We start from the raw sequence: 63292 nt of genomic DNA, 5'->3' as shown, positions 1-63292 counted from the left end.
TCTGTGCCCAATAATGTTTGAACCATGTTTTGTGCTGCTACCATGTTATGTTGCTACCATGCTGTGTTATGTGTTGCTGCCTTGCTATGTTGTCTTAGGTCTCTTACGTAGTGCTGTGTTGTCTCCCTTGTCGTGATGTGTGTTTTGGCCTATATTTATGTTATTTATTTTATTTTTAATCCCAGCCCCTGTCCCCGCAGGAGGTCTTTTGCCTTTTGGTAGGCCATCATTGCAAATAAGAATTTGTTCTTAACTGACATGCCTAGTTATCTAAAGGTTAAAAAAAGAATAAATAAAAATGTGACGATATTCAAATCAAACTGTATTTGTCACATGTGCCAAATACATCAAGTGTAGACCTTACCGTGAAATGCTTACTTACATTCCTTTAACCAACAGTGCAGTTCAAGAAGGGTTAAGAAAATATTTACCAAATTAACTACAGTAAAATATACAAAATAATAAAAAGTAACACAATAATGAGGCTATATACAGGTAAAGAGTCAATGTGCAGGGATACCGGTTAGTCGAGGTAATTTGTACATGTAGGTAGGGATGAAGTGACTATGCATAGATAATAAACAGCAAGTAGCAGCAGTGTACAAAACGAGTGGGGAGGGGGGGTCAATGTAATAGTCCGGTGGCCATTTGATCAATTATTCAGCAGTCTTATGGCTTGGGGGGTAGAAGCTGTTAAGGAGCCTTTTGGTCCTAGACTTGGCGATCTGGTACCGCTTGCGGTGTGGTAGCAGAGAAAACAGTTTATGACTCGGGTGATTGGAGTCTCTGACAATTTTATGGTCTTTCCTCCGCCTATTCTATAGGTCCTGGATTGCAAGAAGCTTGGCCCACGCACTACACTCTGTAGCGCCTTACGGTCAGATGCCGAGCAGTTGCCATACCAGGCGGTGATGCAACCGGTCAGGACCATCTCGATGGTGCAGCTGTAGAACTTTTTGAGGATCTGGGCACCCATGCTAAATCCTTTCAGCCTCTTGAGGGGGAAAAGGTTTTGTCGTGCCCTCTTCACGACTGTCTTGGTGTGTTTGGACCATGTTGGAGATGTGGACACCAAGGAATTTGATTCTCTCAACCTGCTCCACTACAGCCCCGTTGATGTTAATGGAGGCCTGTTCGGCCCACCTTTTCCTGTAGTCCACGATCAGCTCCTTTGTCTTGCTCACATTGAGGGAGAGGTTGTTGTCCTGGCACCACACTGCCTGTTCTCTGACCTCCTTATAGGCTGTGTCATTGTTGTCGGTGATCAAGCCTACCAATGTTGTGTCATCAGCAAACTTAATGATGGTGTTGGAGTCGTGTTTGGCAACACAGTCGTGGGTGAACAGGGAGTACAGGAGGGAACTAAGTACACACCCCTGAGGGGCCCCAGTGTTGTGGATCAGCGTGGCAGACGTATTGTTGCCTACCCTTACCCTTACCTGGGGGCGGCCCGTCAAGAAGACCAGAATCCAGTTGCAGGGGAGGTGTTTAGTCCCAGGGTCATTGGCTTAGTGATGAGCTTCGTGGGCACTATGGTGTTGAACGCAGAGCTGTAGTCAATGAACAGTATTCTCACATAGGTGTTCCTTTTGTCCAGGTGGGAAAGGGCAGTGTGGAGTGAGATTGAGATTGCGTCATCTGTGGATCTGTTGGGGCGGTATGCGAATTAGAGTGGGTCTAGGGTATCCAGGAGGATGCTGTTGATGAGCCATGACCAGCCTTTCAAAGCACTTCATGGCTACCGACGTGAATGTTACGGCGTGGTAATCATTTAGGCAGATCACCTTCGCTTCCTTGGGCACAAGGATTGTGGTGGTCCGCTTCAAACATCTAGGTATTACAGACTCAGAGGTTGATAATGTCAGTGAAGTCACTTGCCAGTTGGTCCATGCATGCTTTGAGTACACGTCCTGGTAATCCATCTGGCCCTGCGGCTTTGTGAATGTTGACCTGTTTAAAGTTCTTGCTCACATTGGCTACCGAGAGCGTTATCGGACAGTCATCCAGAACAGCTGGTGCTCTTGTGCATGCTTCAATGTTGCTTGCCTCAAAGCGAGCATAAAAGTAATTTAGCTCGTTTGGTAGGCTTGCGTCACTGGGCAGCTCGCATCTGGGTTTCCCTTTGTAGACCGTAATAGTTTTCATGCAATGCTTTATTATAAAGTTTATTGTATTTTTTTTCTTATGCTTTCCGGTACCTCGGAGATCCCCCTTCTCGTGCTCAATTGTTTAAAAAAAAATGTTTTACACCCTTTTTCGTAGTATCCAATTATTAGTAGTTACCATCTTGTCTCATCGCTACAACCCCTGTACGGGCTCGGGAGAGACGAAGGTCGAAAGTCATGCGTCCTCCGAAACACAACCCAACCAAGCCACACTGCTTCTTAACACAGGGCGCATCCAACCCGGAAGCGAGCCGCACCAATGTGTTGGAGGAAACACTGTGCACCTGGCGACCTTGGTTAGCGTGCACTGCGCCCGGCCCGCCACAGGAGTCCCTGGTGCGTGATGAGACAAGGATATCCCTACCGGCCAAACCCTCCCTAACCCGGACGACGCTAGGCCAATTGTGCATTGCCCCACAGACTTCCCAGTTGCAGCCGGCTGCAACAGAGCCTGGGCGCAAACCCAGAGTCTCTGGTGGCACAGCTGGCGCTGCGATGCAGTGCCCTAGACCACGGCGCCACCTGGGAGGCCCCTCGTGCTCACTTTTTCTTCCGGCACCTCCCGATTTACAAATTAAGAACTGCAACTGTTGCTGTACGCTCATGATTTCATTTCTTCACAAGCATATCTCCATGTTACTGTGGTAAGGGCAACAAGAGAAGGGTTCTCAATACAGTTTATACTGAACCTCATATAATATACTGTACATAGCCAAAACCTTACTTTTATGATCATGTCCACATAGTCTCATATCAACTTGAAATGCTGTGATACATGGGGTGTTCTGTATATCAAGGGCATTTGGAATGTGTACAATAAAACAGAAGACATTATTTCAAGAATCTGTTGGCTAAATGAGATGATACTGACCCCTAGAGGGCATGTTTGGGCCACTCTAAACAACCAAAACAATGCATAAAAAGGATTGACAATATTATTTGTCGTCTTATTGCTGTCTTAATGTCCTCATGCATCAGTTCTCAGATAGGACGCAAATGGTATAGCAATGTGAGTTGCTTGCCAGGTGTTCTTGTCTTTGAATGGACACATAGGCCTATATGTAAATCAACCAAGATGAGTTCGTAATAGAGGTGTGGAGTGCCCTCATCAAGAGAACAGAATGATTTGAAGAGTTTCATTCCAAAGCGCCATATATACATTTTCAGAAATGTTGGTCAATTAGCTTTGGATGTTTAAAGAAATTATGAAAGAGATTAGTGTGTTTTCTCTCTATCTTAATTATGGCATGGGGTTGACATGCATGTATTTGTTTAAAATCTATCACTTGATGGTTTCATTTCAGAGAGATAAATAATCATGTTTTTTTTACTAAATGCTATATATCCACCTCACTCTCAGAGAAATAAGTAGACCTGCTAAGTTTACCACAGTCAAATGCAACAAATAACTACTTTTTTCATAAACAAATGATAGATCTGTGACATCAATATTTAAAAAATGGTTAAAATATTAATTCAATACAGTAATATGTATTTCCCCTAAGTCGGGAAAAAGATGGGAAGTCTCTATCTGGTTACATTTCCGAAATATTCATGGTTCTGTATAGAAGAACCGGTCGCCGGAGGGTTGTGGCCCAAACCGGAATGAGAAACCAGGAGTTTCCTACCACATCAACTCTAGGGTGGAACCAGGTCATTGCTGTAAATGAGAATGTGTTCTCAATCAACTTACCTGGTAAAATAAGGGTTAAGTAAATAAAACAATTCCAGCTAAACAATGGATATATAGCGTTCCGCAACAACAAAACAATTATTTCACACACATCTAAAATCTATGACTAAAACATTTGCAATATTTTACACACACATGAACGTACCCATAAGAAATCATTTCTGATAAAAAAATAAATATATATATTTTTTTTTATATAACGTTTTGGAAATAAACTCTTAATGTGTACTGTACCACCCACCCACTATATTACTATGGTATATTTCTTATACCACGATGAAGGTGAATGCAGTTGTAGCAACAGAGAACAATGTTTACGCTTGCCTCAATGTCACTCATGATCATGTCACGCTGCCTGGTGAAGTGTAGAAATAGTCGAAATAGTCTTCTCACGGGGGTAGAAGATATGTTCATGTAAATTTTAGAGGACAGAATAGGTATCACTTCAAATAGAGAAAGAGGCTGACATTTCAGTCATATACATATATACAGACATATATATTTTTTTACATTGCTGAGATGTGTTTACAGAGCTAAAATAGGGTTAGGGTTACATTCGTATACATTCGATAAAACATGACTGAAGAATCCCCCCACAAAAAAAAATGTTTAAGTGCAGTAAATGTCTGTGGGCCAACAGGGTGAACATGCTGCCATCTTGTAGTGGAAAAGGACCTGCAAGTGCCGCAAGAAATGTTGACCAAGATGGGGATAGAAACTTGCTTGAAAAAGCCAGCTGCTTCTGCGATGTGGTATCCCCCAACATCCTTGTCTCTTCTACCGTTCTTCCCCGTGTAGGTAACTCGCCTCCATGTTCTAGTAGGCCTATAGGGTTCGAAGTGGGTGCCGTTTTTGGAGGTCGCTAAACTGGTAGTTCAGTAAACCTACACTAGCCCACTTAATCTATAAATTATCTCAGGCATCCCCGTTTCAACGAGAAAATCTTCACAATCCATATTCTGCCACCACATGAGGACGCTAGCCTACCATGACGGTCTCCCAGAGGGTTTACAGGCAGGAGTAGTATATGTCAATCATAACCTCCACGCCCAAAACCAAAAGGTGAAGAGAAAATTCTCAGGGTCTGACATCCTCTCATCCTCAAATTTTCATTGCAGTGACGTTTAGGCATACACCTCAATCTGGTGAGTAGAAGCCTAAAATGTTAAGAAGGCGGGGTGCGTGTGCGTGTATGCGTGTGTGTTTGTCTTTTTTTTGCATGTTTCTTTTTGGGCGCAGACAGGTGGCGCACAGATGCCATTATGTCCTATACTTATCGTTGAAATATGATCCTGTAAAATAAAACATTTGTCTTTGAAATCTCTTAAAACAAATACAATCTTGAACCATATAAATATAATTTGAACTCCCTTAGGGTCTAATGCGTAAAGTGTGAAGTCATATAAGTAGATGCAAAACGTACATTTACACACGTATCTCATGTTCGGAATTAACAGAGGCTGTTTGGACTTCCAGAAGGTTTTTCAAAGAGCAGGTCTCTATAACAGATAAATAACTGCTAAATGTACAAACATGTGTTATCACATTTTCTATAGCCTCTGCTTTAGAAGTTTAGTTTACGATATATTGTTAAATATGTTTTACATTTGTCAATCGGTGCAGGGCAAACAAGCGGAATAAGTAAATGGTGGAGTCTGAAAATCTGTGGAGTTGTCAGACATGCACACAGTACTCATTGGCTGCCTCGGAAATACCAGCTCTGCCTCCCACGTGATACTGGATAAAGGCCCGCCCGCTAGCCTCCTATAGCAGACAATCACAGACCACTGAGAGAGGGACACACCTTCGTCGTTTTTAGGTAAAGTTCATGGGGATGCCATTTTACACTCAACTCATTTAATCATTCTTTGCTAATTGAAGTGTTCAATTGCATTGCTTCAACCACATCTACTTGCGCGACTTTGCCGATAAAATGACTGGAGTTTTTGACAGTCTAAATACAGACATGCATTCGAACCAGATTACCTCGAACAGTTACCACAGCTTGCACAAATCGCAGGAATCCCCAACTCTACCAGTATCGACGGCGACGGACAGCAGCTTTTACAATAGCCAACAGCCTGGACACTGCGCAGGGTCTCCATATGGCCAACTCGGGACTTACCAGTACCACAGCAGTGGTATGAGCAGCGTTCAATACAATAACAAATCATACGATCTTGGTTTCAACTCCACTTATGGCACCTACGGCTCCTATGGTTCGAGTTCTTCACCGACTCTAACGGATGCAGGTAAATAAAATCGCAATGTTTTCCTATTCGTATTATATTACATGTAAATTCTACTAAGATCAAAAATGGTATGCATTTTTAATAATTGTTCGTACATGTATTTCTCAGAAAAAGAAGAAAGTGAACCTGAAATCCGAATGGTTAACGGAAAACCGAAGAAGGTCAGAAAACCTCGAACTATTTATTCAAGCTTCCAACTGGCCGCTCTTCAACGGAGATTCCAAAAGACACAGTACTTGGCATTACCGGAGAGAGCGGAGCTGGCAGCCTCAATGGGCCTTACACAAACCCAGGTTAGTGCAACTCTGCAATGCATCCAGTTTCTGTCAAATCCCCCATCCCCAATCTGTGAATATTATGGCTGGCTACATATTTTATATAAGCATAACATTTTTACTTTGGACTGCTATTTATATTTATCCAGCATTTGTTGTGTATAGTTTGTCTCTTGTTAGGATACGTTTTGAAATAAGCTTTAGGTTTAGAACAATAGTAACAGAGTTCCTTTTCAGGTGAAAATTTGGTTCCAGAACCGTCGCTCCAAGTTCAAGAAGTTGTGGAAAAGTGGAGAAATCCCCCCTGAGCAACATGTGGCCTCCATCGAGTCTCCCCAGTGTAACTCTCCACCCGCCAATGCCTGGGACTTTCCACAAAATCAAATAATGAACCATGTAAACTCCAGTTTACCTCAGAGCAGCAGCCCTCCAAATACGACTGCGCCTTCTTTCTTGGCAAACTATTCTTGGTACTCATCAACGAACTCTGCAACGCATCTTCAGTCTGTCCCGCGTGTCCAGAACCACCACAACTCCGTCTTGAGCGCTGGGACAATATTTTAATACAATTGACTCTTACTCGGAGAATACTGGTGAAACATTTTTTTTTAAAGTTCATGATACATTTTCACAGACTTCACAAAGCGAAATTTACGCGCAACGTTGGCCAACTTAATGTATAGGTGCCAGGGTAATTCAGAAGGTCACAGTCCTCACGCCGGCAAACGGCAGACTACAGATTTGTACAGTTATTTTTGTATTTATTTATTTAGTTTATTTTAATGGATAAAATGTATGAACCACTAATATCCAGAGCAATCACAGAGTAAGTTGCTTTCTTTTAGCGCGGGCGTTACTTTTGCATCAGTGCAAGTGAAACGTTGATTGCAGGATGTAAACAACTGTCACATCTAGCACAATTTGCAACTGTATCGTGCCTTTTGAAAATGACCTCAGTTTTGTTGTATGATGAGATCAATGTGTTACATGCACTCAGATTTCTATTGGGCCTATTCTTTACTCTTGATTGATTTTTGTACGGTGTCAGAATTCGTCTTTGAGCATATTTCATAACATTCTTTTCATATTAAGTCCTGTCATTTTTTTCTTGATATTAGGGCCAAATACCTTCTAAATCCTTCGTAAGCTACTGATTGTCCCATATTCATAATGAACTTGTATAACATTTTGATGGTATATTGTCTTTAATTTATTTTTATGGTTAGCAGTGTTTCTTTTATAATGATATGATAAGGCGTTATTTAAATAAAATGTGTTTTCTGTGTACATGGTGTTTTTCTCAATTTTAACAAAGGTGTATACTAAGTGAGGAGTGGATTTATTTTTGCATTGAAGCTTAGCCCGGTTCTTTGCGTCTTTATAGTCTGTCAATAAGCATACTTCAATGGAGTTTTCTTATTTAGCCTACTGAGAGAAGAACCCTACTCCACCTCCATTCAATAATACGGCGCCAGAAGAGTTCTCCATCAGTCAAAGACATGTTCCTGACCCTTGTAAATCTTTCAACGTAGCTCACAACATTTGATGAACGTCGCAGGTATGGGCTCGACAAGCTTTTTGAAAGACGCAGCTTATGTCATAACCATATTAAAATACCACCATTTGGTTATGCATTTGTATTATTTATTAGTTGCAAATTGTTTCGTCTTAATTCATGTTTTTATAGACGCGTTAAATCTAGCTGGGTATGGTTCTGGGAACTTGATAGAGGCAAGATGATTACCAGAGCCGAGACACACTGCCCGGGGGCGCGGAGAGCGTTGGAGTATTCAAAGGCACGCAACACGCCGTGGCATGCAAAAGAGAAGATGAGGGCGTATGACTGAGCTCAACCCCTCAGACTATCTGGAGTCAGAGCGCCGCTCTCCAGACGTTTTATGAACTCAGTCCAATCAAAAAACTAGACCCAAGACCGCCTGAAGCTAAACAACATGGAAACATTTCTCACATGGCGTTCACTCACACAACACAAGGCCCTTCTCATCGGTTCTCATTGCAGGCTAGATTTTCCCATCGTAGACTAGGCTGGTAAACACATTTGTATTTATTTATACGATCGTATTCTTAGCTAAATGTTATCTACTTTATCTCAGCCAAGTTTTGAAATACATTCCAGATAGTGGGCCTTTTATTTAACTAGGCAAGTCAGTTAAGAATAAATTCTTATTTACAATGACAGCCTACCGGGGAACAGTTGGTTAACTGCCCTGTTCGGGGGCAGTTACCTTGTCAGCTCGGAGATTCGATCCAGGAACCTTTTGGTTACTGACCCAACGCTCTAACTAGTAGGCTACCTGCCGCGCCTATTCTCTGTTTTGTAGGCCTATCCTCTGTTTTGAAATGTAAGGATGAAATCTGGATAAGGATCAAATCTGGATTTTCTTAGACGTAAAATAAACATTTTATTACGTTTATTTATATTGTGTTCCCTCTGTTCTCTAAAGGGATGTAAAAGACAGATTTGAAGGCCTATCTATCCCAAATACACGAGCGTTTGCTAGGTTTGATCATCACGTCGTCCCGTTGCTTTTTATGGTTGAGTGATCATAAGCCACATAACGTGGAATCGTTTTGCATAAGGATGTACCTTGTCAGTGATTGCCACATTACAAGATGGAACATTCTCCCTGGGGCTGTCGTTGCTTTATCTTGATATGAGGAGTCCCTCGGGATAGCAGGCCTACCACATGTTGAGTGGGCCTATGCAACAAGAAACAAGATAATACACATTTGATTGAAGACTACGGTGAATATATAGATACATATATATTGGATAAATACATGCTTAAATATGCTTAATAAGTGGTACTTTACATTTAGTAAGATTGACCTATTTCGCAAGTGATGAGCTAGTGCGTGCGTAATGTGCGTGCTCATACTCACGTTGGCTTTGACGCTCTCCCTTTATAGACATTTGGATGGAACAATAATCTCCATAAAAGGCATGCACTAATTCATCTGCTTCAGAAAGGTCCTCAGAACACATGCCCTTAGCTGACATTGCAGCATTTTCTAGTCTTTGTCTACACACGAATAATAATGTTCACTTATGGAAGCATATGTAGCCATTACGCACGGGATCAAATAAAGAAAATCTGACAGATTAAACATTTTTTTCTCTGTCTAGTTGGTGCTTGAAGTGCATATATGTCAAATAAAAGTAGGTCCGAGCAAACAATGGTTAATGACAATCACAATGATGTGTATTTTTCTTATTGCGCCCTGCATCCATGTCTCATCCTCACCGATTAGAAATGATGTGGCTTTATACTTCCGGAATCCTGTAGGCAACTTGAAAATGCCATACCCCCTATCCTAATTTATACCCTGATCTGTAATCACATCCACATTTGCTCTACTTTGAGCATTCTGGCGCTTTCCGATCTGAAAGCCTGCAATTACTATATAATTCTTCGCAATTTTAGATGTCCTAATATGGGCTGTATTTTTTTGCACAAAACAATTTCAGGCTATTTCAAGCATCAACGTTGTCAAAGTTGTATGTACATAATAAATTGGAATATCAATGCATAGGTTTTAGCATACCATCTTGACTCGGCGATAATTATATCCGTGTGGAGCCTACGCAGAATTAGCCTGAATTGCATGGTAACTGCTGCTTTACATTTTTAAAAATTGCTCATAATTTTCCCAAAGATTACCAAGATCTCGAGTGCACAATGTCATCAGCGTAATGAGGAGTAAACATTTATGCTAATAATCTACAATTTTTTCCATCAGCTATAAAAAGGGGAAATAAAGCAGAAATGTTCAGTCATATTCCGAGCTGTGCTGTTATAGCACTTAACACTTCATGGGCAACAGTTTATGGGATTCAAGCGCTCAACATATGCCCATGCATCAAGATGCTACTTTCATTTATCTGCCTTTATCGAAATCAGGGAATATTTGAATCCTGTCAAAAAGAGACTCTGCGGGCTTCCTTTTTAGAGATTGCGGTAAGTATATAGCCTATGGAGCGTTATTTTATATATTTTTAGATTTTATGTTAAAACATTTTTTTTGGGGGGGGGGTGGATAGTCTATTTAGTATTCACCAAGATTCCATTAGACCTAATTGATAGTTTTAATACAGACATCACGATTAGGCTATAACAATCAAACGGATATATAGTTAGTAATTAATTGTAGGCCTATTCATTGAAATATTACAAATCTATTTTCTATTTAATTGGAGCATAGTTGTCATACATTTAATTTCTGGAAATGACAAAATTATGCACGCGTGTCAAATTGTAATGTGTTCTAGCCTATTCTAGACAACTTGAAAGCATAGAAATTGCACAAATTTCAAACAACGTCATTATTTTGTCCATAATATGTAACGAGTTATTTTATTGTCATACGCATCTGTATACAATACTAATATAATATATGCCATTTAGCAGACGCGTTTATCCAAAGCGATTTACAGAACTGCGTGCATACGTTTGAGTTGTCCCGGGAATCGAACCCACTGGGTTTTTTAAATTAATAAAAACGTGTACAAAAATGGGAGAAAAAAAACAAGGATTCTCGATTAATCTTCCGGAGACAATACTCACCATGCAATGACTGATTCTATATTTACATTAGGAAATGGGTACTGTAGCCTATGGATTTGGAAGGGACCTGGCATAGAATAAGCCTCCTCTCTTGCTGTAATTTAGCCACTGCCTTCATTACTCTTACATTGTGCTTTGCTAATTTTGAACCCTCTTCGCATAGATAATCCCGTGCTATACACCTGCAAGCAATTTGCCAGCCTTACATGTAAGGGAACAGCGGAGAGGCAGCAGCTCACCTATTTCACGATTTTCATTGCGCAGCAAATTTCTTTTAGTGTCTCTTTTGTTAACGCTGAAATATTCCCCGTGCGAAAAAATTGCTCATAATTACCCCAGAGATGGGAAACTGCATTAGAATAAATAAGGGCAAATTACTGTAATTATGTTGGGTTTGATGGGCTCGGCTCGTAATCAAGGGGAGAATACAGTGAAATAGCACTGAACCTCTTGGACGTGCAGCTGCGCCTTTCCGAGGGAGAGCGAGAGTATATTTATGTTGCAGACGCCTCACTCTAGCATTTTCAGGTTGATTATTGCCAGGCTATACTCCTCATAAAGTAGCCTATATAGGACTACTAATACCAAGTGAATGGGGAAAACATAAAGATTCATTTTTACACAGAGAAAAGAGTTAAAGGCACATATAGGCTAGCCAATAATATAATTGGTCATTACAATTATAATGATTTGCTATGCAATAATAGGCCCAATTAGTTGATTTAACGATAACCTGGTGACAAGATTAAACCAAGACCAACACATATTTCTGCTCCTTTCCCTGAATAATAATAATAACAATAAAATCATAAATGCCAAAGTTATAGTAACATTAATGTGATCAGGTTGTTATCTTGCTCATTGTATTGAAAATAAATCAAACAATAAGTAAAGGCAAGCAGATGGATGATCTGTCTATGCGTGAACTTTAAGGGCAATTTGTAGCCGTGAGTTAGCCACATTATTGCTGTGGTTTTCTCAAGGGATGGCCGGTGCCTTTTCTGCTCTGGCCAAGCCGGCTAAACATTAGAACGTCTCTGCGGGTCACACAAATTGTGTCACATTTGTCATCTTAATTACTAAACACTCGCATTTTAATCTTCATGGGGAATGCTCTATACACGCACTTATGGAAAATATTTTGTTTTGTCATTAACAACTTGAAGAACATAACACTCAGTTTTTTCTGAAGTATATATTTTATTTTGTATATTTGAAATATAGGATATATAGGCCTTGTATTTATGAAATAGACAACTGGAATGAGTGTATATCTGCATGGTGCATGCACGGGATGATATTGGCAGTCTATTGTCTCCAGTAGGCCTGTACTGTTTTCCCTCAATTGGTCCTTTCCTCAGCTCATCGGGTGCTTCAGAATTTTCTGTAAAAGCGCAGTTAAATCATCAAACCCAAACAAGAGCCCCTTTGAACTTTTCACTTTTACTTATCTGCATTTAAACCCCACCCCCACCTCCTCTACCAACCAGTCTTTTTGCAGCACCTGCCTCTCGCCCAATTATTCACTTAACACACCCCATTGCTCTCTCCTCTATTCATCGATGAAAACAGTGTTTGTTGGAACCACAGAAGACTTAAAAGGAGCTTATAGCGGCTAAATGAAACCGAAAAGAAACAAGCACTATATTGTTGAAGGAATTACAATGTTATAGAAACTGACATCATTAATCAGGTCAGGTTTGAATTGACACGTCTTCAGCATGGCTATATCCAGCACTCACAGTAAGAGATTATGATAAACTGATAGGCCTATCCTAGGGACTAAAATGTGGAAACGCTGAACGCCTGTGCGTAATCACATGTAGGCTATACGGCCAATGCTGCACATTGTAGACTAATGAAAAGGAATAACCATATAGGCTTTATTTTATCACACTGTATCTTACCTCTGTATTAGTTTTAAATATAAGTCCTGAAGAGATAGCTGCATGTCATATCCCAGGCCTACATGGACTTGCATGGAAATGTGAAAGTTATGGCCTACAACAAATGGCCGGTAAGGAGTCTGACACGTTATACTGGCCTTTTAACTCATAGCTTTACTGTTTTCAACATTATGTACACAACTTCCATAAAACAAAGCAATAAATTAAAGTGATCAATACAAAACTAAATATTTCTAGATTGCTAAACACATTCATCTTAAATGAACACATGTAAAAAAAAAATTTTTTTTTAAACAAATCCTATTTCACAACATATCGATTACAGCACAAACCAAAGCTGAAAAATGCCTATTATATTGTCCTTATGTACATCCAACCGCTCAACACATAACAAACAATGACAAATCATATCTTTATCATCGGGATCACGTTAATGCTCTTCTCAAGCAGCCAATCATCATTTAAACGTTTTATTAACAACACGTTGTTGTCGTTTCATAAGTCAAACACACTGCATATTAAATAAAGACACAGACATTGAAAAAACCCGAAATAATTTAACTTAAATTAACATACAAAGACAGCATGGTAGCATGCGCAAAGGGCGCGGGCAACTCGGGCTGTGAAAACTAAGGAACGGACTAAAGATTCGAATCCATGCAGATAAAAATGATGAGGCTATTTTTGAAATGATTCATTGGATTGGCCTACGTTCGTTGGTCAAAGTTACATTATAGACCAATGGGGGTTTGTCTGTTTAAAGGCTAGGTTTTAAGGTCATGGTCAAATCACCATGTTGACCTTCGTTGGAGTTGTAGAGGCCTAGCCTACATCTGATAGGCCTTGGTAATACACGGCTTCATAGGCCTATTTTTTTTTATCATCATTGGGATAAGAAATGTAGCCAATCTTAAAATCAAACATAGTATACATAAATATACTCTCACTGACTTGTTACAGCAAAATATATTTCGTCTAACACATAGCCTATTAAAATTTCACAAAAGATAATAACAGCAGCTTGAGGACCCATTTGTCAAAACAATTTCCGGTATCTGTCGTGGACATGACAGGACTTCTTGCCCTTGGGCGCAGACAGTGCCCTTTTCAGTCTCTCGGCTCCCAGGCTATTCTCTGTGCCGTCGTTCAGTATGAAGAGGCCAATATGTCATCTGGCAACTTTGAGAGCAAACTCCGGATTACATCTGTGCATGGCTACAGCGGGCCAGTGCAAGGCCACGCTGGGTTGTTGACCCAAAATCTCCTGATATGGGCCATGGCAGTATAGAGGGCGGGACAGGTCTATCAGCTCACAGTTATGTTCACATGAGTTGCGATTGCTGCATAGACTCTTGGTGTGCAGTTGGATACCATGAGGTATAACTTGGAATGTAAGACCCTGGTGCACCAACGGATGTTTTCACGGTGGTCGGTGAGCTCCAAACTGGTGCTACCGGAGATCCAGTCGTAGGTCCGTGACCATTAAACTGGGCTAAAGCGTTCGTGTCTATCGTGCCACCACCTTGCTTCATCAGTTTCTTGAACTTCGATCGCTTATTTTGAAACCAAATCTTTACCTGAAAAGAGAGAGACAACCAATGTGATTAAGATTGGCTAGTTGGGCCATTTCCATGAACTCGAGACCAGGCGACAGTGACGCACCATTTGGACTTGGAATGTAAAAGCCTATATTTATTCCCAGAAAGTCCAGGGCAAATTGGGCTATCTTCATCTACATTTTTTCCCGTTTTATTTAAAAATAAATAAATAATTGAATGGAAAGAGGAAATGCTTGCTGAACATGGTTTTGCCATTATGGCCCAAATTGAAAAGCTATGAAGAATAAAATGAAAAATAAATCGGCAAAACATAATTCTGCGTAGCTATTTATTATACTTATTTTAAAAGCCAATCCTCGAAATACTTGTAAGCTTTTTCATAGAACATCTGCATGATGATAATCAATCCGAAACATTCGATAAAAAACTAACTTTTTTTTTTTGTCAAACATGAGGACAACAGTTGTCTATAACCCAAACAAACAGAGAATACATAGCCAATGTAACCACTTGGTGGCCTATTGTTTAACGTGGTCAGAAGTACATTAAACTGCGAGCATTAGGCCTAAGGAAATGAAAGTAAAAGCAAACGTTGACTTGCCTGTGTTTGCGTGAGTCCCATCGAAGCTGCGAGCTCGGCTCTCTCTGGCAGTGCCAAATATTGAGTTTGTTGAAATCGTCTGTTTAGAGTCTGTAGCTGCAAACTGGAATAGATAGTCCTTGGTTTGCGAATCTTTTTCCCTTTCCCATTGAACCGCACCTCTCCGCCTTCTACAACTGTGTTCTTCTCTGTCTCTTGTGCTGAGAAGGGGAGACAATAGCAAAATTACTCAGGAGACAGCTCGCCAACGTTGCTGCACAGCAATGAGCATCACAGTGCACGTTTTACTGGCTGTAGTTTAGGTATAATTACCCTTAATTGCATACATTGTTTATAGCATTACGCAATAAATAATTACCGAGCCTAATACCCCGACATCTGGGTTGCTTTTCCAATCCAAAGCGTGTTTGCGGACCGAAAAACACAAACCAACAGATTCCAAGAACATTATAGAGCCGAAAGGGAGGAAGTATAAATCTTACCTGTATCTTCTAACCGTGTCTGTGTTAGTGTCGAGTTGTTTTGGTACGACTGCACTGTACTGAGATATGGACTTGAGGAATGGCTGCCGACGGAGTTAACGTATGGATAACCTAAAGATCTAGGAAATGATGAGGCTGGACTGTACGAGCTCTCGTGTTGCGTATGACCCGCAGAATGTAAACAGTGCATGGAATAGTGTCCGTGAGACATTGAGGAAGGCGACATTTGTTGACTCGGTGGCCCAAATTCCATGAAAACGGTTTTTCCTGAGACAGGGCTATTAAGACTTTCTGGTATTGTAGTCATTGTCATCTCTTCTGGCGGATCTCTCCTCTTCCTTTTTTGTTTTCTTCTATGATCTCAGTGAAGGATGGATCCCAATTTAAGCTGTACTGATTTTTTCTCTTTCCATTCATAAGAAAATGTAGTTTGTCTCTGTGAAAAGTCTAGGCATGATGCAGTGGTCTAGACAAACTCGCTCAAAGGTTTGAATCAGGGATTCATGAATATTCATCAAAGGCGGCCGCTGATTGGTCCACTCTATCCAAGAATGATGCCTATTGGCGATCCTGGGGTTGTGTCCGAAGGACCTGATAAACTCAAGAAAAACAACAAGACCTGCAGATTCAGGTCTGAGATGTATTTTTTTAAGTGCTTAGGTAGCAGGGAAAGGTATAAGCAAAATAAACACTAACATCCAAAATGTCTGCTTTAAAAGAAACAACACACAATTAAATCTAGCCTATTTGATAATAATAATAATAATCAAATTGTAAAGAAATAGCCTATTCTGTGATCGATCACACATAGGCTACGGATAGATCATGTTATGTTGATAGGCCTGCTGTTTATTTAAACATTAAGAAACAGCCTGCATAGTGTTATGGTCTAAGAACTGTTTCATCCAAATTAATCACACTACAACAACAAAGATGAATGTTCATAAATAGCAGTATGAACACATTTAAGTGTAGCTTTGAGGCGTACTATTTAACAGAAAAACGACGTTTTATTTCGCATTAGATATTATTTCGATATCTCATAAAAAATCGTTATAGATTGGCTCATTATTGCCAGCGTCTTTTGGTGTTCAGATGCACAGATGTATATCTTACAGGTCCGTTTGATTTACATGCCAGTCTCAAGTGCTCTGAGCCACAGCTGAAGCGAGCTGAATTAGCATAACACTGATGTTTAATTTTCATACGCATAATTAGCCATTTATTTAACACTTGCAATAGCTCGTGGTCTCAATTATCTGAGCAAAGAAGTCCTGGTTTAATTTATGCATTTAAAGCAATGACTAGTCTAGCCTATGTTACGTGCGTAAATATATTGTTGTGAAAATTAACACCTTAAACTTAATATTTGTAAAACCAGATTCCTATTGGGCTGTCTATGCAACATCTCTCCATATAGCATTTTATTGTGCAATCATTTCATGACCAAAAACAAAATGCCTCCAGGAATCCTTTAACTTAACAAACCGTTATGTTTGCCCTGAGTCAACCATTAGTGTTGAACGTTTTTGATGCGGGTTACATCATGATGACCATGAACGTGTGTTATCAACTTACAAAACAATCATCTTTGTATCTAATTAGCTAGATTGTCAACCGATGTAAAACACTACACAACTAGCAAATCCCCAAATGATTAATGTGTGGGTAATCAAACAAAACGAATGAAACATAATGTGTTATTCATTTGAGGCTGATGTGGCAGCAGTGTTAAGACATTATTTATAAGTGTCATATTTTAACAGGTTTTGTTTTGACAATGGTGGGATTATATTTAATTTATTTTAACTTATTTTCAAATTAAAGTCACCCTTTTCCAAATTCTTGTCCAGTACATTTTCATTAGGAGTAGGCCTACAATATGCAATAGCTTTGCTGGAACACGGATTGGGTGACCTTTGGCTGATCAATTTATTGCCCAGCTCTCACAATACAATAACTAAAGTATTCACTCTCAGTTGCCATTAATGGGAATTATATAGTTGATATAATACCGTATTAAATATGGAGTCATGCAGCCCTATATATCATCTCCTCTATACAGTATTTTGCCCAACAGCCAACAGCCGCCATTTACCGCAGCAGTTGGTAAATCCGTCGGCATCATGTTTTGTCGTGAAATTCAAAACACATCAAGTTCAATTAAACATTTTGATTTACTCTGTAACATAATAATGTAGGCTAATTTAATCGTAAATAAACCTAACATTTAACATAGCCTCCTTCAACTAATTTAATCCCCAGCCAGGTTGATGGGGGGTGTGGACAGTTTTCCATTAAGACCATAGACGTTGAACAATGATTTTCCCGAGCACGTTTGATTTAACTGAACTGACGACTGACTAAAGAGTAGACTGTTTCCCTTTGTTATTGGCTCAGTTTCCGGAGAGAAAAACCCCCGTCAAAAACCCACGCTGATCCATATAACAGGGCATGTATGAACGTTGATCAGTTGAGTTGACAGTAGCTATACAGTAAGAATAAATGGGCTCCACATTTCAATCAGCACTGAGATTAAGTTAACAGCGATTAGGCATTATTTGCACTTACTTAATCGATAATCATGTGAGGAAAAAGAACGCACATCCCCAATATCCATTGCGTACTACTCATTGAGGGTGACGAAGAAGCAGCAAGTATCCAAATCTTCATTTTATTGTACAATGTACGTTATAGAGTCCGTCTGCTGTAGACGATCTGAAACCAAAATCACCACTAGCCGGTTCCCCGGCAGCTCAAAATACCCACCTGAATAACAAATTAAAGGTAGTTAAATTCCGTCACTGTGATTATCAACCTAATTGCATAATTGAACTCGAAGCAGAACAAGCAACTTAAAAATGTGTTTTGAAAATGCGAGCGCTAACATTATGGTGAGCAATATCTAGTCTGCGATGTGCGTCTGACAGTGGATCTCTGGATTTGAAGAATTCTATAAAATATTAAGGCTTATAAGGAAAACTGCACTTCTCTCCTTTAAAATTGCCCAATTCCAAGTCATTTATATCTGGAATTACATTCGAAAAATACTTAAAGGTATCCTCTATCTACAGCGAAAATGATAATAGTACAACCAATAATTATCATCTTCCAGAACAGAGGACAGATTTTTATGGGCACTTGGTGGGTGCGACTGATAACTGTCATTATTTCCCCCGATTATAGTATCTGCAAACTGGAATTCTAAAGATGAACATGCGTGTTCTGAGCAATAGGCCTACATTTCAGACCATTAACAGATTTAAAATGTATTTAATTCCAAGGAAAAGCACGACAAAAGATAAATACTCACATGAATACAGTTTCACTGAAGAAAATGTCAAGTAACCCAATCTAAAACATAGGCCTGCTGATATTTAAATATAACAACATGCATATCAAGTCGTTACCAGTAGATATATAGTCTTTCTCAAATGGCATTGTAATTAACTTTGTTTACAATAATATTTGTTTTGACAAAATCCTCAATTCTCGAACAGGGCAAATATTAATTAGCATTTCATGTAACGATTTAATTAATTATTTTCAACCTATATTTTCCATTAAGAATAATAAAGAACAATAGAATACCAATTTGTGTTCCATGCTTTTATTACAATCAGACTAAATGCAATTCCAAATTAAAAATCACAGCTTTTAAGGACACTGCTGACTTGGAGAAGCGTTTGTCATAGACGAGACATAACATAGTAAAGATAAATCCGGGACATTCAAATTTGTATGATATGTTATGTTTGGTATGGTTACATCAGAGAGTTGGCTACTTTAGACAAAAACAAAAGTTGTTCAAGTGGGATGGGTGGCACGAACCTCTAGCAACTCAAAGGATGTGTGTTCGAATCTCATCACGGACTACTTTAGCTAATTAGCAACATTGCAACTACTTAGCATGTTAGCTTCCCCTTCCCCTAATCTTAATAACATAACCCTAACCTTAACCTTGACCCCCAGCCTAGCTAACTTTAACCATCTAGCCAATGTTAGCGTTAGTCACCTAGCTGAAGTTAGGTGACTAGGAATTCATATATCATTCGTTTTGCAAATTCGTAACATATTGTACACATTGAAATTCGTTGCAACATGACATGGTTGCAGCATGACATGCCTTTACATTCGTGGCTCCTCCAGATGGAGGTACCTTGTAATGGTCAGTCTTACACGATTTTTTTTATCTTCGAATGTAATCATGGCATTGCTCTAACTGGCCTACGCTAACAATAAAGCCCATGTGCATGGAAGCATCAGTGGACCAGAGAATTTAAGGAGACAGGACTCATTAGCAGTGAGTAGCTCTATGGCAGAGTGTGTTTTAACACCTGCTGCACTCCACCTGAGGGTTAGCAGCCAGTGCTAAGGGTGGAGGCGACAGGGCCTGAAGTGTCACAGACCTCATTTCAGCCCCCTGGTGGAAAATGCTCACTAACTGTCCCTTCCAAACGACATTTTAACAGTCGCCAAATGTTAATGCTGTGGCTCTGGAAAAAATCATGTTTCTCAAATTAATATTCTCTGCACCTATGAGCTTGCCAGACTAATTCTGTTCTTCTGTTGCTTCAGACTGTAAGACCCAGGGTAAATGTGAGTAAATGTCAATGATTAATTACTGTTGTTGGTGGCACAGGATACTCCGTTTTATTTAATTTCCTCTATGTTGAAGGGAGGGACACACGCTATCCATGGCAAGACTTAGCCATGAGTTGTACAGCCATATTCTATGAATCACATTACTCTCGAAGATGGCCATCCATTGCAATTGTAAATGTGGTTTTCATGAGGTGACACTTTATTATGAAGAATATCTGAGGAATGTTGTAAAATGCTCTGTAAATTCGGACTACATAATGCCCAGTTCATTTTAAACAGATCATTTAGCAACAACATTGCCACGATAACATGCTGGACCAGAGGGATACTATGGATATCTGCAGAATATCCATGTTAAAGGAAGAGGTGAGAAACATATCCTGTTTCTAAACCTCCTCACTTTGGTTCTATTTCATCGAAAAGATTGCTTCTTGTTGCAATGCATGTCTTTTGATGTGCAGTACACTGTTCTGTGCATCATCTTTCTGTTTACACGAGGAGGTACTACGTGGAAACGTATCCACACCGTAGATTTCTAACAGGCTAGGAATATCAGAGACTGCTCTGAACAAACTACTGTGTTGTATTCATTTGTCATGCTTGTATTACTTTTGTCGCCAATTAATATTGTATTCATTAAGCGTGCAACATTTTATAAAGACAAACTCAACAGTATCATCTACGTTACATGAACTTGATCTATTTGCCAATAATAGCAAGACAAAATTACTATATTTCTCTCAAATCGGCAATAATTAATTAATGCGTCTTTATCAGAGTACCAACTACTTTAACATGTGATTGATATCTGTCTGATGTCTAAAACAAGCTGTTGATAAACAAATATTTATTTAACAATATGATCAATCCACCCAGGTCCTCTGGATGGCATTTCTCCCAGCTTCTCCTCTGCGCTTGGAGGTCTTTGCCTTGTAATTTGCTGCTTCGCTGGGCACCAACTAGACGAATTAAGTCAACCTTAGAGGTCAATTTTCCCGTTCAATGTAGCATCAAACAGTTAATTGATTTGGATTTACTCATTCCCACTCTGTAAATAGATACTGCATTATGTTATAAATGAAATTCAAATGCAATACAATTGAACAATTGCTTGACTATTATGTTGAGAAGTCACGATGTCTTTATAAAAATGCAAAGATGTTATGAAATTATAGCAATTATACCATTTCTGAGTTTGAAATATTCTTATAATAAATGGAACAATGTTCTAGCTATCAATTGTCCTTTATTTCAGTTACTTCAGACAGAAGGCATGATACATTATTTACAGCTTCTCAAATATCAAACTGTATAAGTAAGTGTATCGAAAGATGACAATATGTGGAGGGAGTAGGGATTCGGTGCAGTGTACCTTCACTCATCAGAACTGTCAGGGGAGTCACTGTGAACAAGAGAGCAGAACATGCAGAAATTCTTGTTAAATTCCATTATCATTACCATTAACAATCAATTATAGGTTTGGATTCAGTCCGAGTGGTTTATGAAACTAGGAATACGAATGATATTTATACAAGATGATGCATGTTTCATTCATTTATCTTGTAAACTCAAACTTCTATTCTTTGACATTTGTTGACTGAGCTAGGGGGAGTTGTTTCATGTTTTGAGGCAGTGCTCGAGAGGGACAGCCAGCCAAGTTGGACTTGTTGCTTCTGGGTGAATCAAAACCCAGCAATCACCACTGTGGACTGGGTCAGTCTGAGCTTCTTCTCGTACATCACGCGTCTGTCTGAGGCACTTCCCGATGTCGAGTTAGATCAACTCCAATCAAGAATAAAATAACACCAAACAAGCACTGCACGACCCTTAAAATCTCAAAGTGGTAATACTGTCTCTGTAAATACGTATTTGAAATAGTCAGCGTCTCAACTGCTCAACTGTTGTTATGTTTTTTTGTTGTTCTTTTTGAGAAAATGACACACGAAATAGCATGTCAAAGGTTAAATAAATATGCAGGTTGTTCATTCGGGCTTTAGAGGATGTGATTTTAAACTTTCCCAAGCGTATAATGTTACTTTTAGACAATATTTTCATTGTTATTTTCTTACATGGCTGAGTATTTGCCAGCCTTGTCTGGTGGAATTTTAGCAGAGTACCACATCAGTCTTGAAAGATCAGCCAGAGATAATTGTCTCCAGACACTGCAAGTAACAGACACCTGCACACTGAGAAATACTACGTTGACTGACTTCCCATATTCCGTCTTTTTCAAGAGGTTTTCTAAGAAGAGGGTTCATATAGGTACCATATTGGCTCATACAGGCACCATATTGGCGTTGTTCAAAGGCCTATTCCGCACTTGGAACGAAATAAGTTGGAACGAAATAAGTTAAACGAATACATATAGCTCCATACTTTCTTAAAACATGATATTCTCTGACATAAAAAAGCTATATTGGAGGTCCAAATCAATCCAATAATTGTCCATAAAGAGAGCCATTGGGAGTGAAATGTGATTAACTGTGGCGTTTTCATGATCTTAATTAACTGAATCAAAGTGAAAGCTCTTTCATGTTAGGAGAGGGGCAAATCATACACAGGATAATGTGACGGGGTCAACCATTTGTTGAATTTTCTGTGACCCATGTTAAAACAATGCTTAATTAAATGTGTGCAAATGTATGTCTCATTGAATTAATGTCCTCACAAATGGGAAACATGCAAATTTCCCAATTAAGTCATTTTCCGTGGAGGACTCGGCTGCTGCCTGAAGTTCAGCTGCCTCTGTGCCTTCGTCTGGCTCGTCTTTCTAGTTTTTCTAAAGATTGAAGTCGCTAAAAAAGAGAGGAAGGAGGTCAGCACTCACCCAACACCTGAATGCGCTCCCTTTTTTGTGTTCCCCTTGATCCCCACAGTCCGTGCCTGTCATTAGTCTTAATGATGGAAAATTGTCATGTTGATACAAGTCTCTTACTCTCCCCCTCTCTTCTTTGTATAAGTAGTAGGTGGAAGCTCCATTTGTTAGAAAGTTCTTTGTGACTAAAAGCAGTGGACGGTGCGGTGCATTTGTGCTGGGGAAGAGAAAAGGCTCTAGATGCTCTTTCCATAGCTGGGATAATTATTCCTACTGTGACCTTAATGGTTCACAGTGTTCCCTCTGCATCTCATCCACGTGCCAGGCCCTCAGTGAAGCCCCATGTCAGGGAATATGAAAAACACATATAATGAAACCATTTTGGCTGATGGAAAAAGGCTACTGAAGCTTCACTTGCTACAAAGACGGCTCAATTATATGAGTAATTGTGATAATTTTCCTTCCATTCAGAGCTCTTTCTGAAAGGTAAAAAAAAAACAGAGATGCTGAAAGGGAAATTACTTGGACAATATAGAGTGTGAAATGGCGACAACAAAAAAAGGTGACTGTAAGAAAGTATAGGACTATAAATAAATAGGTTAATGTAGGGTCAGATAAATACACCCCTCAAAAGCTAGCAAACAAAGACATATAAACACACAAACTCTCTCCCTCACACACACACGGACGTACACAAAAACGTATGTAGACAAATGACCGTTGAAAATAACTACATAAAAAAAGTAGATCTGCAGCTGCCTGAAAATTAAACCTCTTTCTCCTTCCTATTGACGAAATTTCAGCTCCTGCAAATGCACCCCAGTCGCTGGCTATCATTTGTTGTTCTGTGAGAGGAAAAGGATAATTACATCTCTGAGAGGCAGGGCGACTGACATTCCCTTTAGACTGCCATGAATGCAGGAGGCTTGATAGAAAAAGGCTGAGGAATAATTTGTTGCTTTTCCTTTTCTTCATTTAGCAGAACATGTTGTGTTCAATGGAACACAGGAATGGCAGTGTTGTAGAGTGCATTAAACTCCGGGTGTTCATAAATATGATGTTCCCTTGCCTGTAAACTCTCCCTTTTCAAAAATAACTCTTTCATCACGCTGGCAGACAGGAGAGACAGTGAGATGTGCATTACTTTTTTGTCTCTCAGTGGGGGTCGGATTAAACATTTCCTCCCCACAGCAAAGATAGAAAAGATTCTTGACAAGCAGGAGCCAGCCTATAATTTCAATCTCTGTGCTACAGCGAATGGCCGACATACATCTTGATAACGGTGTACCTTCTGAATTTAAGAAATCATTATTTCATACAGTCTACCTTTATTCTTTGTAAAAATGCTTGAGACGAAATGCATGATGCACAAAGCGAATTCAACCAATTTAGAGAAATGGAAGTTCTCAAAATATGAATTGGAATAAGTAAATGCGCGCTCTCCTCAGAGCCACATTGCTCTGTCTAGACTGAACATCTGATCTATGAATACAATGTTTGGAGCATGTATTGCTCCAAACATTGTACCCTACTAAATCATTCTGAAAATGTTATAAAACTGTTAAAACCAACTGTTAGATCACATTGTGTGATTGAGCAATAACTATCCCACTGCTATCAATGGTAGATTAGTGTTTCTTATTCTTTTTGCTCACTAGCTGACACCTGGATGTTGTCCATTTTTGGGATGTTAGTATACCCCCACAAAACTGCAATTTATTCAGACAAAGCTTAAACTGTTCCCACATGTATAGCTGCTGACCCCTTAGGCCCTGCAATCTGGGATAAATCTTTCCAGGCAAGGCGAGCAACATTACAGCCTGGCAGCTCAAATGCTTGTATCACACTCAAATGATGAGTCTCCTGTCACCAGCCATGTCATCAGCTTCATCCCAACCCCCCAATAACTTCTGGCCCATTGAGCAGCCTGTGTGCTACATGGCCAGCCAGTCAGGGACCCCCTGGTCCCACCTGATTGTGCCTCCGGTGACATGTAGTGGGGGTGTCCAGCTCACAGGCGCCAATAGCCGTGTCCCGCCACCAACACTCAGCTCCCAGCATAGCCAAGCATCTCCATGCAGCCCCCCCCCAGCAGCGCTTCTCCTGGCAGCCACCAGAAATGTCTGCAACTTGTCAGGTTGCCATGGTGATAGGCCCGAAACAGAGAATAGCACTAAAGCATATTCAAGCAGCGATGCGGAAATAAAAAGCCTATGAAAACACTGACGTTCACAATGTTCACAATTTAAAGAAATAAGAGAGCCTTGAAGCCGTACATTATTTCCTCTATGGGCTGCGAAGAGGTGGTATATTGGTTTCTTTTGCCATTGATGACTTCTATGTTTAAATTGAAAGCACATATCATTCATATAGCCACTATATGAGGCCAATGGGGGTAAATCAAAAGACAATGATATTAATTCCAGGCCACTGCTGACTTGTAACACGACCTGCCACCACTAAGCAGGGTTTATTTGTCTGACACACGAACAAAACACAAACATCTCAAGGGGTCGGTAACATTCTGCTTGCCTGACATTAATTGACGATTGAGATAAATGGTTGACTCACAGTGAAGGAAACAAAGGAACTGTCCCTGTATGATACAATCATCAGTTGTCATTTTGTGGAAAGATTCTCATGCATCAAAAATGGCTTTACACACAAGTTCACGCACACATGTAATTCCTAGACGGGTGTAATCATCAAGACCAACTAAACACCACTGCAGTGTCAGTAACCCTTCTGGATGGTTGGACAGGTGGTTTGACTTTGAACTACGATGATTAGTCATCTTATCCCATCACGCAATGGAAACCACACCATCTACACCTTAGCACTGTCACAAGGACAGGTACCCTATTATCAAATCCATTCCTGAGGTTAGCGTGTTTACTAATCATTCCACAGTTTTCTTCAAGCTTGGGCATCTATCCAGAGAAAGCTCACCAGCAGCAAGGGTTAAGGTGTCCCTAATGCACTCGGAGACCAGCTAGCCTGTCAGGGATTTTAATAAACGTAAGAGCACTGTGAGGGAAAAGTGTTGCTGTCTCAATAGAGTGACACAGACAGGCCAAGGCTGTCAATGGAGCGCCTAATGACAGAGGAAGATAATGACGGACCCCAGTCAGAATCAGCAGGAAGAGGAAGATCAATCCGCAGTGAAGGAGGGAGGGATGGAAGGGGGGGAACGGTAGGCTCTTTCTTTTCTATCTTCTCCGTTCTAGCTCATCTCATACATATCTATCTGCTGCAGCTGGCCCATAGAGTGGCGAGGGAGCTCTGCATTAAGCGCACAGCGGATCAATAACCATTACGACTCCTCCACAGCCTGACACATAGCAGGGACGCGTTTGACATTTCACTCAGGACTGCATTGATCCCAGCACACAGTATTTCAGCCCCCAGTTTGTGCCTGAGCCTGGGGTCTGGCTGGAATTGAAAAGGGGGGGGGCAGCAGAGGGAGTAGCTATCCAGCTGCCGGCGTACAAGTAAACAGCACACCCCTTTGTGCATTCCTCGTTTTCAATTTACTGTTTTTCCTGCCGCTACTGGCAATTCAAGAACTGGATCAAAGTGGATCAAAGCTTGACCTATGTAGGCTATGTTATATATAGCCAGGGTCTGAGTTTTTAGTGAGGTCTGGTCCAATACATGTTTAGAAAGTTGAAGCTCAAATACTGCATTGCTATATAATTTAAAAAATCTAAAAGGGCATTTGGAGATCAGCACATTGGTTTACTGTACCTTCATTCCCCTCATTCGATCTACAAACGCATAGCCTGTTAGCCGTTACACGTTAACTCAGCACCGGGATTAAAAATGGTAATTGAATATGTACAGAGGGATCTGTTAGCAGAAGAAGTATTTTATGAACACAAGGTAAACAAATATGTTTGATTTACAGAACTTGATTTTTTTTAATGCAGTTTCACTGCACATTTCCTGAAATTCTACACATTTTGCCACCACTTATGCTAGGTGAAAATGATATCTGAGTGAGAGTGACTAGGAAAATCAACGGGGGCCGCCTGGTGGTCAGCCATGGTTAGCCTGCTGCAAGTTTAGATAGCTGTTTATACTAACTAGACTCATTTACCAATTTAAAATGTTTTAACTGACATGGGCTAATTGAGTGATTGTCAGTGAGTGACATAGAACAAGATGAAAACTGCCGCACCCACGTTTAGACAATTCACCTTGTGTATTCCTCCATTCTAACTCTCAACAGTAAATTGAGACCCTGACTGAGTTCAGTTATTTTTCTTGAAGAATTGCCGCCCTGACTGTATGTGTATGAATGTGTATGAGAGAGAGAAATAGTCACACTGACATCATTCTTGATAACATCTCCAGCCTGAAGTGGTGGTCTGGAAATCCAGAGGCATAAAAAACAAAAACACTTGGAGCAATTCAGAAAGTGGGAGTTTCTGAGAAACCATGAACAAGATAAACATACAGAAAAAGTAGACGACATAAAATTAGAAACAATTTAGTCCAATTTCTTTTTAATCGTCCTTTGAGACCCAAGATGTTATCTCCTAGGTCAGTCTGCTCTTTTGGTGTTTTCATGTAAAAACAGAGGTGGTAGTGATGCAAAAAGACCTTCACCCAAGGAAAGGAAATGGTTGAACTTGAGGTCTACCAAAATAAAATAACATATTTTTATTTTTAAAAGACTGATACAATCTGAACCATCTCAAGTTTTTATTTCCATGTACTTTATATCAGGAACTTGAAATGTTAAATAGTCTGAGTCTGAGATATTATATTTTTTGTAGTCCATCATGTCTGTCTTCCATACATACTCATGCATATTTTTCTCTCCATTAAAATGTGCTATATTCATATGCCATACAAATCATTACATTAACCTGCATGTAATTTGTTTCTGTTTCATTGGAAGGATAGGACATCAATGAGCTTCTTCATAGCAAAAGACAAGCCTATCAATGACCAACAGGGATCCTTTCCAAGACCTATCTGCAACACAATGGGCTGTGTGTTCCCCTGTTTCTATACTCATGTCGCTTTATTTAAACGAAAAACATCTTCTCATAACTCCACTGCCAGCCATCACTGTTCCTGGGGTTGATTCCTAAATTGCGCTGGTATAATGGAGAGAGGGGGTTTCCCAGCTGGAGCCGGAGCCGGAGCCAGGGCTAGACTGTACAGCTAAAAGGAGCTGAATACCTGTCAGGTATACCGTGACACACCACATTGTTCACTGGGGTAAAGATTGATTTGGGGAAGCTTCTGTGGAGCAGAGAGGAGGAGACTGATGCCTTTTTTTTGCTGAACAATTTATGTCTGTTTCTTCAGTTGTCATGCCAACCTGAAGATTAAACAACTGAGTGGAGCTCAACTCCAATCATGAGTAATGAGCAATTACTTGCCCATGCACACGTTGAGACTCTAGTAGAAGTAGGCCCAATAGGTTTCCAGAACTCGTTTGGGTGAACGTATGTGGTCTATGCATGCTGAACGCACTTCTGGCATTGAGATGCTAATGGTAGCATGGATAATTACAGTGGCAAGACAAAGTATGTGAACCCTTTGGAAATACCTGGATTTCTGCATAAATTGGTCATCAAATTTGATCCGATCTTCATCTAAGTCACAACAATAGACAAACACAGTGTGCTTAAACTAATAACACACAAATTATTGTATTTTTCTTGTCTGTATTGAATACATAATTTAAACATTCACAGTGTAGGTTGGAAAAAGTATGTGAACCCCGAGGCTAATGACTTCTCCAAAAGCTAATTGGAGTCAGGAGTCAGCAAACCTGGAGTCCAATCAATGAGACGAGATTGGAAATGTTGGTTAGAGCTGCCTTGCCCTATAAAAACAGTAAAAAAATGTGGGTTTGCTATTCACAAGATGCATTACCTGATGTGAACCATGCCTCGAACAAAAGAGATCTCAGAAGACCTAAGATTAAGAATTGTTGACTTGCATAAAGCTGGAAACAGTTACAAAAGTATCTCTAAAAGCCTTGATGTTCATCAGTCCACAGTAAGACAAATTGTCCATAAATTGAGAAAGTTCAGCACATTTGCTACTCTCCCTACGAGTGGCCATCCTGCAAAGATGACTGCAAGAGCACAGTGCAGAATGCTCAATGAGGTTAAGAAGAATCCTAGAGTGTCAGCTAAAGACTTACAGAAATCTCTGGAACATGCTAACATCTCTGTTGACAAGTCTACGATACGTAAAACACTAAACAAGTAAGGTGTTCATGGGAGGACACCACGGAAGAAGCCACTGCTGCCCAAAAAAACATTGCTGCACATCTGAAATTTGCAAAAGAGCACCTGGATGTTCCACAGCGCTACTGGCAAAATATTCTGTAGACAGATTAAACTAAAGTTGAGTTGTTTGGAAGGAACACAACACTATGTGTGGAGAAAAAAGGCACAGCACAGCACACCAACATCAAAACCTCATCACATCTGTAAGTATGGTGAAGGGAGCATCATGTTTTGTGACTGGTTTGCTGCCTCAGAGTCTGGACAGCTTGCTATCATCGACGGAAAAATGAATTCCCAAGTTTATCAAGACATTTTGCAGGAGAGTGTCCGTCTATTGAAACTCAAAAGAAGTTGGCTGATGCAACATTACAACGACCCAAAACACAGAAGTAAATCAACAACAGAATGACTTCAACAAAATAAAATACACCTTCTGGAGTGGCCCAGTCTGAGTCCTGACCTCAACCCGATTGAGATGCTGTTGCATGACCTCGAGAGCATTTCTCACCAGATATCCCAAGAATATTGCTGAACTGAAACAATTTGGTAAAGAGGAATGGTCCAAAATTCCTCCTGACCACTGTGCAGGTCTGATCCGCAACTACAGAAAATGTTTGGTTGAGGTTGTTGCTGACAAAGGAGGGTCAACCAGTTATTAAATCCAAGGGTTCACATACTTTCCCTACCCTGCACTGTGAATGCTTACACTGTGTGTTCAATAAAGATGTGAAAACATATGTGTTTGTGTGTCATTAGTTTAAGCACACTGTGTTTGTCTATTGTTGTGACCTAGATGAAGATCAGATCAAAGTTGATGACCAATTTATGCAGAAATCCAGATATTTCCAAAGGGTTCACACACTTTTTCTTGCCACTATATCTGTCCTTTTGCAGAGAGGAGTTGCATGAAGGATCTCTGCTCTCTTTCCTTACAAGTCTTTGATGTTGACAAGGTACTCTCTGAGCTAACATGAATAAATAATGGAAATTACAGGTTTGTCATTATATAACATTTTATATCACAATAGGACTTGTATGCCAAGCCTGCCTGTTAACCAAGATATGCATCAAATTACAGGGCTAAACCTAATATTGATTTCTTGCTCTGGGCAGCTGATCTGATGTTAACTACTACATGTGTAGGAAATCACAAACACACACAAACAAACACACACCTTACATTCATTTGAACCAGTGGCAGGATATGGCACGCCAACTAAAGGAGCTGCGGCAGCCCCTGAATCCGATCTTCATCTTTAATTTCTCTGTGGTCGCCCCAGTTGGATACAATGCCTGTCGTCACATAGTCTGGGGTCATTATGTGCTGGGAGGCAGGGGGGAGAAAAAAAAGAGATTGTACGATGAAGATGAGAGCAGGTCTGCAGTCACAATGCAGCCATTTAGCATGGTGGGGGTGTGGGGGACCAGAAGCAGCCTGCCCTCCATGTCCCAGGCCGACCCAGGGCAGCTTTAGCAGAAAGACTCCAGAGCCCTGGGGACTGACAGAGGACTCAATTCCCCTCAACACTCCCAGACCATCATATAATGTTTGTCTGGCACACAATAACAAGTGATACTTGGGCTTAACTCTGGAGCTTGTTGGCAATCATCCATCTAGCCGCTAGCGGTATGGATACCAACCAGTGGAGAGTTGACATGGATGGACTTGATGTTTGTTATCGGTTAACCAGATGTACACCACCAGTCAAAAGTTTGGACACACCTACTCATTCAAAGGTTTTTCTTTATTTTTTACTATTTTCGACATTGTAGAATAATAGTGAAGACATCGAAAATACGAAATAACACATATGGAATCGTGTAGTAACCAAAAAAGATAAATCTAAATATATTTTATATTTGAGATACTTCAAAGTAGCCACCCTTTGCCTTGATGACAGCCTTGCACACTCTTGGCATTCTCTCAACCAGCATCATGAGGGAATCACCTGGAATGCATTTAAATGAATGCCTTGTTAAAAGATCATTTGTAGAATTTCTTTCCTTCTTAATGCGTTTGAGCCAATCAGTTGTGTTGTGACAAGGTAGAGTTGGTATACAGAATATCATCATGTTTTGTAAAAGACAAAGTCCATATTATGGCAAGAACAGCTCAAATAAACAAAGTGAAACAACACTCCATCGTTACTTTAAGACATGAAGGTCAGTCAATGTGGAAAACTTCAAGAACTTTGAACGTTTCTTCACATGCAGTCGCAAAACCAACAAGCGCTATGATTAAACTGGCTCTCATGAGGACCACCACAGGAAAGAAAGAAAGACATTTATTAGAATTAACTGCACCTAAGATTGCAGTACAAATAAATGCTTCAGAGTTCAAATAACAGATACATCTCAACATCAACTGTTCAGAGGAGACTGCGTGAATCAGGCCTTCATGGTCGAGTTGCTGCAAAGAAAACACTACTAAAGGACAGCAATAAGAAGAAGAGACTTGCTTGGGCCAAGAAACATGAGCAATGGACATTAAACAGTGGAAAACTATCCTTTGGTCAGATGAGTCCAAATGTTTGATTTTTTATTCCAACCGCCGTGTCTTTGTGAGATGCAGAGTAGGTGAACGGATGATTTGTTTTTCAACAGGACAAAGACCCTACACAACTCCAGGCTGTGTAAGGGCTATTTGACCAAGAAGGAATGATGGAGTGCTGCATCAGATGACCTGGCCTCCACAATCATCCGCATAGTAAAGGAAAAGCAGCCAATACATGCTCAGCATATGTGGGAACTCCTTCAAGACTGTTGGAAAAGTATTCCTCATGAAGCTCGTTGAAAGGATGCCAAGTGTGTGCAAATCTGTCATCAAGGCAAAGGGTGGCTACTTTGAAGAATATTAAATATATTTGGATTTGTTTAACACTTTTTTGTTTAATTACATGATTCCATGTGTTATTTCATAGTTTTGATGTTAAGACCCTTGAATGAGTAGGTGTGTCCAAAGTTGACTGGTAGTGTACACAAAAATATAAATGCAACATGTACTGTGTCCCATGTTTCATGAGATGAAATAAAATATCCCAGAAATGTATGTGCACACATTTGTTTACATCCCTATTAGTTACCATTTTATCCTTTGTCAAGATAATCCATATACCTGACAGGTGTGGCATATCAAGAAGCCGATTAAACAACATGATCATTACACAGGTGGACCTTGTGATGGGGACAATATAAGGCTACTCTAAAATGTGCAGTTTTGTCACACAACACAATGACACAGATGTCTCAAGTTTTGAGAGAGCGTGCAACTGGCATGCTGACTGCAGGAATGTCCACCAGAGCTTTTTCCAGGTAATTGAATGTTAATTTCTCTACCATAAGCCATCTCCAATATCGTTTTTGTGAATTTGGCAGTTCGTCCAACCTGCCTCACAACCACAGACCAGAACCTCCACATCCAGCTTCTTCAACTGCGTAATTGCCAGAGGGGAAGGGTGGGGTGCTGAGGAGTATTTATGTCTGTAATGAAGCCCTTTTGTGGGGGAAAACAAATTCTGATTGGCTGGGCCTGGTTCCCCAGTGGTTGGGCCTATGCCCTCTCAGGCCCACCCATGGCTGCACCCCTACCCAGTCATGTGAAAGATTAGGGCCTAATGAATTTATTTCAATTGACTGATTTACTTATATGAACTGTAACTCAGCCAAATCTAAAACATTGTTGCATGTTGCATTTATATTTTTGTTCAGTATTGATACACATTTATGTCATGCACCTTTTCCCAAACTGATTTGCTACAAATAATGTATGTAGGAAAGAAAAAAAGATTCATTTCGATCCACATTTAGACACTTAACATAATTTGTCAAGTTCCCACACGGCAATTACTCGGATGCTTCCATCCCTCACAGTGTAAAATATATATTTACCCCCCACAAATAACTTTATCTGTATTAAATAACATTGTAAACATCAACATCGAAACTTGAAATGCAACAGAATTACAATATTTAATACCAAACATGTTAAATACAGCAATACAAAACACCTTCAAAATGACTTTGACACTCTCCTACATTGCTTCTTTGGGCATGTGGAATGTCTTGAATATTGCACTGCATACACAATGCCAGCACACACCAAATTGTTTCGCTTGATATGGTTGACAATGTGTAGACGGGGAGAGCAACTATTACGGTTGTTGATTAAGTTGGCCTTTGAAGACACTGTGGATATCCATTCCCCTTTGAGACTGGGTGGGTGCTCTAACAACGCTCTAACAACGCTCTAGCAACGCTCTAGCAACGCTCTAGCAACGCTCTAACAACGCTCTAACAACGCTCTAACAACACTCTAACAACACTCACCTGCACAGACCACATGTTGAAGATGTTCCTCTAGGTCTGCATTTCTCTAGCAGTGAAAGATGACGACCTTGTTCTACAACAGCTCAGGACATTGTCTGAATGGACCTCGGGAGACTCTACCAGGGAAAGTATCACCATGACCTGTTAATTATATCAATTACAAAACAACCCATTTATGTGAACCAGCTCTGTAGTAAACAGCAGCAGGAAGGGCAGTGGTGTTAGAGAGGCCAGACGGCCACAGCCTGAGAGGAGCTGTGTAACGTAGTGTGTAATGCTCTTTGGGCCGTGTGAGAAAGTGCTCTCCCTCCACGCGGCTTGTTTAAATTAGCCCGAGCACCAGAGGCAGTGGGAACAGCAGCTGGAGAACGAGAGGCAGTGCTGGCAGTGGTGATAATCAGCAGGGAGGATGTGGGGCGAGAAGCCCTGAGGGAGGGCAGAGAGGGGGCCTGTGATCTTACAAGCCCAATCAGGGCCCGAGTGGAGCCCGCCGAGGCCTCATACGGCTTAACAGCACACCAGCGCACCACTCAACATCCTGAACACAGAGCAGATCTCCTCCCTGACCGGCAGCTTAACCTTTTTCAGAGTGTGGGGGCTCCCCTGGCCCGGGCTCACGCCGCTCGTTCGCTCATCACCACACCAATCAGCCTCAGAGAGAGCAGCGACGGGGAGCTCCACTCCCAGCCTGGGCTGGAGAGGCTTTTATCCTCCACCAAGACGAGTGCAAATATGGAGCTTAGTGTTCTCAGCAGGGACAGCATGAGGAGCCGCATTCAACCACATCCAGTTGGCTCTTTTGTCGATTTCTGTCAACAGCGGGTTTATTCACCGAGTATGTCTACGAATAGAAACACAGGGAAGGGAATATGGGGATATGGTGAACATTTCCATGACAAATATAGAATAGCAATTTTTATACTGAATATACAAGCGCTAGAATTTGAGTCCCTGGAATTGTGAATTACAGTCACTAGGCTGTGAATCTGTATACCAATGACAACGCTGTACGTCAATGATTGAGGAAAATAACAAGAGCAGGCTAGTTGCTGGGGCGTTTCTAGACCCTCTGATTTCAGGCCCACTGGCACCTGTAGCCTCAGTAAATCAAGCACCAGGACAAAGCTCCTCAGAGGTTGCACGCGACCAGTTCATCAGGGGCCCGCTCTCCTCGCGGTGTGTGACAGGAGGACATGACGGAGGGCAGAGAAGCCCTTCCGCTCAGGTAGGGTCAGCGCCAGGCACTGATTACACAGCTGCTGATCCTCCCCAGCACAGAGCCCTGAGACAGACGGGGCGGACGGATCCCATGTCCCCAATCCATCCCCAGCCCTGGCCCTGGCCACGCTGCTGCTGAGAGGACACGGACCACAGACACACACTGCCTTCTCCTCACCAACACCTACATAACAGAGGTAGAGGAGGAGGAGAGATCCAGAGGTAGATGCCCCTGTGTGTTCCATAGGCTAACACCACAGACATGAACGTCCAAGCCACTGATATTCCAGTCTCAGGCCCAGCTTGACACAATATTCAGTAACGATTTTATTCTGTCAATCAAAGCAGAGGAAAATCTACACCACTTGGCAGCATTACATAAAGGGCTATTCTCACAAGAGATTGTCTGAGCGCCTACTTTTGTCTGGGGTTTTAGAGAACGCCGTGGCCCATGGGAGGGGAGCCTTGGAGAACAATGTGGGAAGCCAGAGAAGAAACCGCACATGTTCCCTTTTTACAGTCTCTGCTGTGACTCCGAAAAGAGGCTGCATCTTCACAGGCCATTTCATACGGCTACATCGTCAATCACGTCAGACAGGCCAGACTGCACCTTCTACTCTTCACGTTACTTACATGACCCCACATTCTTCTCAGATGAAGGAGGACAAAATCCGACGCGCTCTTACACAATACTAACCTAAAGAAAATGTATTTTGGCCGTTGTGTGACAGGGTAACAAAATGGTGTAATTATTGGATGTATAAATACACTGTACTATTTGGATGTGTATGCACTGAGAAGGCTCATTTCAATTGAAAACATGCTCTATTATTTTCAGCTCAGTAATGTACACACGCTCATTTAAATAAGTAGTTATGTAACCTCATCAGATGGTAATGATTAAAATCATGAGCTGATGTTTATAACACCTCAGAATAGTGAGCCCAGAATAGGAACATAAAACACCCATCAAGGATTACAGCACATTATCACCAACCACACATGCGATGGATACAGTCTAATTATGGCGCAGATAAGGTGAGAGCTTGCCCTATTATAGGCTGAGTGGTGGTACGGAACACTCGCATGGAGACGATAATGGGACAAGCATTGTTGACCCCTGTAGCAATGCAATGGGCTCCCAGGGACCCAGGCACGGTGTCTGTCTGTGGGCCTGTAATGCTGCAGCCCTCGCCCAGCCAGCGGAGGCTCTGCTGTGGCTGGATGTGACAGCCTTCTCCACCCCTCCACCCTTCCCCAGGGTCCAGCCACCAGAGGATCAAGCGTGCTTAGAGCTGCCTAGGCAGCCCGGCTAGCAGGGGAACAAGCCGGGCTTTGAGGAGACCGCTGCCAGTCAGACAGGGAGCCCCAGGTCTCCAGCCCTCAGGGGTTAACCTCTCAGGCTGCCAAGCAAAATACTGCAAGAGGCTCATAATTACACACACAGTCAAAGGGCATGCGTAATTTCCAGAGCTATTTACACAGTTGAGAAGGCCCCCTCGAGATCTGCCAGGAATAGACCGAATCAAGATAGTAAGGTGGTCTCCATTGAATATGCCCACTGTAATTTAAGGACATTGACTGTTCTCGGATTAGAAGTCATTTGTGATCGTATGACCTGTGTACTGTCTGTTTCAAAAACCAGTGGCTTTTATGCGAATGAAAAAGTCTGAGGGCCATGATAGTCTCAGCCTAAATAATGTGTCAATGTTCAGGACTATAAAATAATGAATCAAGTTCATCCCTAATTACATGTCAAGAGCAGTTGTGATGTGTGCAAATGAGTCTATCATACATCCTCCTAAAACAGAAAAGTGAATACTCATAATTCAACTTCCCAACGGAGTGGGCTGGGCGTGAGGTGTTGCTGTTAAGCTGGCATTGGCTCAGCCTCTGGCCCTGGCCTGCTGTGGTGTGAGGATGAGTATGTGCAGTGGGACTGAGAGTGTATAAATAGCAGTGCAGAGCTGTACCTCCTACCTGGTCCGTGCAGAGGCCCCAGGGGAGCCAGGAGTGCTCGGGGCCCCTGCAGCCTCTAACCCGCACAGCTGTTCCCCAGGTCCAGAGTCTCTCCAGAGCCCACCACTACCCCCTGCAATGGGGACCGCCAGCCGGGGGGCATGGAGCACTAATAATAACAACATCCAACATGCAGAGACCAGGTCAGACACTCCATGACCCTCCCCATCACAGTGCTGGAAACTGGACAGGAGCCAGGCAACAGCCCCATGCTGCAGCCCAGGAGAACCAGGCAGGGAGGAAGGGGATCTGTGGGTGGCTACAGCTCAGAGGTCTCCTTTCACTTCCTGCTTCTCCTTTCACTTCCTGCTCTATATACTGTTTCCTTATAACAGGGCTCCAGGTCAATCTCCAACAAATTCAGACTTCTAGGAGAATCTAAATATTTGTTTGTATTGATCGTTTAGGAAAATGTCATTTCAGTTGACATGGCCACTAATCTTCATGGTAAAACGACTTGGACATGTGAACACCTGCAGACGAGGTAAGAAAAATACATGATTTCGCACCGGAGAGATGGAGGTCTGAGTAGGACAAGTTCATCTCCGCTGTGGACTAATGGTGTTTTGCTTCTCCTCCACACTATGTGCTGCTGTATTTGTGACACACACAAAAGGCACGGCAGTGAGGCAGGCGGAAACCGCAGCCTGTGTGGCTCTTAAAAAAGCCAATGGATCCTTAATAACAGTCCTCCTCTACAGAGTCTGGCTGCACCTTTCAGCGGGAGGCATCCTGGAGAAAGGACACTGTTAATGCCTCCAACGGAGCCTCCTGACAGAACTGGTCTCCATATTCTGGAGCTCTGGGCCCACCAGGATACAGACCCAGCCCACTCACACACACAAAGAGCAAGTGGATGAGCTGCTACTGCAACTGAAGTCCTACAAGGTGGTCGTCTCTAACGGCTCCAAATATAGAGCTCTGAAAGTATTAAAGACCTAGGAGAGACAGCTAAAGTGTAGGAGGATGGTATGACCATTCGCATGTCTATGAACAACGAAATGACACATTCCTTCTCTAGAATAACACTTCTGGTTTACAAAGCCAATAATAAAGCAGTGTTTGTTATGTTCAAGTGTTTGGAGTCCAAACACTGACGTTTCACTCGAGGCAGGTCTGATATGGTTTCTCACACACGCCACGCAAGAGGGAATACTTGGCCCTAATTAGAACAGAGCATCTGGCAAATGTCAGCGTCTTCTCGCAGCATAGGCAACATTCCTATTTACTTACTAAGCCGGGGTTCAGCTCGAAAATTCACTGGGAGCTTCAGAACGTTTCAGACAGGGAGTGTTCCCACTTCGATCTTATTGTGAGTGGCATACAGAATGGAATGACATCTCATCTTAATAAAACCAGGGGAAAGTAACAGGGGTTTAGATATTTTTACTGTCAAGTTGGAACAACCCGTACAGAAAAAAAACACATGAATTTCACGTGAACACGTGATTTTATGTGAGGTTAATGTGATAACATGCGATAACGTGAAGCTTCATGTAATAACATGAAACTACACTTAACAGCACTTGTGGAAACATGATCTCATGTGAAATAAATGTGACAACATGGGGATGCAACATTTTAACATGTGATACCATGAAACATGAAAACCCATGTATCAAATGTAATTGAGAATACTTTACTTTAAAAAGGCATAACTGACATTAATTCAATGTAAACAGTGATGGTCCCTGCAGGTTTTGTCTAGTTCCCGGATGTTCCAGGGACGTCCCCAAGAACGTTTTTAGGGCATTCTTAGAATGTTGTGTCACGGTCCCCTGGAGGTTTTTGTTTAGTTGCGGCGAAAATACAATAAATCTATAACAAGTTACTGTACTTTAACAGCTAAATTTAGGTGATAATGTTAAAGAACTGTATACTGCTGTATGCTGATTACTTGTCAGTCAACCTTCCTGCTGCGCCATCAGGTTTGTGGGCATAATGGAGATTTGACTGGTACTGTACGTATAGCCAAAGTTTGGACACACCTACTCATTCAAGGGGTTCTCTCTATTTTTACCATTTTCTACATTGTAGAATAATAGTGAAGACATCAAAACTACAAAATAACACATATGGAATCATGTAGTAACCAAAAAAGTGTTCAATAAATCAAAACATATTTTATATTTGAGATTCTTCAAAGTAGCCACCTTTTGCCTTGACAGCCTTGCACTCTCGGCATTCTCTCAACCAGCATCATGAGGGAATCACCAGGAATGCATTTCAATTAACAGGTGTTGTCAAAAGTTAATTTGGGGAATTTATTTTGTTTTTAATGCGTTTGAGCCAATCAGTTGTGTTGTGACAAGGTAGGGGTGGTATACAGAAGACAGCCCTATTTGGTAAGAGACCAAGTCCATATTATGGCAAGAACAGGTCAAATAAACAAAGTGAAACAACAGTCCATCATTACTTTAAGACATGAGGGTCAGTCAATGTGGAATATTTCAAGAACTATGAAACTTTCTTCAAGTGCAGTCGCAATAACCATCAAGCGCTATGATGAACCTGTCTCTAATGAGGATAAATTCATTAGTGTTAACTGCACCTCAGATTGCAGCCCAAATAAATCCTTCACTGAGTTCAAGTAACAGACACATCTCAACACAAACTGTTCTGAGACTGTGTGAATCAGGCCTTCGTGATTGAATTGCTGCAAAGAAACCCCAAAGAATAAGTGAATTGGTTGGGCCAAGAAACACCAGAACTGGACATTAGACTGGTGGAAATCTGTCCTTTGGTCTGATGAGTCCAAATTTTAGATTTTTGGTTCCAACCGCCGTGTCTTTATGAGACGTAGGGTAGGTGAACAAATGATCTCTGCATGTGTGGTTCCCACCGTGAAGCATAGAGGAGGAGGTGTGATGGTGCTTTGCTGGTGACACTGTCTGTGATTTATTTAGAATTCAAGGCACACTTAACCAGCATGGCTACCACAGCATTCTGCAGCAATACACCATCCCATCTGGCTTTCACTTGGGACTATCATTTGTTTTTCAACAGGACAATGATCCAAAACACTCCTCCAGGCTGTATAAGGGTTATTTGACCAAGGAGAATGATGGCGTGCTGCATCAGATGACCTGGCCTCGAAAATCACCCAAACGCAACCCAATTGAGATGGTTTGGGATGAGTTGTACTGCAGGGTGAAAAAAAAGCAGCCAACAAGTGCTCAGCATTTGTGGGAACTCCTTCAAGATGCCAAGCGTGTGCAAAGCTGTCATCAAGGCAGAGGGTGGCAACTTTGAAGAATATAAAATATATTTGGATTTGTTTAACACTTTTTTGGTTACTACATGATTCCATATATGTTATTTTATAGTTTTGATGTCTTCACTATTATTCTACAATGTAGAAAATAGTAAAAATAAAGAAAAACCCTTGAATGAGTAGGTGTGTCCAAAGTTTTTACTGGTACTGTATATTGCCAACAGGGTTGGGGAGTAACGGATTAGATGTAATCCGTTACATGTAAGGGATAAAAATAAAAAAAAGTGTAACGTAATCTGTTACTTTACCAGCAAAAATGTTGTAATCGGATTACAGATACTTTTGAAAAATTACTTTTCAATTCAGAAAGGATGTTTGTGGAAAAAAACATGACACTTCTGTTCTCAATGACATTCAAATCAGCATTGAAAAAAGACGCAAGTTTAAGTTTGTGCCACCTGAGCGAGTCTGACCACAAGTCAGAGACCACTATTGATGACACACCAAATGTGGATCGCGGGAAAAGAGCAGGAATAGGCTTTTGTAGGCTACAGTCAAAGCTATGTCTTCCAACGGTGCGACTGCTGTCGGCATCCAAGATTATCCAATTTGAATAAATGCTTGGAGGTAAGGATGACAGCAGTGGTGTTGTCTACGGCATTACGGATATCACTTATTATCTACATAGTGCACTGATGTGAATCACACTGCTGTTCTCATATATCCAGGGTTGGGTAGGTTACTTTCTAAATGTAATCTGTTAGTTACTAGTTACCTGTACAAAATTGTAATCAGTAACGTAACTTTTTAGGCCTATAGCAGGCACATTAAGAAGCCTGAAGGAGAAGAGATTACTAGAAACTAACGCTGTTTACCCTTTTATCTGTGGATTAACTGTCAGAGTAGAGGACCTTGTGCATTTCAGGTAAAACAACAACCCAATGTTAATATCCCAGGACATATTGGCGAGCAACAGCAAGCTAGGTAGCTAAAATGCCATAAATGTTTAATGCTTTTAGACCTGTCCCCAAATTAATATAGTTGGTTCAGAGTTCATGTTTATATTTGAACCTGCGTGTCCTGATCCTGTCTAGTGTGGGTGGACAAAGTCAACATGCACGCGATGGCAGACGCACATAGGGAGCGGTCTGGTCAGCATGTTAGCAGTGCAGAAATGTGTTCTTGCCAACAAATCGTCAGCGGATCTCTGTCATGGCCACAGACCTGTTGGCATATCAAGAAATTCAGGTTGCTGGCATCCCCCTTACAGAAAAACCAACGTGCATTTAGAACACATCTTGACATTTCACATGTGAAATCATGCGCAAGTGAAATTTCACAATGTCATCATGCGCAACACAAATTTCACATTTGAAACCTCTTAAAACACTTCACAAGAGGTTTCCTGTTATTACACAATGAAATGTGCATCCCCACGTGTCACATTTATTTCACATGAGACCATATTGTCACGTTTAGTTTCATGTTGTCACATGTTGCTTTACACGTTGTCACATTAACTTCACATAAGATTACGTGAAATTCATGTAGTTTTCCAGAAGGGTGAGGACCATGTTAGGATTTTTGTAAGATGTTTTCAAGACATTTGTTTTACCAGTCGCCAGGACGTCACGTGACGGTCCCAAACATCCCAAACCATTCAAAGTAATGGCATGAGGGTTTTAAAGTAAGACGTGGACGTCGATTAAGGCAGCACTCCGCACCTCTCTGATTCAGGGGGGTTGGGTTAAATGTGGAAGACACATTTCAGTTGAATACATTCAGTCGGACAACTGACTAGGTATCCCCCTTTCCCTTTAATGTTGGTGGGGCATATTATTGTTGACTCATATTAAACATCTCCAATCCAAAATCAAATCTAGAATCGGCTTTCTATTTCGCAACAAAGCCTCCTTCACTCACGCCGCCAAACTTACCCTAGTAAAACTGACTATCCTACTTCGGCGACATCATCTACAAAATGGCTTCCAATACTCTACTCAGCAAACTGGATGCAGTCTATCACAGTGCCATACGTTTTGTTACCAAAGCCCCATGTACCACCCACCACTGCGACCTGTATGCTCTAGTCGGCTGGCCCTCGCTACATATTCGTCGCCAGACCCACTGGCTCCAGGTCATCTAGAAGTCTATGCTAGGTAAAGCTCCGCCTTATCTCAGCTCACTGGTCACGATAACAACACCCACCCATAGCATGCGCTCCGGCAGGTATATCTCACTGGTCATCCCCAAAGCCACCACCTCCTTTGGCCACCTTTCCTTCCAGTTCTCTGCTGCCAGTGACTGGAACGAATTACAAAAATCGCTGAAGCTGGAGACCTATATTTCCCTTACTATCTTTAAACATCAGCTATCTGAGCAGCTAACCGATCGCTGCAGCTGTACATTGTCCATCTGTAAATTGCCGACGTAAGTCAGAACCAGAGTAGTGATGCTAGTCGGGCGGGCGGGTGCGGGCAGCTAATGGTTGAAAAGCACAAATTTAGTTTTACTAGCGTTTAAGAGCAGTTGGAGGCCACAGAAGGAGTGTTGTATGGCACTGAAGCTCCTCTGGAGGTTTGTTAACACAGTGTCCAAAGAAGGGCCAGATGTATACAGAATGATGTCATCTGCGAAGAGGTGGATCAGGGAATCAGCCGCAGCAAGAGTGGCTGTTGTGTGTGTGGCTGTTATGAAAGTGAACTGTGTGAGTGAGCTCAGGAGTGTATTCATTCAGCTGATTCTGTTGAAAAACATCTAAGCCCCGTCGAAGCCAGGAGAGGGAATTGTTTTAGAATTTTAAGACCCCTTTAAGTAGCAAAAACATTTGATGAACATTTTGATTTTGCCTTACTGCTATTAGCCCATACAAACACATTGAATAACATATTCACTACATGGAACAACAGATTGTCCCCCACAAAAAAATCTAAAGGAAGTTTGTTCTGAATTCTCTGTTCTATAAGAAAGATCATACACACACACACATACACGTTCGTGAGAGTCTCACCTTTCCACAGAGGGGTCATGTTAGTGTGTGGCACAAACTGTTCGGACTCTAGACAGAAGTTGTCAGATCAGCTGTATCGACTGTAGACGAGTCCGAAGACGCTTGTGGGGGTCGTACGGCAAAACAGAGAACACCATCGTGTTCATGAGTCTCGACCATTCGGACACTCCAGACAATTTTGTGAGAAGACTGACTTCCGGGATGCCTCATGGTCTGACAAACATCGCTCTAGCACCTTTCACGGCAGATGCGGAAGTGCGACATAGACAAATGCGGTAGATTGAGACACATCCAATGCAAAAAAACAAAACAGATACAGTATCTCTAGCTTAAACTGACAGCTTTTGATGGGGATTTGTGTTATTATGCTAATTACATTTCCGCGGGGGCGCAGACATCAACCTTAGGGTGTTGAACGGAAGCATATGGAACCAAAACGGGGATAAACAAACCTGAACTTCTCCAATAGAAACTCTCGTTTGCAACTGTTGGACTAATGACTACACCCTAGATCAGCTAGATGCAGGCAAGAGTGTGCAAGGTGGTATGGAATGTGTCACTGTCTGTCACCTTGATTACTCCATTTTTTTCTCTTGACCTGCGCACCTACGATGTAAACTTTCATTCATAGGCTAGGTTCTAGACACTTCATGACGGGTACAGGGAAAATGTTTTATAACCTATCGCTGTTACATTGAGCTGGGTGAATGGAATATGAATGCCGGTCATCCAATATGCTGTAGTAGAAATAAGGCCATTCTCATTTAAAAAAAAAAAAAAGAAACATCCTCCCGTTCTTAAACGGCACCGACTGCCACTGCTTCATTAGGCACCTTCCTAACACAAACTTCCCACTATGTTGTTCCAAAGACAAACATGGAAAAGAGTATGTCCACAGAGTAACACTTCCCTGCAGCCAAACCCAATATCTTATTCGCATCTTGTGGTTCAAGCCGGTGGTCCAAACTGAGCACATCAGTACATGAGAAAAACAGCAATTGAACTCTGCAAACAGTCTGCCCTCTATAGCGTGTCGTGTTGCCTATGACCTGGGTATTTACATATCCACCTTAATAGGGAGTGCACTTGTGCTTTACAATCTGTCTCCTGAGATGGGTCTCGCCTGTTATTAAGCAAGTCATTTGTATTGCACCACAGTTGTCAGTGTTTATGATCTTCCTTATATTTGGCACTCTCACTTAATACACAGGATAAACATTTTAGAATTAGGTTATGCCTCCACGGAAGTCTATGACCTTCATATAGGAAACTTCTTCTGTTTGTTATCAATCAGTAAAGAAGATGCAGGACAACACTCTTTACCACAAACATCTACCAGGTTCAATTTATGCCAGGATTCATTAGAAACACACATAAAAGGGTGCAATAAGACAGGAGTTGAGGGGAGTTGCCCCGTCCTGTGGTGCGACTTCTGTAGAACACAGAATAGACCTGATACCATCTCAATGTTACTCCTCCTAGCCCCCCCCATCATAACTCCAGATAGTGCTGCACCAATTACAGCCTAATGGGACAGTTTTAATTATAAAACTACATTGAGCAAGTATTTGCTTCTCCTCCACAACACGGCTCATTTAAGAGATTAATGCTCAGGCCCTGGATGGCTGTACAGTTAAGGAAGCCGTTCCTCCCCAGATCCAAACACGATTCCTAATATTTCAAGGTCACTTCCTGGCTGATTTTATCATGCCACACATGGCAACATGTACCCCCCCGCATCCAGTAAATGAAAGCCAAATGTCACCACTCCGGTTCAAATCATTAATGACCACACATGTTCAGTCTAATAGCATCTGATTGTTTACATTGGTTCAAGTCCATTTAAAAAGTGGAACATTAAACGAGGAAAAAGCCCCCCCCCAAAAAGAGATAATAAATGAGCACATTGGACGACAAGAATCCAATTCAAGCCGTGCTGCCAGGTCAAGACAAAGTGGTCTTTGGGGTTTGAAACTGGATCTTTATCGAGCTGTGATACAGGAAAGGCTTGTTTAGATTTTCAGCATTACCAACATACATCACTTGCGACCAAAAAAAGAACAAGTTCTGCACTGGAGCTGTTCAATCACTGTCAATCATTATGACTAAATCCAACGCACACCACTGGTTCTCTGTATGGTCGTTCAAATATTCATTCAGTTTAACAATACAATTCATGTTTTTCCTTTCTTCATATTCCAGATCCCTCAGTATGGACGCTTCCAACGAAGTCTTGGCAGTTCAATCCCAATAACATATTCAATGCCGATGTAATCACAAAACGATGTAATTATTAACATGTTTCCAATATTTCCCAAACAGATCCTGACGGTATGGATAGCAATCCATCAGCCTTCACAGATGTATTTTTCAAATATTCAGTTATTGAACCTGTGTCGGGCCACCCGTTTTCGTTATTCAACACCAATCAAATAACTTTACTTAAGACGTTGTATTTCTGCTGACACAAACTACATGTAATTTACTGAAATAAAGACAATGTGCACTGCCTGAACCGTCTTTGCATGTAAATGGATAATGTGAAGCAAGCCACAAGCCTAGTGGTCTCCAGGGACTTCTACTGTGATCAACACCACCACTTTCATCACATCCTTTACTTGAGCAAATTACCATATCAGGAGCATGATCTCAACCAGTCGAAAGACCTGCAATCATGCTTTTTTTCTGGCACACAATTAAAAGTGGTCGTCAAACCTAGCTTCTTTTACAGTGTTTTGGTTCTGCTTGTCAGCGCAACAAACATTATCTTAAAGAGGCCTCATTTAGCAGAGAAAGCAACTGACCAGGTTCAATAATGGCGACGGGGGCTCGGGGTATGTGGGTAACCGGGGAGCACAATGGGACTGGAACACGATAAGGAGGACAAGGGAGGGAGGAGGGGGGCACCAACATGCCTCCCTTTCACTCTCCTGGGAATCCAGAGGCTAAGACGTGGCTTAGACATCGGGGTTCCTCAACACAGGTATCATGTTCCTCAGGCCCTTCAGTACAGCTGGGAGGGGTCCAAAACTCCCCGTCTGTCTCAGTGGAGGGATAGGGAGGCGCCATCAGGTAAATGTAGCAGACAACCTGCATGCCAACAGGTGAAACCAGAGACTTAAAGTCTAGCTTTATACTGTCCACTAATCATCAATAATAAGACTCATTTCTGGCCCATGCACAATGCACACACCAATCAGCCTTTGTTAACACAACAGAAATGATAAGCACGTATTTAATTGAAAAAGTCCATAGAAAATGCATACACATAATGCATGCACTATATACATATACAGTGCATTCAGATCCCTAGACCTTTTTTTACATTACAGCCTTACTCTAAAATTGATAAAATCATTTTTCCCCTCACCAATCTACACACAATACCCCACAACACAAAGCGAAAAAACAGGTTTAGATTATATATATATATATATATATATATATACACATATACACACGCATACATACATACACTGCTCAAAAAAATAAAGGGAACACTAAAATAACACATCCTAGATCTGAATGAATGAAATATTCTTATTAAATACTTTTTACTTTACATAGTTGAATGTGCTGACACCAAAATCACACAAAAATTATCAATGGAAATCAAATTTATCAACGCATGAAGGTCTGGATTTGGAGTCACACTCAAAATCAAAGTGGAAAACCACACTACAGGCTGATCCAACTTTGATGTAATGTTCTTAAAACAAGTCAAAATGAGGCTCAGTAGTGTGTGTGGCCTCCACGTGCCTGTATGACATCCCTACAACGCCTGGGCATGCTCCTGATGAGGTAGCGGATGGTCTCCTGAGGGATCTCCTCCCAGACCTGGACTAAAGCATCTGCCAACTCCTGGACAGTCTGTGGTGCAACGTGGCGTTGGTGGATGGAGCGAGACATGATGTCCCAGATGTGCTCATTTGGCTTCAGGTCTGGGGAAAGGGCGGGCCAGTCCATCAATGCCTTCCTCTTGCAGGAACTGCTGACACATTTCAGCCACATGAGGTCTAGCATTGTCTTGCATTAGGAGGAACCCAGGGCCAACCACACCAGCATATGGTCTCACAAGGGGTCTGAGGATCTCATCTCGGTACCTAATGGCAGTCAGGCTACCTCTGGTGAGCACATGGAGGGCTGTGCGTCCCCCCAAAGAAATGCCACCCCACACCATGACTGACCCACCGCCAAACCGGTCATGCTGGAGGATGTTGCAGGCAGCAGAACGTTCTCCACGGCGTCTCCAGACTGTCACCTGTGCTCAGTGTGAACCTGCTTTCATCTGTGAAGAGCACAGTGCGCCAGTGGCGAATTTGCCAATCTTGGTGTTCTCAGGCAAATGCCAAACGTCCTGCACAGTGTTGGGCTGTAAGCACAACACCCAACTGTGGACGCCGGGCCCTCATACCACCCTCATGGAGTCTGTTTCTGACCGTTTGAGCAGACACATGCACATGTGGCCTGCTGGAGCTCATTTTGCAGGGCTCTGGCAATGCTCCTCCTTGCACAAAGGCGGAGGTAGCGGTCCTGCTGCTGGGTTGTTGCCCTCCTACGGGCCTCCTCCACGTCTCCTGATGTACTGGCCTGTCTCCATGCTCTGGACACTACGCTGACAGACACAGCAAACCTTCTTGCCACAGCTCGCATTGATGTGCCATCCTGGATGAGCTGCACTACCTGAGCCACTTGTGTGGGTTGTAGACTCCGTCTCATGCTACCACTAGAGTGAAAGCACTACCAGCATTCAAAAGTGACCAAAACATCAGCCAGGAAGCATAGGAACTGAGAAGTGGTCTGTGGTCACCACCTGCAGAACCACTCCTTTATTGGGGGTGTCTTGCTAATTGCCTATAATTTCCACCTGTTGTCTATTCCATTTGCACAACAGCATGTGAAATTTATTGTCAATCAGTGTTGCTTCCTAAGTGGACAGTTTGATTTCACAGAAGTGTGACTGACTTGGAGTTACATTGTGTTGTTTAAGTGTTCCCTTTATTTTTTGAGCAGTATGTATATATATATATATATGTATATATATGTATATATATATATATATATATATATATATATATATATATATATGTATATATATGTATATATATATATATATATATATATATATATATATATATGTATATATATATATGTATATATATATATATATGTATATATATATATATATATATATATATATATATATATATATATATATATATATATATATGTATATATATATATATATATATATATATATATATATATATATATATATATATGTATACATATATATGTATATATATGTATATATATATATATATATATATATATATATATATATATATATATATATATATATATATATATATATATATATATACACATATATATACATACTGCTCAAAAATATAAAGGGAACACTATATGTATATATATATATGTATATATATGTATATATATGTATATATATGTATATATATGTATATATATATATATATATATATATATATATATATATATATATATATATATATATATGATTGAATACATATTTACATAAGTATTCAGACCATTTGCTATGAGACTCGAAAGACTTGTTTCCATTGATAATTATTTAGCTATTTCAACAACTTGGAGTCCACCTGTGGTAAATTTAATTGATTGGACATAATTTGTAAAAGCACACACCTGTCTATATAAGGTCCCACATTTGGCAGTGCATGTCAGAGAAAGAAACCCAAGCCATGAGGTTGAAGGAATTGTCCATAGAGCTCCGAAACAGGATTTTGTCGAGACGCAGATCTGGAGAAGGGTACCAAAACATTTCTGTAGCATTGAAGGTCCCCATGAACATAACGGCCTCCATCATTCTTAAATGGAAGAAGTTTGGAACCACCAAGATGCTTTCTAGAGCTGGCCGCCCGGCCAAACTGAGCAATCGGGGGAGAAGGGCCTTGGTCAGGTAGATGACCATGAACCCGATGGTCACTAACAGTGCTCCAGAGTTCCTCTGTGGGGATGGGAGAACCTTCCAGAAGGACAACCATCTCTCCACTAATCAGGTCTTTATGGTAGTGGCCAGACGGAAGCCACTCCTCAGTAAAAAGCACAACAGCCCGCTTGGAGTTTGCCAAAAGACAGCGAAAGGACTCAGACCATGAGAAACAAGATTCTCTGGATTGAGGGAAAGATGAACAGAGCAAAGTAGAGAGATCCTTCATGAAAACCTGCTTCAGAGCGCTCAGGACCTCAGACTGGGGCGAAGGTTCACCTTCCAACAGGACAACAACCCTAAGCACACAGCCAAGACAACGAGACCTGTCGTCAAACCTAGTTTAAGTTTACCTAGCATATGTGGGAACTCCTTCAAGACGTTTGGAAATGCGTTCCTCATGAAGCTGGTTGAGATAATGCCAAGAGTGTGCAAGGTTGTCATCAAGGAAAAGGGTGGCTACTTTGAAGAAACACAAATATAAAATATATTTTGATTTCTTGGTTATTACATGATTCCATGTGTGTTATATTAGCTTATGCCTTCACTATTATTATACAATGTAGAAAAAAGTAAAAATAAAGAAAAACCCTGGAATGAGTAGGTGTCCAAACTTTTGACTGTTACATACAGTTGAAGTCGGAAGTTTACATAAACTAGTTTTAATGACTCCAACCTAAGTGTTTCCAACCACTCCATAGATTTCTTGACAACTATAGTTTTGGCAAGTCGGTTAGGTCTTCTACTCTGTGCATGACACAAGTACATTTTCCAACAATTGTTTGTTTAGACAGATTATTTCACTTATAATTCACTGTATCATAATTCCAGTGGGTCAGAAGTTTACATACACTAAGTTGACTGTGCCTTTAAACAGCTTGGAAAATTCCAGAAAATGAATATAAGCTTCTGATAGGCTAATTGACATCATTTGAGTCAATTGGAGGTGTACCTGTGGATGTATTTCAAGGCCTACCTTGAAACTCAGTGCCTCTTTGCTTGACATCATGGGAAAATCAAAAGAAATCAGAAAAAAGAGACCTCATCAAGTATGGTTCATCCTTGGGAGCAATTTCACAAATGCCTGAAGGTACCACGTTCATCTGTACAAACACCATGGGACCACGCAGCCGTCATATCGCTCAGGAAGGAGACACGTTCTGTTTCCTAGAGATGAACGTACTTTGGTGCGAAAAGTGCCAATCAATCCCAGAACAACAGCAAAGGACCTTGTGGAGATGCTGGAGGAAACAGGTACAAAAGTATCTATATCCACAGTTAAACGAGTCCTATATCGACAAAATTTGAAAAGTTGCTCAGCAAGGAAGAAGCCACTGCTCCAAAAACAGACAGACTACAGTTTGCAACTGCATATGGGGACAAAGATCATACTTTTTGGAGAAATGTCCTCTGGTCTGATGAAACAAAAATAGCACTGTTTGGCAATAATGACCATCGTTATGTTTGGAGGAAAAAGGGGGGAGGCTTGCAAGCCGAAGAACATCATCCCAACCATGAAGCACGGTGGTGGCAGCATCATGTTGTGGGGTGCTTTGCTGCAGGAGGGACTGGTGCACTTCACAAAATAGATGGCATCATGAGGAAGGGAAAATTATGTGGATATATTGAAGCAACATCTCAAGACATCAGTCAGGAAGTTAAAGCTTGGTTGCAAATGGGTCTTCCAAATGGACAATGACCCCAAGCATAATTCCAAAGTGGTGGCAAAATGGCCTAAGGACAACAAAGTCAAGGTATTGGAGTGGCCATCACAAAGCCCTGACCTCAATCCCATAAAACATTTGTGGGCAGAAATGAAAAGCATGTGCGAGCAAGGAGGCCTACAAACCTGACTCAGTTACACCAGCTTTGTCAGGAGGAATGAGCCAAAATTGCCCCAACTTATTGTGGGAAGCTTGTGGAAGGTTTCCTGAAACGTTTGACCCAAGCTAAACAATTTAAAGGCAATGCTACCAAATACTAATTGAGTGCATGTAAACTTCTGACCCACTGGGAATGTGATGAAAGAAATAAAAGCTGAAATAAGTCCTTCTCTCTACTATTATTTCACATTCTTAAAATAAAGTAGTGATCCTAACTGACCTAAAACAGGGCATTTTTACTAGGATTAAATGTCAAGAATTGTGAAAAACTGAGTTTAAGTGTATTTGGCTAAGGTGTATGTAAATTTCCAACTTCAACTGTGTGTGAGTGAGATATATATATATATATATATATATAAAAAATATAAAAAATTACCTAAGATGGGCCCGTCACCGGGTGAACCTGGTATGTCCCCTTAATATTTCAATGAATTGCACCTGAATGGTTGACTGAATGCAGAAGGAGAATAACATGCGATAACATTACAGAGAAGTCTAGATGTCTCTTTTGCTAAACATGATTATCACAACAACAACCCCAATAGGTCCATTTTAACGCAGTGCATGGGACAAGATCTGATTCCTAAACTGTATGTAATACAATCGACCCTGGTCAGAATATAGCTCCACCGTGTCTCTCGTCGACCACACCCGAATACAGAAACATGCTTACTGTTCAATAGAAAAAGTCTGATTTGTCATCTCTTTTCAAGAGTGTAAATGTGGTCAGCAGTTTTGAGACATGAGTGCACTAAAGCAACACTTGTCATTGTAACATGTTATCAAGCAAGCCCGTAGAAATATCTTCGTATGCTCCCTGCGGCCTAGATGTCAACAGCCTTGCATCAATCTGAGCCACATTCACTCCTAAGCTCCCCAACACTATAACCTACTACAGGCAGGGTCACTGAAGGACTGAGGGTCTGGGCTCCCCTGATTTGCATGGCAGAGTTCTAGGAAAGTAATTGGGCTTCTGTAAACATCACTGTGTGGTCTGGTCTGGAGGGAGACATGGGGTCCCAGTCCCATAGCCCCCCCCCACTCTGACAACATCACAGAAGGCATGTAAAACTGTCCAACAGCACGGCGACAAGTCCCAACACGAACACATAACTCAAGATGTCAGCAACCACTATTCCCCAATAAAATGAAACCCATCTCTCACCAGTCTGTTCGGCTTCTACCGTAGCTAAATACTCACATCATTAAAGAACAATACATGGTCTGGTCTCCGACAGTGAAATGACACCCCTGGTGGCCACGCGTGGATTGAATCAATCCAAATCCGAGTTGGTCAAATATTCAGGGATTTTACTTGTTACAACTGAAGTGGAGGGGGGTGAATTAATCTGGAATCCTTGATTTGGCGACAATGTGCAAAAGTATCTAGAGACGGCTGTTCATCACAGCGCTCTGGACAAGTGGGCAGTGCAGAGGCAAAGAGGTTTTAAATTGAAAACCATAACGCTCATTAGCTCAACACTCAGCCTAAAGGGCAATCAGAAGTTGCATTAGCCACAAGAGGGTGCCTGAACAAAATGATATCTGTAAATTGATTAGACTAAATAGAGTAACTGATATTAGTAACTGCATATTCAGCCCAGTTGAACTCCACACTGTGCTTAAAAGTACAATTGATCTGGTAAATCAGGATGCAGTTAACATTAGGAATACATTAAGTTTAATACGGTAGTTTACCAAAACATTGAGAAAATAATAATTATACATTGTACCAATAACAGTACAATAGTAGCTACCGGTACAATAATCATCACAGCGCGATAATTATTACACATTGTCCCAATAACAGTAGAACACGTGAACCTGAAATGACACTTCAGAACAGCATCAATGAATAGATCAACCCAATTGATCAATGTACAACAAAAAAACATGTCATTTATTTCAGTACGAAGTGCTTAAAAACCTACACGTCTTCAGGAAAAACCTAGACAGATATTTGAGGGGGAAAAAAAGAACCACCATCTCTGTTATTCTCTATATCAAAAGGAGGCATGTTCTGCACAGCCAGACCGTACGGATGGTGTTCCTATCACCTGTGAATGATTACCAATCACTAAATCTCACACAGCGTGATTACACACATGGGACACAGTGGGCCTTCCCCAGGCAGCCAGCCAGCTGCACAGCGCTGCTCAACCTCTACTGTATATCAGTGGGAAGAGGAGAAGGAGATGGGGCCAGGGGGGGTTGTGTTACAGGGGGTAGCCAGGGCCGACGTTAGGCCCCCTGGATCAGGCCTGTGCTAGCCTCTCAATGACTCTCCGGTACTCGGCTAGCACCTCCTGGTAGCTTTTCTCCAGCACCTCCTGCTGCAGCGCCGTGTCCATCTGACTGATGTGGGATGCCAGCTCCTCTGGCCGCAGACACCTCATCATCTTGGTCAGCTCCAGCTGGTTCTTCTAAGCACGCAATAAACACATTAACACTGGTTAACGCACTGCGTTTGTGTAAAATCCCTTGCCGTGTTTCCCCCCCAAAACGTTGCATTAGTAGCTTGTGTTTGCCATGTTTTTTTTTATTGAAGCAAAACAAAAAAAATGCTGCATGGTATTTTGCAAATGCAACTGTTTTGATTGCAATTAGCAGCATCTTACATAATGCACGTTCAACTGGCAAGAGAAAGTTAATATTGTTCCTCATATTGCAGACCTGACTGCATCTCATTAGTGTCTTAAAACCAAATAGTCAGAGGGGAAGCAAAGGATTCTGTAATTGAGTCTGCAGGAGTGCTGACAGCTTCTGGACATGAACCAAGAGTCCTCACTCATGTATTTTGGGGCCAGTGCAAAAAAAGTTCCCACCCTCTTGGGAATCGGGGGAAGAGAAGTTGAGCAGAGACGTGAAATTCTCCACACATTCACAGAGAGGACTCCGCTGAGCTAACTACAAACTACAAACCTCCCCGAAAACAAAACGGCCTGCTGCATCTGGCTGCCAGATCTCTCCTCCACTCAACAGCCAGTCTCCCAAGGAATTCCTACTTCCTTTTCCACCACACACTTTTTCCCTCTACAGATATTGGCCTTTTTCAAGACATGTGGTTACACTGCTGACAGCAATCCTCTAATGCAGGGATCATGAACGAGTATACCCCCCTTTATGAAAATGTATGCACTCACTACTGTGAGTCGCTCTGGGTGAGAGTGTCTGCTAAATGACTCAAATGTCAAATCATCAACTAGACTCAGCAGCAGGCAGTCTTTCTTGAACGGACGGTCGGGGAGCCTGAACATAATTACAACTCATTTGTAGACTGCAAATTGACCTCAAGAAGCCCAAACAGACATAAGTCACTTTACCCCTACCTACATGTACATATTACCTAACTTACCTCTACGGCTTACATTTGTACATGATCACGCGTCTCTCTATTAGGCGTGGGAATAGTTGGAAACAGATTTCCAAAATGAAAAACACTTGGAACTAATATCCAGGTTTTTACATTTTTATTATAATATTTTACTTTTTTAATTAAATTTTTTACTGTATTTTATGTCCAACGCTGATTTTTAAAAAATAAATAAAAAGACCTTGTGGGGAGGGGGACAAATTCGGCACGCGGGCCACCAGATGAAGAACCCTGCTGTAACGGCTGATTTGCTGGGTTTCAATGAGACACTCAAATGACAAGTCATGGAACATACATATGTAAATCAATGTTATCCTGTAAATACAAAATTAGTAACAGTTTGTCTAATCAAATTTCAAAAAGCACAGTAAGAGCGCTAATATGAAACGTGTACTATTTGGCAAGCAGATTCTTTAACTGCTTGAATGTGTGCTGTTAGCAACCTACTTCCACCTAAGTTACTCCTCCCTCCTAATGACATGCAAATCCTGCATAATGACACTGCTCTGAATAGAACTGAATCCTGGGGTAACACTACTGTGGAGGCCTGCAGTGCTCCATTGTATCTCCAATAATAAGCCTTTGGTACTCCAGACATTTTTCCTGCAAATGGGGAATAATCGTTCTCCTGATTCTAGAAAAGTATTGCAACATAAGTTACAAGACGCAACAAGAAGTAGCTCTAAGCAGATAAAGTGTGTGTCACATTCTTGGCCTCATCCTTGGCCATTTCTGAAACCATGCTAATGCATTGTGGGTAGTCATAAGTCGTCAAACACTAAATATTTTGCAAACGCGTGGTATAATCAGTTAATGGGTGGGTTAGGGTTCTACACCAGAGAAAAATAGTTTTGGTATCTCAGATTGTTCTGGCAATTCTCACATAGAAACTTCATTGGGAGGAAGGATGTTTGAAATGCCTCTTACATTTGTATCAAACCATTTCTTTGAAAACCATGATGAAAGTGGCCATTTTAGGCCCTTTTTAGACCTATACATGCCTCCTGTAAGACCCTATGAACCATACATGATACAGACACCATCTTGGTTTCATTATAGTCCTTATAGTGTGTTCTAACTTACGGAGTATGTCTAGATTCTGAAAGACAAATGTTCTCATTTATTCAACATTAAAAATATTAATATCGCATAACGACCCTTTTAGATTTTGTTAATTTTTAAGACATTGTTTGGAACAATATACAAGTACATCAAATTTCCAGAGTGGGCATTGCTAATTATGAAGTTATGATACATTTTATGAGCACCACTAACACAGTGAATGGGAAAATGGATTCAAAAGGGAACTCCCTGTGCTAATGATTTGCAATCCTAAAGGAGGGCTGTGATTGGTTAATGACCTACAACAGGGGTATTCAACTCTTACCGTATGACGTCCAGAGCCTGCTGGTTTTCTGTTCTTCCTGATAATTACAATTGCACACACCTGGTTCAGCCGGGTTTAAAGCAGTCCCTGATTAGAGGGGAATAATGAAAACAAATGCAGAACTGGCTTTGAGCTCCAGAGTTGAGTTTGAACGACCTATGTAATTTTCTATGTATAAATGGGTTATATCATTCAAAATAACAGAGAGCCACTCTGGACATGTGATGCGTTTGAAGAGTATATTGTTACAAACAATGTCTAAAAACAAGACAAATCAAAAAAGGATAGTTTTGAGATATTCATATTTATGTTGGACAAATATGTCTTTCAGAATCTAGACATACTCCCTATGTTAGAGCACACTATAACTATAAGGACTATAATGAAACCAAGATGTTGTCTGTATCATGTACGGATCATAGGGTCTTACAGGAGGCATGTGTAGGTCTAAAAAGGGCCTAAAATGGCCACTTTTATTATGATTTGTGATACAAACGTAAAAAGCATTTCAAACATCTCCCAATTAAGTTCCTATGTGAGAATTGCCGAAACAATCTGAGATACCAAAAATATTGGACTCGCCCTATTATCAAATCAAATCAACTCTGAATTGATCCCAGGTTATATAGTGCAACTAACAGCCATTCACCACTAATGAAGTCCATTGGGAAACACATAGCCATTACACAGTAGACACAATCTGCTCATTCCATTTGATTAGAAACTAGAGCGCAAGGCGGACACTGCAAAAAGGACGGAGGAATGCATTTCACTGGAGAAGCTACGGTCCTTTCTTTTAAACATACCGTGGTCGGGGCAAATCGCCTCTTTTTGACTTCCAGACGGTAATCTCTTGCTTTCGTCTCAACGCTCATGTCCGTCACCCTCAGTCGGAGGATTTCATACACTCGTCTTGCGTGTTTCTGTAGGGGGGAAAAAACAGGACATGGCCATTAGTGCCGTTAAGAACCCGTACAGTCTGTCTCCACAATCATCTAGAAAAGACAGACGATTTCTTAGCTTGGTCGAGCTATTCAGAACCTTCTTGAACAAATCTGTGGTGCCTGAAGCTTCATGAAAGTGCCATGGCGGAGTGAGAAACAACCATTTGGCAAAAATGAAAACATGATGCAGAATAAGTGCAGTAAGATAAGTCATTGCCTACCCTTTTAAATAAAATGGTACATGTTCCCTCTAGGACTGGAGAGCCTTGGGTTAATGAGTGAGAGAAGTACAGTAATCAAATGTATCCTCCTCTGGGCTCTAGGGTTAAAGCTGAGTTTGACCTTGTTAATCTTTAACTTCTCCCTGGCCTCTGTGGCCATGTCGTCACTGAAGCTCAGAGGAAGCTTGTTTGTGGCAAATGATGGCAGCGTTTGGCAGAGCTTGACCAGAACATAGTCTCTCAGCTTCACGTAGTTCTCTGAGGGGTCTTCAGGTGCAAATAACATAAAACAATAAATTAGACAAGCTTGAAATTCCATTTAAAAATAAAAACATTACATGAAATGTTAGGTATAGTCAATTTATGTTTTATCAAACTGTTCACATCAACCACCCCAAGACATCCAAGGCCACAGTTTTCAATACAGGCTTATATTCAAATCCCACTGATTCCTGAAACAGTCCAATAATTACATCATTGTCAGAGTATGATTGTGGCTGCATGTGTCAAGCGCAGTTCTGCGAAAGCGGCTTGCATTGACATTTTACCCAGCTCCCACTGCGGTTTTGAAAAAGATTCACTACAGCGCAACATGGAGAGGATTTAAAGCCACCTGGATTTATTTATTTTTTAAAGACCAAAATCCAGCAGTAGCTGGCCTACCTGGTTAAATAAAGGTGAAATAAATCAAATTTTGAAAAAAATTCAAAGACCAGATTCAAAGTAGAGAAAAATAAGACAAGAAAATAGGGGTGCCCCTCTGGACAGGAGAGCGGATGCTTCTTTGTTATTTTCAAAATGAGCTGTCAGCTAAATCTGGTGCACCGCATCACTTCTTATCTCTGAGACTTTTGTTTTGTTGTACATCGTCCCTGGCAAATAAAGTAAAATTCAAAATAAATTCATTTCAATTGTCCTACGCAAATCAATTATTCGGGTGTAACGGCTTTGCATTTAACCATGTAAATACATGTAATCGTATGTGAAACTCTAGCACAGTTATAGCCTCCTCCCCAAAATGAAACATCATAAGACATCAACTAATTTTGTGTTACTTACATTAACACACACAGTCTTGTACAGCTTAACCTTGTGGGGACACAATTCAGTCCCATTCAAAATCCTATTTTCCCTAACCCTAAAATCTAACCTTAACCCTAGCTCCTAACCCTAACACTAATTCTAACCTTAACCCCCAAGAAATAGCATTTGACCTTGTAGGGACTAACAGTTAGTCACATTTCTGTTTGTTTACTATTCTTGTGGAGACTTCTCGTCCCCACAAGTATAGTTAAACACGCCCACAAACACACACCTGTAAGGTCCTGTACTTTAGGCAGATTGCAGTAGAACCTGTGCACTGCCTCCAGCAGCTGGGCACCATGACCCTCTCCTTGGAACGGCGGCAGGATCAGCATTTGGCTGTTCAGAAGGACACCAGGCCAACATACACAAAGACATGAAAGAACAGCCTTGCTGACCTCTCAGCCAGACCTATCAAACCCCTTGTCATTCACAGAAAAAAGGCAACCTTGTATATGACTGATCAGATCTTGATGTTAAGATAATTATCTGAGAGAGAAAGAAAAAGCTCACTTTTGTAATTTATGTTAGCATGGAGTAATGTACATGGCCTTCAGACTTTTCCCACATTTTGTTGTGTTATAGCCAGAATTTAAAATGGATTAAATTGTTTTTTTTTGTCACTGGCCTACACACAATACCCCATAATGTCAAAGTGGAATAGTTTTCCCCCCCAAAATGAATTAAAAATGAAAAACTGAAATTATTCAATTATTCGACCCAATTTGTTGGCAGTTGTGGCTGCTTTGCGTAATGTATTGTCTCTACCTTCCTGCCCTTAGTGCTGTTGTCTGTGGCCCAATAATGTTTGTACCCTGTTTTGTGTTGCTACCATGTTGTGCTGCTCCCATGTTGTGTTGCCATCATGCAGTGTTGTCATGTGTTGCTGCCATGCTATGTTGTTGTCTTAGTTCTCTCTTTATGTAGTGTTGTCTCGCTTGTCGTGATGTGTGTTTTGTCCTATATTTTTATGTAATTTATTTTGAATCCCAGCCCCCGTCCCTGCAGGATGCCTTTGGCCTTTTGGTAGGCCATCATTGTAAATAAGAATTTGTTCTTAACTGACTTGCCTAAGTTAAATAAAAGGTTAAATAAAAATAAATACAATTGTTATGGCAAGCCTAAATAAGTTCTGGAGTAAACATGTGCTTAAGAAATCACATAGTAAGTTGCATGGACCTACTCTGTGTGCAATAGTGTTTAACATGATTTTTGAGTGACTACTTCATCTCTGTACCCTACACATACAATTATCTGTAAGGTCGAGCAGTGAATTTCAAACAGATTCAACCACAAAGACCAGGGAGTTTTTCCAATGTCTTGCAAAGAAAGGCTCTTATTTGTAGATGGGTAAAAATAAAATAAAGTAGACATTGAACATCCCTTTTAGCATGGTGAAGTTATTAACCTTTGGAAGGTGCATCGATAGTCCCAGTCACTACAAAGATACAGGCGACCTTCCTAACTCAGTTGCCGGAGAGGAAGGAAACAGCTCAGGGATTTCACCATGAGGCCAATGGTGACTTTAAAACATTTACAGAGTTTAATTGCGGTGATAGGAGACAACTGAGGATGGATCAACAACATTGTAGTTACTCCACAATACTAACCTAAATGACAGATTGAAATGAAGGAAGCCTGTACAGAATAAAACATATTCCAAAACATGCATCCTGTTTGCAATAAGGCACTAAAGTCATACTGCAAAGAATGTGGCAAAGCAATTCACTTTTTGTCTTGAATACAAAGTGTTATGTTCAGGGAAAATCCAATACAACACATTATTGAGTACAACACTCCATATTTTCAAGCATAGTGGTGGCTGCATCATGTTATGGGTATGTTTGTAATCGTTAATGACTGGACAGTTTTTCAGGATCAAAAAGGAACAGAATGCAGCTAAGCACAGGCAAAATCCTAAAGGAAATCCTGCTTCAGTCTGTTTTCCACCAGACACTGGGAAATTAATGCACCTTTCAGCAGAACAATAACCTAAAACACAAGGCCAAATCTACACTGGAGTTGCTTACCAAGAAGACAGTGAATGTTCTGGAGTGGCCGAGTCACAGTTTTGACTTAAATCTAATTGAAAATCTATGGCGAGACCTGTAAATGGTTGTCTAGCAATGATCAACAAGCAATTTGACAGAGCTTGAGGAATTGTGCAAAGAATAAATGGGCAAATGTTGCACAATCCAGGTGTGGAAAGCTCTTAGAGACTTACCCAGAAAGACTCAAAGCTGTAATCGCTGCCAAAGGTGCTACAAAGTATGACTCAGGGGTGTGAATAATTATGTAAATGAGATATTTCTGTATTTCATTTTCAATAAATTTGCTACAATTTCTAAAAACATGCTTTCACTGTCATTATGGGGTATTGTGTGTACATGGGTGAGAAAATAAATCCATTGAATCCATTCTGAATTCAGGCTGTAACGCAAAATGTGGAACAAGTCAAGGGGTATGAATACTTTCTAAGGCACTGTACTAATGAATTGAAATTGAGGGAGCCCTTTTCACTTGATTATAAGAAATGTAACAAATTGTTATGTCATGTCCATCAATACATCAAACAAAATGCTTATTTACAGGCAAAGTTTTTTTCGTTGTTGAAGATACTCATCATTTTGGCTCCCATATGAGTCAGAGCGGGGTTGGATGGTTGGATACATAAGCCAGTAATTTGAGATTTTTGTAAGACTAGGGAGAGAGAAATATATAATTTTCCTCTCCTTTTTTTGTACAAAAGAAAAGGAAGGCACGTGCTCCCCTAGTAATTACCTTACACGTGGTCGGGTTTTGTCTGGATACACATAGTAATTATAAACTGTCATGTAGCCAACAGTTGCGAAAGAGAGTCTCCCCATCGTTATTGTACTTCTCAAATCTGCAGATAAAACACAAAAGGCAAGCAGGACAATTACAGGCACACTCCAGTGCCGCGTCCATTTTCCCCTCTCCATTCTCTGGGATGCTTTTCCCAGTGTCAGCATGCTGGAGCAGCCAGGCCCGTCCCGATCCGTACACCTGCTACAACCTGAATACATTAAGCACTTAATTGGAGGACTGCAACTTAGAAGAGGAGAAGAGGGGTAGAGAGGGGGGGTGGTGGATCGGGGTCCTCCACATCACTTCAGTCCATTTACCCATTGTCACTATAAATAGGTGCCAGGATAAAGAAAACACTGGCAGAGGCTCTTTTTACTGTTTGAGATGTCATTCAGTGTTTCAAAAGACAACCGTGTTCAATTCAGCTCTTGCCCTGAAAAAAATGAATGAAAAGGGTTTTCAACACAAAAGGTGCCTCTTGCCAGATCAACAATTCTCCAATAACCAGGGAAAATATAATCAAACTGGCCTGGTAATTGGTAGCGAGAGCCTCAAAGGAGCCCGTTGTTTCTGAATGAGTCAACGAACCGGGTTCGGGGAGAGTGACGTTGGTTAAGGAGGGCACCACTCACACGAGAAAGAAGTCCCAAGGATCGTCGTCCACGTCGATAAAGCTGGCCCGTCTCTATGAACCACATGAGGAAGGTCTGCAGGCGCTCATGGTAGTCTCGGATTCCAGGGCACGACACGTCCACCTAGAGAACACAGCACATAGCAGGTCTGAGGACAGTCTAAGTCATGATAAATAAGCAGAGCACCCTCCCTTACACTGAAATAACCTGCAAGTCATATGGGCGAAATGGAAAGCACTGTTATCTGTATATAACTACATAAAGTACTCTATATTGTAGGACCAAGGACTAGCATGTGAACCTTGTGAATCTGGTAGGTAAAGTCTTCTCCCTCCTCCACATTGTGGACGTGGTATGTGTGAAGCAGGGTACCGAAGGGTTTGAAGTTGGCCTCTTTCTCCAACAATGAGATGAAGTCGTCCGTGTTGCAGCTGAACCCAGCGGGAATGATCTCCCGGATCTTCCCTTCGACATCATCATGCTGCAGGGAGGAAAGAACAGGGTTTACTAGAACATGACACAAAGCGACAGCATCTTGTATAAGGGAAAGTAGCCTTGTGTCTATATTCCATTTCTGTAAAAAAAAAAAATAAAGTATGCCGATAAGCCAGATAAGTATTTGCTAGGACGAAAACTGCAATCGTATAACTTTTAAAGTCAATAATGCATTTGAAATAAACGGATTTCTTCAAAATGTTGTACGCGTTTGTTCTTTGATATAGTTGGATCATATAGATTAAACACGTCCACGGTCTTTATTACAAAAAGACCTTACAAAGCCCATCTAGTTTTATGGACTAACTGCTCCAATTGAATAAATCAGGAAATCTGTGGACATTATTTATTTATTTTCCGCTGCCATGTCTAATCACAGTTCCTACTGTTCGGTCATTAGGCTATGCTTCAGCCCTGATTGACAGAGAACACGAGGAATTAAAGTGGAAGAATACATATTTTTGTGCCACAAAAAGGAGAACCATTAGGCAATTAAGACAGTCAGCAGAGCAGAGACGCCCGCCCCCCTTCCCAACCCCTTGGTGAAAGAGCACTTAATTGAATACATTTACTACTTACGTTAAACCATGAATATTTGATGAAGCCCCCACAATAACGTATTTCTGCATTTCACTGGGCAATAAAATGTAATGAATTGATCTCAACTTAACAAACCTCGGGCATCCATAATAGAGGCCTCTCGTCTAATCCTGGCGAGCGCAACTCAATCAAATGAAAGACCCTGGCAGACAAAGGGCCCCCCCGCCCCACCCTCCCCTCCCCTCCCCCCTGGACTTTTTACTCACTAGAATGTGTGGTTGGTTCAGCTGTGATGTTTGCATTGTATCCATTTCCACAAGGATTGACATGAGAACACTTTGTATTAACTTGCTAAGCAGCCCTTTCACACCATTTACATGCACGATGAGCATTAGTTCTATACCGAGGCCCTTTCTGCTCGCCATAGAAAAACGGGGAAATGAAGAAGTCCCGAACAAAATGCACTACAAAAGGCTAATACAACACACTGCTAATTCCTCTCCTTTCAGACATCAGCTAATATCCAACTGGAAGTAATGCACCTGCAGCCGAATGCCACTTCACCATTGCAATTGTTGGGACTGCATTTCTGAGGAATAAGGATCAGAAGTAAAAGGCCATGGACAAACAAGACATATTGTCCGAGGCACTCTCCGATATACTAGAAACTAAATTGCACAATCCCGGATAAAAGAAGCCATAGTTCGGTATAAATGACGTAACAATGCATCTTTAGAAACGCTTTGTTCCATCCGAATGCCTTTTATCTTCGGGATATAATTGATCATGTGTACACATCTTATTTAGGAGTAGTGAAAACGTTTTGAAGGTTAATTTTCTTTTTAAAAGAACACTGAATCAGATCACGTTGTCCTTCACAATGCACGGATTCTGCGGCTTTGCATGTACCTATCGAGCAAATACAT

General features: G+C 41.2%; 2 protein-coding genes, 1 long non-coding RNA gene and 1 pseudogene across 3 annotated transcripts; 1 reads left to right on the top strand and 3 right to left on the bottom strand.

Annotated features, from left to right (window-relative positions):
- The first annotated feature begins 5617 nt into the window (after positions 1 to 5617).
- On the top strand, positions 5618 to 7672 carry LOC112225237 (homeobox protein Dlx2a). Its single transcript, XM_024388989.2, has 3 exons — positions 5618 to 6110; positions 6219 to 6403; positions 6623 to 7672. Exons 1-3 carry the CDS (start codon positions 5792 to 5794, stop codon positions 6947 to 6949), a joined length of 831 nt encoding a protein of 276 aa, XP_024244757.1. The 5' UTR covers positions 5618 to 5791; the 3' UTR covers positions 6950 to 7672.
- Positions 7673 to 13011: 5339 nt separating this feature from the next.
- On the bottom strand, positions 13012 to 18409 carry LOC112225236 (homeobox protein Dlx1a). Its single transcript, XM_024388988.2, has 3 exons — positions 15521 to 18409; positions 15039 to 15238; positions 13012 to 14455 (listed from the first exon to the last, which is right to left on the bottom strand). Exons 1-3 carry the CDS (start codon positions 15831 to 15833, stop codon positions 14201 to 14203), a joined length of 768 nt encoding a protein of 255 aa, XP_024244756.1. The 5' UTR covers positions 15834 to 18409; the 3' UTR covers positions 13012 to 14200.
- Positions 18410 to 18773: 364 nt separating this feature from the next.
- LOC121841024 lies at positions 18774 to 28545 on the bottom strand. Its single transcript, XR_006080071.1, has 2 exons — positions 22953 to 28545; positions 18774 to 21527 (listed from the first exon to the last, which is right to left on the bottom strand). It is a non-coding gene; the product is annotated as an uncharacterized LOC121841024 (long non-coding RNA).
- Positions 28546 to 52526: 23981 nt separating this feature from the next.
- LOC112224998 overlaps positions 52527 to 63292 on the bottom strand; it is a 20148-nt pseudogene continuing 9382 nt past the window's right edge.

Source organism: Oncorhynchus tshawytscha, linkage group LG26 (genome assembly GCF_018296145.1).
Source record: "Oncorhynchus tshawytscha isolate Ot180627B linkage group LG26, Otsh_v2.0, whole genome shotgun sequence".
In the NCBI taxonomy this organism is placed as follows: Eukaryota; Metazoa; Chordata; class Actinopteri; order Salmoniformes; family Salmonidae; genus Oncorhynchus; species Oncorhynchus tshawytscha.
Note: the sequence above shows the minus strand (reverse complement) of the source record. Positions and strands in the feature narration are given on the sequence as shown.

Coding starts and splice junctions, on each gene's coding strand:
- LOC112225237 (XM_024388989.2), top strand. CDS start 5,792: ATGACTGGAGTTTTTGACAGTCTAAATACAGACATGCATTCGAACCAG. Junction 6,111..6,218: donor ACCGACTCTAACGGATGCAG/GTAAATAAAATC, acceptor TGTATTTCTCAG/AAAAAGAAGAAAGTGAACCT. Junction 6,404..6,622: donor TGGGCCTTACACAAACCCAG/GTTAGTGCAACT, acceptor GTTCCTTTTCAG/GTGAAAATTTGGTTCCAGAA.
- LOC112225236 (XM_024388988.2), bottom strand. CDS start 15,833: ATGACAATGACTACAATACCAGAAAGTCTTAATAGCCCTGTCTCAGGA. Junction 15,239..15,520: donor GACACGGTTAGAAGATACAG/GTAAGATTTATA, acceptor TCCCCTTCTCAG/CACAAGAGACAGAGAAGAAC. Junction 14,456..15,038: donor TGGGACTCACGCAAACACAG/GCAAGTCAACGT, acceptor CTCTCTTTTCAG/GTAAAGATTTGGTTTCAAAA.